Genomic DNA, 72089 nt, shown 5'->3' with positions numbered 1-72089 from the left:
AAGGCAAAGAAGCTGAAGTGACTTGTTCAGGATCACATAGCTAGTAAGTGTTGAGGCCAGTAACAGCATAAAAAATAAGGATATTTCAAAGCTATATATCTAAAACTTAATGTCTGTCAGATTCAAGTCAGCAAACATCTACTAAGCACCTAGAAGATACTGGGCTGTCTGACATCTAATTATCTGATTATCTGTAAGAAACAGAAAACCTCTGGAATGAGTTTTGTTTATCTTGTCTTTTTTTTAAGACACACCTTAGTCTTCTTAATCTGTCTTGATTAAAGAATAATGAAAACTTATCCAGAAATATCTTATCTCCTCCTCTAGGCTGGATATAGTGATTTCCACTCCAGAGGAAAATATATTTTTATTACTTTCTTCACTAATTTCCCTTCTTATAATCACAGAAACTGAGATTTAGAAAATATCTAGATAGTCATCTAGTCCAAGCTATTCTCAAAAGAAACTCCACTACAATATTTGTCTTCTCCACAAAGACCTTCAGTAAAGAGGGACCCACCATTTCACAAGGAAATGTATTCTATTTTTGGACACCTCTAAATGTTAGGAATTTTTATAAAAGCTTACCTTCTATCTCAGAATGAATATTAATTGGTTCTAAGGAAGAAGAGTGATAAGGGCTAGGCAACTGGGATTAAGTGATTTGCCTAAGGACACACAGCTAGGAAGTATCTGAGACCAGATTTGAACCCATAACCTCTGGTCTTCAGGCCTGTCACTCTATCCACTGAATCATCTAGCTGGCCCTGTTAGCCATTTCTTGATGACATTGAGCCAAAATTTTTCACTTTGTGACTTTTACTCCTTACATTTTTTGGAGCCAAGAACAAATCTAATAATTCCTCCACATGAGAGTCTTTCAAATTCTTGAAGACATCTATCATGTTGTCCCTGAGTGTTCTCTCCAAGTTGAATATCCTCAGTTCCTTCAAATGATCCTCACAGAACATAAATTCAAGACCCTTCTGCATTCTGATTGCCCTGCTGTGGACACTCATTAACATCTTTCTTAAAACCACGGTCATTTTCCAATCACCCCTCATAATCCTGATTTATGGGTCAATACTATAATTTCTTTTCTTTTCTTTATTGGATGACTTACTCAGGTGATTGGAATATCTGATCTTGTAGAGAATTTCATTTTGGCATAGAACATCAGGAAGAATCTCAAATTAGGTCCCTTGATGCTAATTTTTTTTTTCCTTGATGGGGATTTTCACAAGTCACTAACTTCTGAAATCCCCATTATTCATTCAACAGCACCCATGTTGTAATTTTCAAATTTCTCTTTTGATATTGGATTGAGACTTGTTGGTTTTCTAGTTGTTGTTGTTTTAGTTGCATGAACCATTTATTGATCTGTTTTTACTCTATTTTGTTGACAAAAGTGTTTAGAGGTATAAATTTTCCTGCAAGGAATTCTTTAACTGCATCATCTCCAGAAGTTTGTTATAAGTCATTCTTTAATGAAGTTATCTATTTGTTCTTTGACCTCTCAATTCTTTAGGATTAAGTCATTTGGTATCTGGTTAACTGAGTATATATATATATATATATATATATATATATACATATATATATATTTTGTGGTCAGTAAAGGGTGTGTTTAATAGTTCTATATTTGTTTATGAGATTTTTAATGTCCTCACACATGGCTCATTTTTGCAAAGGAGACAACTATGCTGTGTAGGAAACCTCCTCAAAGGCTGTGATCATTTCAGCCATCTCTCTTGGCTATCTTTGCCATTGTGATAAATTTCTCTTTATGCCATACACATATAGAGAGATGCTTACATTTCAGTGATGCACAAGTCGCTGAATAGTACATAAAGAATTGAATTCCATCATTCCCCAGAGTATGCATTTCTTTTTAGTCTTAGTTAGGGGGTCCCTATCTCATAGAAGGATGAGGCAGACACATGTTAATGATTAGGGTTAACAGGCCTGGAGGGAGATAAAACACCAGGGGCAAAAAAATAGTCCAGGGCATAGTCCAGGCCATAAACTAACAGTAATACCATGCTAGTGTAGAGGCAAAGATTTCATTGGGATAAACAAATCCCCCAGGGTTAGGCAAGAGTCATGAAAAGGAGGCCTATCAGTGGTCTGAAGTCAGTGGTGAGGAATTTGGGGGTTTAGGGAAGGGAGCAGATATCAACACAAAGGATGGTCAGGAAAACCCTGTGGAGAGTTGTGCAAGGCATCAATGGATGTCTGGGTCCTACCAAGTCCCCACTTGAGATAGCACCCTTTTATGGTTGTGGCTTGTTGGCTCTCTCACTCTCACCTCATTCCTCCCCCATATGCATCTGTGCCCATGGGGATCTGGCCAATCAAGTGGGAGGAAGGAAACTGTGGAGGAGAATCACCAGGATTTGAGGAGGTTCTTGGGCAATGTAGTAGTAATCAATTGCAATCAATCAGGTCCTCACAGACACATCTGAAAATGACAAAGCCTGTGGCTCAATGGTGAGCTGAGAAACATGGGGATGGAGGGCACTGGATTAATATGAGTCATAAAAGTTCCACTTTCATGAGATTTGCTCTTCAGATGATAAAACTGTAGTCAATGAAACGCAGCAATTGAATGTAAGCATGGGGTAAATAAATTATCCTCTAGATTTTGCTGTAATAAGGTTTGCACTGCAGGCCATCATATTTTCTTTGTTGAAGACTTTGGATTTATAAATAAAGATGATCCTGGGAGTGAATATTCCATGCAGTTCTGCTCTTTGAATTGTAAGGTAAAGAGCAGGCTCCTAGTGCTTTTATTTGGCAAACAGCTTCATGGCAATTGAGGACGCCCTCAAAGCCAAGGGAGACAATATGGTCTAGTGATTAGGATGGAAGCCGAGGACTCTAGTGGGTTTCATTACTTAGGGTCTAAAAAGCAGATGGAAATGTTGATTTCAAGGTGTTTGGAAGGAGTCTGGAAGGTTGGCATAAGCTGGAAATCTTGTTCCAGAAATCCCACATCCTGGAGTTATCATTTTTCAATCTTGCTGCTGCCTGGCTAAGCTTGGGCAAATTATTGAAATACTTCTCTAAAATGGGAGACAATGAGTCTAATCCTCCTCTACCTCATTCTCTGTACTAGACCAACTCTCTCCACCACCAGGCTCCTCCTTGGGCTCCCCATCCCCAACACACGTAGAAATTGGTCCAAGGAAAGTTCTTATAGTCCTTGTGGGACCAGCATAGAAAGGAGGGAGAGTGATTCGTGGCTGAGCTAGGAATCCATTCTAGAGGGTCCTTCACAGGAGTGTGCTGATTAAGGTTTAACAACTAACTCTTCAGAAGAAGATGTGCCTGCTAGCCATTTTGTAAAACCTTTAATCTTCATAATTGACATTTGCTTAAGTCTAGAAATCAACAAAACAATGAATCAAATCCTGGTTCATAGCCATGACCACTTGGTTGGCTAATTATTGTCCTTCTTGCTAGGAGAGGACCAAAATGACCTCTTGGGGTGGTGATATCTTTTGACTCATGCATGAATTGGATTTAAGTGAGGCCAAGTTGCACAAAGTCATCAGCCTCACTCTCTTCTCCAGAGTCATCCAAGTCCAGTGTCAAGACACAAGTCAGGATGACTGATGGTGGCCCAGATGCAGTGGATGACCTTGGCTTCTTCAATGTCTGACTGAGATCTAATTGCTCTACGGAGCCTACTTCAGTCACCTTCAGGCTATTGGAACAAATTGTACTCATTGACCTCTTCTGCTTGCCTGGGGGAGATACTTGTCCTAAATCATCAATGGGTTTGAGGTCTGTCAGTTACCCTCAATCTGGGTTATTCTGCCAAGATGGTTTACCGTGGTGGTATGGCCATTGCACATGCCACAGTTTCTTGGAGACACAGATGAGACACTGGGTGGCAGGTTTATACCAATGGAGGAAAGAAGCCCCGGGGCAGTAAATTGAGAGCCAGGCCTGGAGATAGGAGGTCCTGGGTTCAAGTATGGCCTTAGACACTTTTCTGGCTGTATGACTCTGGGCAAGTCACTTATCCCCCACTGCTTAGCTCCTACTGCTCTTCTGCCTTGGAACCAATACTACTTATTGATTGTACGACAGAAGATAAGATTAAAAAAAAAATGAGCCCAAAGCCTCTTTGAATGGCTTTCACCTTTTGGATCTTCACTTGAGAACATTTAATTTCTCTTTTTTCCCCTTCAGTGAGATTTTTTAGGACCAGTAAGATGTGATTTGTCATCCTTTTACCTTTGAACTAAAGTTCAAAGAGATAAGATAATCATGGACGTATCTGTTTCTAAAGGAGATAAAATTTAGCTGAGTGTCAGTCCAAAACTTAAAATTTTACAAGGGAAAAAGTGTAGCTTTTTAATGTGACTAGTCTCAGGAAGGCCAAAGAGCAAACACAAATATAGCTACTACCACTAAAGACTTGGCCGAAGGCAGAGCTCGCTCGGTGATATCTTTTCAGAGTCATGAAAACTCTCCAGAAAAGGAGAAGAAATCCATTTAGTCCTTCATCAAACATTTACCAAGTATTTATTATATCCAAGACAAGGCACCAAAGGCTACAGATGCATTTATTTAAAAAAAAAACATAATCTTTGCCCAAAAGGAATATACATTCTACTCAAGAATAAAAAATAATTTCACATTCAGTGGCTAAATGTTTATCAAGTGCTGATTAAGTGCCAGGCACTGCGCTACCTGCTGGGGATACAGATATGATACCGAAAGACAGCCTTTGCTCTCAAAGAGTTTACAATCTAATGTTGTTCAGTTGTGTCCAACTCTTTGTGACCGTATATGGGTTTTCTTGGCAGAGATACTGGAGTGCTTTGCCATTTCCTTCTCTAGCTCATTTTGTAGATGAGGAAGCTGAGGCAAACAGAATTAAGGGACTTGTCTAGGGTCACACAACCAGTAAGTATCTGAGGCCAGATCTGAACTCAGGAGGATGAGTCTTCCTGACTGGACCTGTCACTCTATGAAATGGACCACCTGGATGCCCTTACAATTAAATGGGAGGAAGACACCATATAAAAGAAAGCTGAAAAGAATGAGGGAAGGGGCCCAGGGTAGAAAGTACAGTCTGGTCAGTTCTAATCCAAAGAGTGTCTGTTAGTTGGAAATTAAAAGGTAGCTGATAAGGAACTTTTTAAAAATTTGTACCTATGTGTGTATGTATGTATCTGTCTGTCTGTCTGTCCATCCATCCATCCATTTGTCCATCCATCCATCTGTCTGTCTGTCTGCCTGTCTACACATTGGATAGACCACCAGGCCTGGAGTTAGGAGGACCTGGGTACAAATCTGGCCTTAGATATTTGCTAGTTGTGTGGCCCTAGGCATGTCACTTAACCCCATCTGCCTAGTCTTTCCCCTTCTGTCTTAGAGTTGTTACTATGATAGAAGGTAAGGGTTTTAAAAAAACAAAACAAAACAATTAAAATGCCTGTTTGTCTCAGTTTCCCCATCCATAAGATGAGGCTAATAATAGTACCAGGTTGCTCTAAGGATAAAGAAAAAATTTTTGTAACTTCAAGATACTATATAAATGCTGAGTACTATTATTACACACGTTTTCTGTGCTTTTTTTTTTTTGCCTCTGGCTCCTTTAAAAATTCAAAAGTTATTCTGGGTAGTATGAGGGAAGACTTTGATCATTTAATGAAAGGCAAGTAGGTGGGGCAGTGGAGAGAGTGCTGGATCTGGAGTCAGGGAGATCTGAATTCAATTCTGACATCAGATGTGTACTGTGTGACCCTGGACAAGTCACTTACCCTTGTTTACCTCAGTTACCTCATCTATAAAATGAGCTGGGGAAGGAAATGGTGCTAAAATGGGATGATGAAGAATTGGCACAACTGAAATGACAGAACAAGAACAGCCAACACCAAGATAAATTAAATTTCTAGAAAGTTCTTTTAAGTGTGAAGCTCTCTGCTGCTTCTCTGGGCATCCCTGGGGTCTCCTGTTGGGGCTCCCTGGCTTAGAAGGAGCTCCAGAAAATGGAAGGGAGTTCAGACTTTTCAGCTTGGGAGTTTTTCTTCTTGTTCTTCTTTCCCATTGCTTGGATGAGCTCATTGATGATGTGGGACTGATCAGGAAGAGCAAGGAAGGAAGGAGCAGTGGGAACCTAGGCTGCACAAATCCACAGTGCCCAGGGCTTCCTGTAGACCTTGTCATCTTTGGAACTGTTGCAAGGGAAAAGAAAAGTGTTCCCTATCTAGTTATCACCCCAGTGGCAGCAGAAATCCTGAGCAGCGTTTCTTGGAGGCCCTTTGTTGTTACAGCTGGCTAGAAGAGATCCCTGCCTTGTCATATAGTCCCCATTCTGATACAAACCACTAGGATTTGTAGACACTGAGAAAGTAGGGTAACAAGAGACTCCCACGTGGATGGAGACAAGGTAGCCACATTGAAAAAACAAACTAAAAACAAAATCCTTACGTTTTTTCATAGAATTGATACCAAGTATCAATTCCAAGGTAGAAAGATGAAAGGGCAGGCAATTGGGATTAAATGATTTGCCCAGGGTCACACAACTGGGGCGAATTTGAACCCAGGATCCCCCCATTCCAGTCCTGGTTCTGTATCCACCGAGTCATCTAGCATCTTCCTGGTTAGCCCCATTTTAATAAATGAGTACTTTTTGCTTTGAGGTTTCACTACCTCAACTTGTTTCTGTTCCTTCCACCTAAGAGTCAATACTGTGTATTAGTTCCAAGATAGAAGAATGACAAGGGCTAGGCAATGGGGGTCAAGTGACTTGCCCAAGGTCGCACATCTAGGATGTGTCTGTGGTCAGATTTGAACCCAGGACCTTCCCTTTCCAGACTTGGCTCTCAATCCACTGAGCCACCCAGCTGCCCCACTCTACACCTCACTTCAATTTGTTCATTTATGCCCACTCTTGGAATTGAATGGAAATTCCAGACTTGTTCATTTATAGTTCTGTAGGGAGAGGGATTAGCTTCATGGACTTGACTCCTGCTACATATAATTTTTTAACTAGATTGTGATTTCCTTGAAGACAAGACCTTTGTTGCTTCTCTTTGTCCCAAGTGGCTGGCACAAAGCTTGGAACTTAATGGGTGCTGTGATAAATGTTTGTCTATCTGACTTGTCTTGACTGGGAACATTGCTTCAAATCACAGTACAAAGGAAGCACTGGAGGATTGGAGTCTGAGGAGCTGGGTTCAATTCCCTGATCTGCCACATAATACTTATGTGACCTTGGGCAAGGTAGTTAGTCTTGGCTTCAGTTTCTTCATCTCTAAAATGGAAGCAGATTATGAGATCCCTTCCAGCTCTAAAGTTATGAAGGTTTGATTTATATTTTCTTTTGCCCACTCTTGGAATTGAATGGAAATTCCAGACTTAAAAGATTCCTTAATTGTTTCTGGAACATCTACAGTGGCTACCTAGAATTAGCTTGGGGTTTGATAAATGCTCTTTTTTTTTAAACCCTTATTTTCATCCTAGAATCAATACTATGCATTAGTTCCAGGGCAGAAGAGTAGTAAGGGCTGGGCAATGGGGGTTAAGTGACTTGTCCAAGGTCCCGCAGCTAGGAAGTGTCTGAGACCAGAGTTGCACCCGGCGACTTCTGTCTCGAGGCCTGGCTCTCAATCCATTGAGCCACTTGGCTGCCCTGGATAAATATTCTTAAGATCACCCTGTCTCAGAAGAGGCCAAGCACAGCAACAGGAGGGTGAAGAGTCTGCCAAACCACAAAGCATACCTGCCAATGTTCACATCACAGCTTGGACGATGTTCATGGGGGATGTTAAGCATTTCATTTCTCAGCCAATGGTCCTGATAGATGTAGAAACCATGTGTCTGGGGAACTGTGGAGATCAAAGTTTATGGAAACTAAGCTTTGTGGGACTGGTGCCATCTCCCCCAACATTTTTCTCAAGAGACGGCATGACAAGATGGCAAGAGTATTGTCAGAAGATGTGTTTGGGGTGCAGCTAGGTGGCTCAGTGGGATCCAGTCCTAGAGTTGAGAAATCCTGGGTTCAAATCTTGCCTCAGGCACTTTTTAGCTGTGTGACCCTGGGGAAGTCACTTAATCCCCATTGCCTAGCCCTTACTGTTCTTCTGACTTGGAACCAATACACAGTATTGATGCCAAGATGGGAGGTGAGGGTTGTTTTTTGTTTGTTTGTTTAAAGGAAGACATGAATTTGAATCCTAGCTCTGTTGCTTATTCAGTGGGTGACCAATGAACAATCTGCAGAACCTCATTCAACATCCCTCTGCGCGCGCATGCGCGTGCACACACACACACACACACACACACACACACACACACACTCCATATATATTACATAAATATGCCCCACATTTAGTACATATATTATAAATGTATGCACCATATATATTATATAAATGCCTCATATATTATAAATATTAGAAATATGTAACTCATATTATATATGTTACACATATGTACCCCATATATTTTATATATTCCCCACATATTATATTATATAGGTACCATTCAGATATGCAGTCATGGGCATTCTTTTGGGATATATAGTTGAACTATTTTGCTTTGATCAACCTTCCGACTCTAAAAGTCCATGATTTTCTCTAACTGTGAATTACCTCTGATTCCCTTTCATGCTAGTTTCTGCCCTCTATTGATTACCTCCAGCTTCTTCTGCCTATATCTTGTTTGTACATTGTTGCTGTCATGCTCTCTTCTCGTCCCCATCAGACTATGGGCTCCCTTTGGACAGGAATGGTCTCTTGCCTTTCTTAGCACCGTGCCTGACCCATAATGCATTTAACAAATGTTTGCTGATTGGCTAGCTAATCATCCTATGTGAACAAGGGAGTAACTTATCACGATAATCATTTAACATTTATTACACACTACAATGCTCTGGGGACAGAACCCAAGATAAAAAGTTCCAGGTTCTTGCCTTCAGGCTTGGCAACTAACACACATGATTCATGTCACTGTGAGTCTTGCAAGGAGAATGGCTAAGTCATTTGGACATGAGCCTGAGCTGTCTACAACAAGGTACTATGAGGTCCTTTGGGGAGTTCCTCACACAAAACATCCTTCCTGATAGCCTATCTGGAATTTCATCAATGGCTATTCCTTCTTTTCAATATCAGAGGCTTATATAGGTCTCTATTAAAAGGCAAAAATATGAAACAATGTAGAATTTTATAAATTATAATATTTTAAATTATATTTATATAATTACATCATGTTATGTTATAAATTAGATTTATATGATTAGATTATAATATGATATATTACATCATGTATACAATTATATGACAATATAAATTATGTTTATATAATAATATATCAGAAATTATATATTATATTATAAACTATATTTATATAATTATATTATACCAGACTATAAATTAGATTTATATAATTAGATTATAATATGATATATTACATTTATATAATCATATGACAATATGAATTATGTTTATATAATAATATTATATCAGAAATTATATAATAATATTAATTATAAACTATATTTATATTATATCATACTATAAATTAGATTATAATATGATGCATTATACTTATATAATTATATGATAATATAAATTATGTTTCATAAACTATATTTATATAATTATATTATACCATATTATAAAATAGATTTATATAGATTATATGATACATTATACTTATATAATTATATGATAATATAAATTATGTTGATATAATTATATTTATATAATAATATAAATTATGTTGATATAATGACATAATAATATTACAAACTACATTTATATAATTATACTATATTATAATTATATTATAAATTATGTTATATGCTTATCTATTATAAATATATAAAATATATTAGAAATTATATTTATAGTATCAGATTATATGTTATAATTACATTATACATTTAATAATTATATGTATATCTCCTGATTATATTTAAAAGACTTGTGACTGGGGCAGCTGGGTACCTCAGTGAAGAGAGAGCCAGGCATGAAGAGGAGAGGTCCAGGGTTCAAATTTGACCTCAAACACTTCTTAGCTATGTGATTCTGGACTTCATCCTTATGGTTCTTCTGCCTTAGAACTGATAGTATTAATTCTAAGACAGAAGGTGAGGGCTTAAAGAAAACCCATGAAGATGTTATGAGACAACATGATAAATCAAAGATAGCAAAGGACTATCTATTTTACTAGAAATATAACAGAAAATATAATAGACATCTGTGGAGATGGGAACTCAACATGGTGGAGGATATAATGAAAAGAAGGCAGATGAGCCAGCCATGATGAATGATTGCCTCTTTTGGGATCTGCTGGGATGGGTTACTGAAGAAGGTGAAAAAAAAAATCACTTTTTTGTGGAGTTCCTTAAAATCAGGACAGAGCCTCATTTGACTCAAACATGGTCTTGACAATGCTGCTGGCAAAGTTATCCATTCCTTTTTGACTCTAAAGATTCTGGAAATCGTGCATGTCCAAAGGGACGCTACTCCATGTCCAGCAGTCAAAGATGCATGCCAAGCTGTAGCAGGGTGACTTGAGAATATCCTGGTTCCTCCCAGTGCTCCTGTTTCTCCCAGGGGTTGCTGGATGATGAATAAAGGAAAAACCAGAGTGGCAGGATCTTTTGAAAGCTTGCTTCCTTTCATGGCTCTGCTCAACCCTAGGGATTGCCAGGTGCAGTCCTCTGAAAACAGCAGGCTCCTTTCTTTGGCAGCTTCTTGGTGGCATGAAGACATGCACTCTGGCAGAAGGAGCTGGGAAAGTATTTCATGTATTTATTTGATGTCCCAAACTGTGCTTTTCTTAATAAAAAATCATTCTAGACAATTAATTAGACATTGACTCAAAATAGACACACACAAAAAGAATTTCCTGGCATATTTTAAAGCCCCAAATGTCCATTCTTGAAAGCTTCCACCCCAAATGGTAGTAGAATGAAGCTTAATGAGATTGGTAAATTCTATAACCTCAATAAATGAAGGAAGATTCAGGCCTGCATGTCTCCAGAGGTAGGTTTTGAAATCTCTAGGCAGGATTGCCATTTGTGATTTTGGGTCCTGCCATGCAGCCTTGGCGGAGAGGCTGTTGCCAACAGATCCCAAAGTCCCATCTGTTTATTGCTTTAAGTAGCTGCTGTCCTTCATGGAGTGAAAGAAAAGCCCCAGACCCTCCATCCACGGAAGATGGACTTTGTATTGTTTTCCCAATATTTGTGATGCATTTGTGTTCTGTGACCTTGTGAGCACATCTGCAAGACAGCTGGCAGGGTCAGAGACCACAATCAAGTCGTGAATCATTCGAGGAAGCAAAGAGGGAGCCATTAAAATCATGGTCTCAGCTGTGGAGAATGGAGAGAAGCATCATTATTGAGGAACTTCCTCCCTTTTGTCTTTGCAGAAATGAGAAGGGAAATCTGCTTAATAGCCACCACCTGTCCTAGAGCAGGCATGAAGAAGTGAAAAGATGGAAGGGTCCCTCGCCCAGGGATGAATATTCCTCTGTGATTAGTGAGGACCCCTCCCTGTGGTAGCAATCCATCCTATTGGAGTTGGAGTTAGGAAGAGCAGAGACCAAATATTGCCTTAGATACTAGCTCTGCCATTCTAGTTTGGTCACGGAACTTCTTCAAGCCTTAGCATCTTTATCTGTAAAATGGGGATAATAAGAGCATATACTTCCTACAGTTGTTGTGATGATTGGATGGGATGATAAATGTAAAAACACTTTGCAAACCTTAAAATGCTATATTATTCAAGAGGGTAGTGGATTTTCTAGGTCTTCTAAAAGGAAATAAGATAGTGAAAGAAATAGAATAATGTTGCTCTTTATATAGTACTTTAAAAGCTTCAAAGCACTTTACATATATCATTTCATTGAATTCTCAAAACCCCATGAGACAGGTGCTAAAGGTATTATCAGCCTGGATTTTCATAGTTTTGGAATCTTGCCCGAAGTTTCATGGTTAATAACCATGTCAGAGGTAGGATTTAAATCTAGGTCTTCCTGAGTCTGGGCAGCTAGGCGACCCAGTGGATGGAGTACTTGGTTTGGAGTCAAGAAGACCCATCTTCCTGAGTTCAAAACCAGCCTCAGCTACTTACTATATGTGTGACCCTGGGCCAGTAACTTAAATAACTCTATTTTTTAAAAAAGTAATCTTTACCTTCTGTTTTAGAATTGATATCAAGTATCAGTTCCAAGGCAGAAAAGTGATAAAGGCTAGGCAACTGGGGTTAAATGACTTGCCCAGGGTCACACAGGAAGTATCATGCTAGATTTGAACTCAGGACCTCCCATCTCTAGGTCTGGCACTCTATCCACTGAACCACCTAGATGCCCCTATTTCACTCTGTTTGCCTCAGTTTCCTTATCTGTAAAATAAACTGGAGAAGGAAATGGCAAAGTACTTCAATATCTTGGTCAAGAAAATCCCAAATGGGGTCACAAAGAGTCAGACAAAACTGAAAAACAATGGAACAATTTTCTGAATCTAAAGCCATTCTTCCGGGACGCACGGCAACTATGAGATGTGTGGCAACTTCTGATGTTGTTCACTTGTCTGTTCCTGAGAAATTACCCATAGAAGGGTTTGTTGATATATTTGCTTTGTATGCAGTCATTCATATTTTCTTGCTATTTTACATAAAATTAGATCCAGATCTTAATACATTGCATCATGTGCATACAGATGTATGAATTTTTAACTTAAAATGATATGCAAATAAACAAGCTGAGAACAATAGTCTTGAAATCCCTCAAAGCCTCAACACTTAAAAAAAAAGGGAAATAAACTTCTTTATCCAAATCAATAGCAACCAGAAACCAGAGAAGGTATGCAGATGAGAATATACCAGAAAATACACAGAGTAAATGAGCTCTCCTGTTGGGAGTCAGCTCTAGGATGAACCTCTCAATAGTCCGGATAAGAGATTTGTTGAATCCTTTCCTGGACTGGCAGAGGAGAGAAGCCCACATCAGACTTTCAGGGTTCCTTATACTTGGCATTCAGTGAAAATTCTTCAAATCAGAAAGTGGATTCTAAGAATCCAGTGGGTGGGATACTCCCAGAATTCCCTGATTCTTAGATTCCTGTGTCCCTTCTCCCACATGCCTTTCAGGCAGTATACCCTGCAGAAGCTCCCATATGCCTTTCAGGCAGTATACCCTGCAGAAGCTAGGGATGAACTCGGAATTAGCCATCATCTTGCTTTTGTTAGTTTTATTTTGGTTCTTCTGATTGTCACTTTTACTTCTTGGTAAATTGAACACCCAGCAGATCTAATAGCCTGCTTTTGTTTTAGGAGACAGAAAGAACACACTGTGCCCTGAACTTGCATCATCCCAGCTGGTTGATTTTAGGAGTGGCTGCAGCTGCTTTAAGGAAAAATCTGCCTCTGGAAAATGAGTTCTGGATACTCTATTTATGAAGGGAGACTGATGAGTTAGAGGGCATCTAGAGAAGAGGGACCAGGATAGTCAGAGAAATAGAGACTAGACTACATAAGGATGGGTTGAAGGAACTGAGGATGTTTCACTTAGAGAAGAGAAGGCTTAGGGTCGTCTTCGTTTCTTTGGAAATCAGTAAAAGAGGTATTTGACTTGTTCTGTTGGCCCCAGAAGTCAGGATGAGTGAGGAAAGCAGAGGGGATCCCCATTCAGGGCTGACGGACTCTGAGGATCCTTCTCCTTCAGATTCTATGAACCTCATTCACATAGTCAAGCTTTTTTATGCACTTCATCTACTTTACAAAGTTGACCACAGGAGCAAAAATAATTCCAAGTCTTTTTTTTTTTTAAAGGCCTTTACCTTCTGCCTTAGAATGGATACCAAGTATTGGTTCCAAGGCACAAGAGTGGTAAGGGCTAGGCAATAGGGATTAAGTGGAAGCCAGATTTGAACCAAGGATCTCCTGGCTCCTGGCCTGGCTCTCTCTATCTACTGAGCCACCTTCCTACCCCAATTCCATTACTTTTAAATGTAATCAGGATAGTAAATAGCAATTCAATAGGAATCAAATCTCTGCACAGTAATTCAACACCTGCCAGAAGAGCTAGAATTCACAGGGAAGCAGAGAACCAAACTTGGTAGAGAGAGAAAAGGTTTTAAAAAATAAAAAATTTAAAAATCTGTTAAGAATAAAAGCTTCAAAGTTTCTAATAGATTATGTGTAGCCCTAGTTTCAGTGGCTCTTTCCATAAATTGTGGATACTGTTTCCTTAAAATGGAGAAACTGTTGAGTATACATAGCTATAACCAGGAGCCCGTCCTGGTAAAAGGGTAATCAGTGATGAGATGGGAGAAGACACAGAGGAAGCTGCAGGGAAGCTGACCAAGAAATAATGGCAGCAGAGTTACCTTGTATGTATGAGACCAGCTGTATGGCCCCAGCTCTCTGATTGTATCTATATGTTATAACCAAAGTAGCAAAGATCTCCTTTACTCATTCTCCAGTTATTTGTCCAAGTTAATTCATGATCATCAAGAACTGTAGTGAAGAGGGTGCAGCTGGGTGGCTCAGTGGATTGAGACAGGAAGTCTTGGTTTAAAATCTGGCCTCAGACACTTCCCAGCTGTGTGACCCTGGGCAAGTCACTTAATCCCCATTGCCTAGCCCTTACCACCCTTCTGCCTTGGAACCAAAACATGATATTAGTTCTAAGACATAAGGTAAAGGTTTAAAAAAATAAACATAATAAAGGTCAAGGGCTGATCCATCCTCAGTCTTGGATCAACTCTACATCTGTTGTCATGGTCTCATTCTACCTGACCTCCAGAATTTGTCATTCCTGCCTGCCTTGATTATTACTCAGATTTCATTTCCTTTTTCTGCTTTCACTTCCCAGAATCTTTACTTGCTTCTGGCTATTGATCTTAGTGGGTTCCTTCACTTTTTTCTTAGCTTTTGATTTTCCAGGTGGTTCCTTGGTATTCCTCTTACCATGGAGGTCACAGAATCCCTCCTCTTTACTCTGAATCCCAGACCTTTAACTTGCTCTTTTCCCTCTCCTTCTACTCCTGAAACAAGTTCAGGGGGACTTAACCTGGATTACCAGTCTCAGACTTAGATCTTGATCAAGCCGCCATATATACTCCTGGTTCGATTAACCTGATTCTTTTATTGTCTACATCCCAAAGCAACAAGGGAAGTAGGACATGGAGCTGGTATGAAGTCAGCTGGCAGACATCTTCAAATGTGTGTACCTTCTTCCATGTTTCCACATATAACTTGGGTATGATCTATATGTGATTGCTGTTGGTGAGTCATTTTCATTCGTTTCCCCCTCTTTGTGACCCTATTTGGGGTTTTCTTGGCAAAAATACTGGTGTGGTTTGCCATTTCCTTCTCCAATATTTGATAGTAACAACTTCCAAATTTGCATTCCCATAAGCCAGAGGACTTTCTTCTACCTGATTAGATAAGAGGAGAGTTGGAGGGCAGATTTGAGAGAGGAGGTAGGAGATAGGACAGAGACCTTTATTTAGTCAATGATTACTTTCACAGTAAGACCTTTAAACAATGGGCTATTAGTAAAATGGACCGATTATAAGAATCACATGTTATTGGTTAGAATGAAAAATACTTTCATCTACAATTTTCCAAAGCTCTATTTCCATTGGTTCCCAATAGGTTTTAATTCTCTCTCTCCTATTTGGACACATCAAACTAATCCTCTGCCTGGGGACCATCTTTCAGGCAGGAGTCCTCCGAGTGAGAGATGGTAGTACCTCCACTACAAAACAGAAGCAAACGTTTCTGGATTCTAAGATTCTTGCTTCCATTTGGGTATCTGCACAGGTAGATTGCATTTCCATAGATCTCTGGGGCTTTAGGTGGTTGTCGTTGGCTTCATGTAATAATTCTAAAAAATCCAACACCTCAGATGAACAATTTAAAAATAACACTAAGCCCAAGACTGAAATGGAATTGATCTCTTATACTACCTTTCTTTGTTGAAATCATCTTTCCATACTTCTACCAACACTGAGTATTGCTTCTAAGACTAAACGGAAGTTTTCTCGAGTGTGTCTCAAGTTTCCCAATTCTCTTTCCCTTGCTCAGATTTTATCATGGAAGTGTTCACAACCATCCTGTCAGATAGCCCCAAGGTGCTGCCTGCACTAGCTCGTCTGCTTTTAGGTCCGTTGGGGACATTAGGCTCAGAATTGGTTAAGAATAAGATGAAAAGGGTAATAGTAACTGACATTTTAGTACTTGCGTAGATAAAACATGAGTCTTTGTGGCTACAATGGTATTGCCAATTCCTTCTCCCCAACTTGTATATCACGTATACCTCTGCAGCACTTTCCAGCTCTGACCTTATCCAAAAATTTTGTTTCCAATGCTTTTTCATGGCAGCCATGGGTTAATTTGCATGGCCCAATCCAGGTACTAAAAAAGAAAAGGGGGGATGAGAAGACAATAGAGCAAGGAGCAAGAGAGCTGAATGCATGCATTAATGAATGAAGAAATGAAAGCATGAATGAAAAGTCATGGATTATGTGTAGGGCAGTATTGGGAATCTGGGATGAGAACTAGAGGAGAATTCCATAGGAAATGCTGAGCTATTGGGAATTTTCACCACAGAAAAAGTTCAAAGGAGGACTCACCTTGACTCAGATAGGAATGAAAGTTGGAGTTTCTGTAGCACAAGTATCAAACACGATACCCACTGGAGCCAGATCTAAATGTAATTGGGAAATATCAAACAAAATAAATGAAAATGCAATAAAACATCAATAATATCACATTTTAAAACTAAGCCAGTATGTCCTGCCATGGAGCCTAAAGTACACAGTAGTAGCCTCCATTTCTATTTGAGTTTAACTCCCCCTGAGGAGATTCTTTGTGTGAAAACTGAGGCTCTGAGGAAAAGAACAGAAAATCTCAAATAGTCCAGAGGACTTACCATCCTGGACCTACCAGAAAGAGCTGGGGGATTTTACAGAGCCCTGAGATATTTTGAGCTTACTTATTTTGTTCCAAAAGAATAAGATATTTATTCTCTTGAAGAAAAGAAACAAGGCAGTGGGGATCTGAGACAAGGAAATGAATGATATGAAAGACCACAGCAGGACTAAGCAGATGCCATGGCTATACTTGTGAGAAGTGGAGCCATATTAGCAGTAGGGCGAGGGAACATTGATGAGAAAAAAAGTAGGTATGACTTGGAAAAAGAGTGGTTAAGCAATGGAGCCCTGAAGACAGAGAAATCAGACAAGCAGCTATGAGAATTGAAGGGGGCCACAGTATTGACTGCTGTGCCTGGAATCAGAAAGAATATTCTGTCATGAATTCAAATCCAACTTCAGACACTTACTAGTTGTATGACCCAAGATAAGCTCTTAACTCTGTTTGTTTTATTTCTTCATCTGTAAAATGGGGGATAGAGGAGGAAATGACAAACTATTCTAGTATCTCTACCAAGAAAATCCCAAATGGGGTTGCAAAGTGTGAGACATGACTGAAAAACAATTAATCAACATCACTTCCCAGGAGGAGACAGGGAGAGCCACCAGAGTGGGAGGAAGGAGATACTTGGTTATCCATAGATTCAGATCCTTTCTATGTTTTTTAAATGTATAGATAAAAACCTGCTTACTCTGCCTGAGTGCTTGTAAGGGTGAGCTGGTGGCCACTGTTTGGGGAAGTGTCAAAACCCCATAGTGTCCCATAGAGTCCCCATCTTGACCCAGATATTTTTGTAACAAATAAATCTTTGGAAGATAGAGTAGAAGCAGGGAAAGTTCGAACCTCAATGAGAATCCTCTCCAACTAACCTTAAATGATCATCTCAAAATAAATACTAAAGTGAAAGACAACAAGGAGATTGAGTAAAGCAACTTTCATGCAGAGAACAACTTGAAAAGTAGGCAGAAAATGTCTGGTTCACTGAGGTGAGAGGAAAGCACAACCCTCAGGAGGGTACACCAAGGAGTGTTGGTGCAGATCAACAGCAACCCCCATCCCTACCCCACCCCAGGACACACACATCTACTGTTTCAGGTTCTTAACCTGGGTGCAAGCCAACATCCAGCTCCTGAGATCCTGCCTGCACCAACAATGGTGCAACCCTACACATACCCTGTGAGGTTCTAGGTTGCAGTCCAAGCCTGCAGCAAGGTCAAGAACCTGGCATGAGGTAGTCTATGTGGCACGCCTGGTCTGTGTAATCCTGGGGCAAGGTCCTGAGCCCCAGTTTAAGACAGTCCATAGCATGTTGGCCTGTGTAAGTCCAGACCAAAGGCTTAGACCTAGCTCCTAACAAAGGTCTAAGAAAAACTACAAGCTCCAGGGCAAGGCAATCCACAGATCCTGGCTGGATCAAGCCCAGAATGAGACCAAAAGTCCTTGCCCAAGCCTGAGGTTAGCCTTTTAATCCTAGCATATGGTAGCTTACAGTGTTCTGAGTTGTACAAGCCATCAGCAGTCTCAGAAGGTGATTGAATCATGAGTAGGAGGTGGTTTTCAAAGCTCCCAGTCTACAGGCCATCTATCACCTTAGAAGAACTGAAACCCAGAAATAGAGCTAAGGGTAGCATCAAGGAATAACTGCAGTTTAAAAGAGTGCCCTCTCTTCCCTGAGGATAGAGCCCACCTTTAAGATAAAAGTGGAAGTCAAGAAAAAGGCTGGGGAAATGAACAAAACATCAAAAAAAGATTCAAACCATAAAATTTTTTTATGGAGACAAAGAAGAGCAAGGCACAGACACAAAAGGGGACAGTGAAAGCAAAGCAAACACATGCAAAGTTTCAAAGAAAAATATGAGTTGGTCTCATGCTCTGGATGAGCTCAAAAAGGATTCCAAAAATCAATTAAAATTAAATTAGATGATACTTGTAATTCTTAAAAAATTTTTATAGGTATTAGAACAATTAGAAGGAATATACATAGATAGAAGGTATGGGATAAGCTCATTAGGATGATGTGATATGCAAAATATAATAATAAAGGGATAAAAAAGGATTGCCCTGAGGAAAAAAGGAAGGGAGGGGTAGAATGGAATAAATTATTTCACCTGATGAAGAGTGAAAAAGTATTACAGTGGAGGAGAGGATGAGGGTGATGACAGGCAATATTTAAACCTTACTCTTGTAAACCTTAAAATTTCTTAGACTTATAAATGTTGGAAATTTCACCATTGGGAAATTTCATACTTGAAAAATTTCCTACTGATAGTCTATTGGAATGTGAACCCCCTTGGCATAGGAGGTCCTTCTCCTCCCTACTTAAGATTACTTTAGGACAGAAAACTTTTGCTGAACAATGGAAAGGGCTTTGACCTATGCTTAAGCATAGAACAGGAAGTTCTTTGAGTCATGATTGATTTTAGAATTGATACAATAGAGATACTTGGAATGACAGAACCAGGTCTTGGAACTTCCAATCTCCACCCTACTCAGGGTAACAGGATTTAGGAAGGGCTGCAGCAAAGGATCAAGATTTAATTATTTGATAATATGACCTTCAACAGACATGTGCAAAGGGGCAGACCTCTGGGCAGTCCTGGGTTAAGCTAGAGCCACCATTGGCACAGGGAAGACATAGACAGTGATTGGTAGATGTGAGAACTGAGGGGAGGGAACTTGGATGGTTTCCTTAAAGATAGCGGGGTCTGAGGACTAGGTTGGTTGGAGAGGTTTTGCTCTGAGAGGTTGTGCTCTGAGAAGCTTGCTCTGAAGGAAGCTGGAGGTGGAGGCCCCTGAGACTGTTTCTCCATTTTGGTCACGTGAGTGATAGGGCCTGATCTCTTTTCTTTGCCTCAGCTATCTAAGGGCTTGGGCCTTTTGGCCCAGCCTAAACAGAGGGGGTATTTAAGCCCTATTCCCTTTCCTCTTTCTCTCTCTCTCTCTCTCTCTCTCTCTCTCTCTCTCTCTCTCTCTCTCTCTCTCTCTCTCTCTCTCTCTCTCTCTCTCTCTAATACCTTTCTTCCTCCTGTTTGTAATTAAACTCCATAAAAGGTTGACTGCTGACTTGAATTTTCATTAAGGAATTACATAGCTGAATTCCTTGGCGACCTTAAATTAATATATATCAGTCTTTTAAAGTGATTTCCTTGTCACACTCTCCTCATAACTGGCTCAGAGAAGGAATAACAATCATACTCATTTGAGTATAGAATCCTACCTTACCTATAGAGAAGTAGGAGGGGAACAAGACTAGGGTGGGTAATAGAAAGGAGGAGAAAATGGAAAATGGTGATTAAAAGCAAAACACCTGTGAAGAAGGACAGGGTGAAAGGACAAAGAGCAGGATCAAAAAGGGAAAATAAGATGGAGAGGAGTACACAGTTGGTAATCATAACTGTGAATGTGAATGGGATGAATGCATAAAATGGAAGCAGATAGAGTGTATTAAAAACCAGATTCCTATGGTATGTTGTTTACAAGAAACACATTTCAGGCAGAGAGACAAACAGGGAGTAAAGAAAGGTAAGGAGCTGGAGCAGAATTTACTGTGTATCATCTGAAGTAAAAAAAAAAAGCAGGTGTAGCAATTATGATTTCAGACAAAGCAAAAACAAAAATAGAACTGATTAAAAGAGATAAGGAAGAAAATTATATCTTGCTAAAAGACACTATAGAGAATGAAGTAATCAATAGTACACACATATGCACCAAAAGGTATAGCCCCCCCAATTTTTTTGTTTTCCCCCAAATTTTTAAAGAAGAAATTAAATGAGCTTCAGGAGAAAACTGAGGACTTCAAGTTCCCCCTTTCAGATCTAGAGAATTCAAACAAAAAAAAATAATAAAGAAGTAAAGGAAGTGTATGAAATTTTAGATAAGTTAGAACTAATAGATCTCCAGAGAAAACTGAATGAGCCTATAAAGGAATAATATCTTCTTTTCAGCAGTGTGTGACTCCTACACAAAAGGGGACCATGTATTAAGGCATAAAAACTTTACAACCAGATGCAGAAAAGGAGAAAAGATAAATGCATCCTTTCCAGATCACAATGCAATAAAAATTATAATCAATAAGGATCCATGGGAAGAAAAATAAAAAAAAATTAATTGGAAACTAAACAATTTAATACAAATAAGGGAGGGGGTGGATCAAAGAACTAGTTATAGAAATGATCAGTAATTTCATTATTGAGAATTACAATGAGGAGACAACATATTCAAATTTATGAATACTAATACAATAGTACTTAGAGGGAAATTTATATCTCTAAACACTTATATCAATAAAATAGAGGAAAATCAGATTAATGAATTGGGTGTACATCTAAAAAAACTAGAAAAAGAACAAATTAAAAATCCCAAATTAAAGACTAAATTGGAAATCCTAAAAATTAAATGAGCAATGAATAAAATTGAAAGTAAGAGAACCATTAATTTAATAAATAAGATTTGGAGTTAGTTTTATAAAAAAAAACCAAATAAAATAAAATACCAGTTAATTTTATTAAAAGAAGGAAAGAAAAAAATCAAATGATCAGTATCAAAAATGAAAAGGGTGAACTTCCTACCAGTGAAGAAGAAATTAAAGCTATCATTGGGTCTAATTTCTCAAATGTATTCAGTATTAAGTCAAATTTATCAGAACACAAGCCATTTCCTGATTGACAAATGGTCAAAGGATATAAACAAGCAATTTTCATATGAAGGAGTCAAAGCCATCAATAATTATATGAAAAACTGTTCTAAATCACTCTTGATTGGAGAAATGCAAATTACAGCAACTCTGAGATACCACCTCACACCTATCTGATTGATCAATATGATGATAAAGGAAAATGATACATGTTGGGGGGAATGTGGCAAAATTGGGACACTGACGCATTGTTGTTGGAGTTGTGAACTGATTCAACTCTTCTGGAGGACCATTTGGAACTATGCCCAAAGGGCCATAAAATTTTGAATATCCTTTGATCCTGTAATACTACTACTGGGCCTATAACCCAGAGAGATAATAAAAAAGGGGAAAGGACCTACTTGTACAAAAATATTTATAGCAGCTCTTTGTGTGGTAGCAAAGAACTGGAAACTGAGGAGATGTCCATCAACTGGGGAATGGCTGAACAAATTGTGAGTACATGTTGTTGATGGAATACTATTGTACTATAAGAAATGATAAACCAGATGATTTCTGAAAAAGCTGGAAAGATCTGTATGAACTGATCCAGAGAGAAATAAGCAGAAGCAGGAGAACACAGCAATATACAATGATCAACTATGAAAATGTGTCTAGTAATGCAATGATCTGGGACAATCCTGGAAGACTTATGGAGGGGAATGCTATATAGTTTCAGAGAAAGAACTGTTGAAGTGAGATGGATACAGATCTATCTTTCACATCAGTTTATTTGTGGTTTTATTTGGGGGTTTTGTTTTGTATGAGTATGCTCTTACAACAATGACCAGTATGAAAGTGTTTTGCATGATGATAATTTTTTTTAAAGAAATGAACCCCTGCAAATTACATAAACATTGTTTCACTTATTTTCACAATAAAGTCATCAAGTAGGTACTAAAGTTATTATTATTGCCATTTTGCAGTTAAGGAAATTGAAATCTAAGAGCTTAAATGATTTACCTGGTGTTCTTTCAGGTGATGCAATGGGTGGAGCACAGGGTCTGGCTTCAGAAAGATCTGAGTTCCCATCTGGCCTCTGACACTTATTAGCTCTGGGCAAGACACTTAACCAGTTTTCATATATGTAAAATAGGGATTCTAATAGCATCTGCCTCCCTAGGGTTGTTGTGAGGATCAAACAAAATATTTGTAAGAAATTTAGCACCACGTGTTTGTTTTCTTCCATTGCTCTCTCTACATGATGAGGCAGGGAAGCCGTGATTCTTCTCTTGTGTATCTTTTCCACAAAAACATTTACTATAAAAACCACATTTCCCTCTAACCCCTCTTCCAGCTCATCCTTTACCTGCTAGAGTAAATTGCAAAATAGATCCAAGTTATATGCACAATCATTCCATCCCAATTGTGTTGGGGGGAAGTGATGAGTTAAAAAAAATAGGGCAGGCTTGGGGGCTCTGTTTTTCTCTTCTGTTAGCTTGCCTGCCTGCCCATCATGCCCCACTAAAATGACTCGTGGGCAGCTCTTCATTCTCTAACCTCTTCCCTAGCCTCTCTTTTCATCAGAACTTTTGGGTCTTGGGTCAGTTACTTTCATAGGATAATTTAATGAATTAATTCAGTTATGATACTAATGGCTAATTTGCCATATCATTATTATGATAATGTGCTTATTTTCTATATTCTGTATATGCTTATTGAAATGCAGCAAGGTCTAGTGCATGGAGAGCTGGCCTTGAGGCTATTTGGACCTGAATTCAAGTCATGCCTTTTATACCTAGTCTTTGGGCCTCTTGGTAAGTCACATCATTTTTAATGTAGACACTTCTCTAAAACTGCAAGTTTCAGAGAAGATACTGACTTAACGTGGTAGAGGGGGTTACTTCATTCTGATGAAATCACAGGTCCAGTCCCTACCTCTTGTACTTATCGTCTCCCCCCATTAAAATAAATTCCTTAAGAACAGAATATTTCATTCTTTGTATTTGTATCTCCATACCTAGTACAATGCTTAGCACATAGTAGACATTTAATATACTCTTTTAAAAAATGCCAAATTCGTACCTTCTGTCTTAGAATCTATACTAAGTATTGGCTCCACAGCAGAAGAGCTGGAAGGGGTAGGCCGTGGGGGGTTAAGTGACTTGTCCAGGGTCACAACTAGGAAATGTGGTCAAATTTGAACCCAGCTCCTTCCAACTCTAGGTTTGGTGTGCTACCAAGCTGCCCCACTTAAAATACTTCTTACTGATGATTAGCCCTGTTCTATTGCCTGGTTTTAGTTTCACTGCTTTGTCCCAAAAGAATAAATGACAGTGGAAGTCTACCCAGTGTGAGATGGTGAACAGAGAGATTCTTTTGGATGGTGTCCACTTCTGAGACTCCCTCAAACTGCATCCACTGATAAGGCAGACTAGAGAGCCATTGCAGAAGCCTGATCCTCCTGAAGCTCTTCTCTCTTCTTTGCAACATTTAGTACCTGGGACAGCTTCTTGGGAAGAGGGAATATGAGAGCATAATTTGTTCTAGGGGCATATGTCAATTGTATTCCTTGCTTGAAAACAAACCAGGTTTTCCAGAGGCCACACAATGCATGGGCTGCTCTCCTGGGCAAAGTGTTTTCCCACTTTTCCCACAAGTGCTTGGAGATTTAGATTACACTCGCTCCTCTTAATGCTTGATTAGCACCTGCCCTGCTTGAGCACAGTAATGGGGTCTGTGCCCTTGACTGTTTTCATTTCTACCAGGAGCCTCTTGGGTGGAATGATTGCAGCAGTTGGAGACAGGGACCAGCAGACATTCTGCAACCTGTCTGACTCCCTGGAGTTCCCCTGGAGATTGCTGAGGGAACCCACTGGAGACCGATCTGACCCAGTGAATCCCTTTACAAATGATTACCTGGGCAGTGTCATTTGCTTCTTGAAGGGGGTGAGGAGGACTCCCTGGGATCATCTGCTTAAATATTCATTGTTCATTTTGTTTCCAGTAGGAGAACCAGCAGGAGGAGGTGGTGTGGGCTAATTAACTGTCATCCTTAGGACACGAGGCTTGTGATTTGTCTGCCTAATCAGAGTCCTGCCTCTTCTCCTTCCCGCCTCAGCAAGGATTTCAGACCCCCTGGTCTTGGAAAGATTTTGCTCATCATTTGCCTCAGAGATATAACAATGATTTACATCAAGCAGCTTTATAATGATCTCTCCATTTTCGATGATTGAGGTTGTTAGAAAATTTTCATTTTTAATTTCCCTTTGATAAATGAGGACCCTCCTTCTGCATTAAATGGCAGTTCTTGAATTGATGCTGTTAATCAAGGACTGCCCTGCCTGCATGTCACCAGGTTAGGATTGTGGTAGAGAATACCAAGCTCCAGCCTGAGTCAGAGTTTTGCCTCATCCCATTCCTGCTGACAACAGGTAGTAATGATTTAGTGTTCTACAGTATAGGGTGTAATTTAGTACTGAGTGTCCGTATAAAGTTGGTTCTTTATGTGTTTTTGAAGCCTGAGGGTATTGCTTCAAAAGCTACAGTCAGGAGAAAAAAATGGCAAGTGGAAAATCATGGCTGTTGTCCAAAAGAAAGAAAGCATTTTTATAAATTAGGGAAAGGGTCAGCTGCTCTGGAACCTGCCATTCTCTGTTTCCTAGAAAGGCGTCCCTCCTCTCTTCTCTCCTGTTCATTTTCTCTAATATACCTCCATTTCACCTCTTCAACATCTGTCACATTTATCTCCTAAATAACAGAACCATTTGGGTCAAAAGCCTTTAGCATCTCTTCCTGGATTATTGCAATAGCATCCTAATTGGTCTACCCAAGGTCTCTGTCTTCTCCCTCATGTCCATCCTCTACATAGACACCAAATTTATATCCCTAAAATGAATGTCTATATATGTCAGTTCTACAATCTGGAAGGTCCTCCTTGAACTTAAAAAAAAATCCTTCCCTTCCCTCTTAAAATCAATACTGTGAATTGGTTCCATGACAGAAGAGCATAAAGGACTAGGCAATGGGGGCTAAGTGACTTGCCCAGGGTCACACAGCTAGAAAGTTTATGTGGTCAGATTTGAACCCAGCATCCTCTCATCCCCAGGCCTGGCTCTCTATCCATGGAGCCATCTAGCTACCCCCTGTATGTTTTTAATATGGTCAAATCAGATCAGATTCCAGGCCACTGAAGCATCTTTAGATACACCTTTTGAATAAATGTATTTACCTTTTATGATGTATGGCATGGTTCAGTGTCATCATAATTTTCCGTCACCATTAGGGAATTTCTATATTTCTTCAACAATTCTGCTTCTCAGTAAATAAATATATTTATTAGAGTTGATCACTACCTCAATGGGAATAAGATTTCTAGGCACACTACAAATTAAAATCCCCCCAAAAAACATTTTTGGGTAGATGTTTTACAATTTGATGAAGATATTAGGCTCATCTAGACAATTGTTTTGGTAGGATGTTGAGTAAAAAGTGATTTGCATCAGTAAAAGTTGACTTTTTTCCAGTCTTTGATATTCCAGTCTTTGTATTGTCTTACCCATGACAACTGTTTTTCTTCTTCATAGCAATGTTTATCAGTCTGTTTTTTAAAACTTATCCCATTTTTTCTAACTTTAAGAAGCTCATTCATTTTTGTAACCAATAACAGCTTCAGATTAGCAGTTCCCTCTGAAAGTTTTTGTTTTCCGAAGATTAGTTAAGTTGTATTATAGGACTAATCTGTTTGTTCTTGCAACTTTTTGATAGCACTTTCCTCTGTAGTGTGACTGATTTTGCTTCATGATGCATTTAGAAGATCCTTGAAATGTCTGACCTGTGTCTACCAGTGCTTGTTTCAGCATTTCTAGGAATCATTGAAGTACACTTCTAAGAATTACTTCTGAATATTTCTTTGGAATAATAGTAGCCATTCTTAAATGTCAGAATGAAGGATAGTAAAAGAAAGCAATGAAATGTATATAGTCTGAAATCCAACAGATGGAAATAGCCAGAGGTGGGGAAATTAGCTCAATCAGATTGCAATTGGTAAATAATAGATTTATAAGCTACCCTTGTGTCAGTAGAAGCTCACATGCTGAATGAAACCATATTAAAATTATTACTTGCTCCAAGTAATTTACCCATCAGTCAACACCCTGCATTTATCTATCTGTTTTCCTCAATATATATTGCCTCCTAGTAGACTATAAGCTCTGTCAGGGCAGAGGGTGTCTCATTTTAATACGATGAAGAAATGTTTTTTCAATTGATTAATTAATTACTTCTCTCTTCTTTCTCCCCACTGTACCTTGCTTTAGAGAGATTAGGATTGTCCTAAAGGGAAAGAAACAATGGAAATAAATAGAACTCATTTCGATAAACTCCCTCAACAAAAGTTTTGGGAAAATAAGACCAAACTGAGTCCAGCCCATGGGAAAAAAATCCTTACCTGATTTCACTGGAAACACCCTGATGGCAGTAAGGCATTATGATAGCTATATAGGGACCATCATAGTGTGACTCAAATGTGATATATGGTGGCACAGAATTCAGTACAATGTGGGTCCAACCTAGACACTGTCTAAGGGCAAACAATAGTTATTAGAATGCCTTAAAGACCTCTTTATGAGAGAGTTCATTTATAATGTGACCCCAAAGCATAGATAGCAGGAGGTCACAATAAAATGCTAGTGTTCAAACATTTCTTTCTATTGTGTTTTCATTATTCGTCATAGGCTTGGGTTGGGTCCATATAATTGCTAAGAATTTTGAATTAATTTAAAATCATTATCCCAACACTGGACTTGGTAGTATCATATTGGCATGGCTACCTCTTTATCTCTTCATTTATCCACAGTTGCTGGTGCTATAAAACTTGATCAAGGAAGAATTGGCCTTATGACGTCAAGGGGATACATTTCCTGAATGTGATGGAATGGTCTTCTTTCTTTCTTTCTTTCTTTTTTAGCTCTGGAGATTCCTCTCTGGAGAATTTGAATGAAGATTTGTGTTAAGTCTCAAATACTAATTTTTAGATATCAGTGTTGCATAAGAAGCAATCAGATCATGGGATTTTGAGATGGAAATGCCTAATAGCTCAGTTGAAAAGGAAAATGTGATTAGTCTGGCATATTCTGCTGTTGATGAACCATTAAGCCTTGTTGGGTTTTGGAAATTGCAGCTTCCTAATCTAGCCATTTGCTAACCATCTCTATAACGATCTGTTTTAGAATTAAAGTCAAGCTCACTGGTCTATAGATGGTGTGCTTGCTTGCTTTCTTTTTCTTTTTTCTTTTTGTAAATAGGGATAATGCTTGCCCTTCTCCAGTCCTCAGGGACCTCTTCTATTACACAGGGTTTTAAATGTCACTGGTACAGACATGAGTTTTGAACACCAGCTATTTGGGCATAAAGAAATTCCATATCTACATACCCTAGTTTTTCCCTTGGTTTTTCCTATTCAAATTGGAAATTCTGAATTGGGTTACCTCAGTTGAGAGTTGAATTCAGCCCAAAGTTTGGCAATTCACTTCTCTGGCCCAACGCACAGACCAAAAGGGAATAGAAATGCTTTCCATCTTTCCCTCCCTACTTTCATCACCTGGCCCCCATACCTTTTCAATCCTTCCCTTCACAAGTCTTGGCCCAAAGAATAAAAACGTCAAAAGGAGGGAGAGGAGGTAAGTTGGAGGAGGGATGTGGGTACAGGGAAAGAGAGAGAGAAAAGAAGGGGATAAAGTAAGGAAAGAGGAGTTTAAAGATGCATGAGAGATAAAAGGGTCAGACAATGAGAGAGACAGAGACTATTCAGAGGTGTAGCTTTACCTGAATCTAACTCTCCCTCCTAAACTTTTCATGGGGTCCAGAATCCCCACTTTTAGAATCTCTTCTTTAGAGTAAGGCAATGTCTCTAGAAGCCTCAATTAAAATGCACATATTGCTTGGGAGGGATATTCAGCAACCAAAGAGGCCATTAATGGTCTGGTTTGTCTAGTTTGATTAGTTTTTACTAGGCAAAGGGCAGGGTCCTAAGAGAGGAATGCTGGACAGAAAAATTTGAAAGTGCTTAGTATGGCACCCAGTCTAGTAGGTATTTAATAAATGTTTATTGACTGACTAACTGAAGCAGGTCAGGAATAATCGGGAGTAAAAGAAGCCAATTTGGAGAATACTAGATATCCAATCTGGTTAGCTTGAAGGGAAAAGAGAAATAGTACTCCAAAAGGAGATGTGTCTTTTTTGCATAGCTTCTCTACCACAGGGAGCAACGAATATATCAATGACTGCTTAAGCCCACAGAGCATAGTAGTTTGGAGGTGAGAAAATTTGCTTCATCTGATATTTTATCTCTACTTCTTAGATTTAGCATTTCAATAAAACTCTGGTTCTGACCCAGAGATCCCTGTGGTTTATACTTCTCTTTTGGCTCCCTGTTCTTTCTTCAGAAGGGGGTTTCCCTTACAGCCAGTGACTGCCCTAATCATTGGCACTGTTAGTCCTCTTTAGGAGTGTCAGAAAGGGCCACCAAAGAGACCAAAAGTAGAGGTGATTGGTGGCTTCTGGAAATAGTATATTTTTATGTATCCAATTGTGTTGGATGACCTGGAACTCCAGAAATAAACAGTCTAGAAGCATTTGCCCATTGCCATGGTGCAGAATAGTACAGGGTTTGGTTCTGTAAATGAATGCATTTCCTTCTCTCACTTCTTCCTTTGCTATTGTTCCTATTAATTCCAATCTCCACTCCAATTAGCCACAGGGTTAGAGACCTAAGTCTGAGTTCATTTAATGATGAAGTAAGATGGATGGTCAGTAAAGACTATTTTTGATCAATGCTGTGTGAGGCAGAAGGACTGTCACTGCCATGAAGCCTTCATCAAGACTAATGTGCTAGCATTCTGGATTCTGATGAAGGGAAAGGAGTCATGGTGAGCCAATGTCATGGTGACTGTCTCTTTTGAGATGACGTAACGTGAGTCTGCACTCAGTAGCATAAACTGATTGAGCTGAGTGAGAGAAAAACATTGTTTGCTTTTTAGAGACTGGTTAGTCCAGTAGTTAGTTTGACTGGAAGGTCAAGAGACAGGTAAGTAACTACATTGTGACAATTGCTTTCTGCACCCCTCTTCAATGACAATGGGTCTAGAAATACTGATATCCCTTCCACATCTCAGGAGTTAGAGGCATGGCACCCCCAAATTCTGGAAAATCCACAGAAAATTTTTTGGTCTTCCCTTCATCCTCAAGTCTGAGTTTATCCTTTTCTTTTATGGGGTGTTTATAGTATAAAGAAATTGTGTATATTTATGGTGTTGGAAGATAAAATATGATATTATACGATACTTTACATATATTTCATAATTTCTGAGTTTATAAACTTTTCCTTTGTCATCTGCTGGCTTTCATGTGTCATCTGTAACTCCTGCAAAACTCCCCCAAATTCCCACTTAATTTCTTATGCTGAAATTTCTTATATATAATGTTCCACATTATATATCTTATATATGCTTAATTTCTTATATATTGAAACTGCGATGAGGAAAGTTGCATCGTGGAAGGGATGCCTATATAGAGATAGCGTGCTTTAGTGGAGTAAAATCTGGATTAAGAATCTATAGATTCTGACATTCAAATCCTGCCTTTGATAGCAGGTGAATATGTACAAGTCCCTCAACGATGAGCTTTATTTTACTCTTTTTGTCTTTCCCCTGGACTTTGATGGCTCTGGAAGAGAGAATGAGGTTGACCACTTTGTGCAACTCTGCCTCACTTAAATCCAATTCACATCCAGGTCAACACATCATCCTATGGTGCCGTTGTTCTTTTTGAAAATGACAAACAACAACTGATCTGTTAACTAGAACAATAATCTTTCTAGTACCCACCTCACAAGAGTGTGAGGATCACATGGGGCAATATGTATAAAGTGAAATATAACTATCGGCAATTATTCATTGCTATTAAGAAGCACAATGTGGTTTTAAGGTAGTTCTCAACCTGTTTGCCACATTTGATAGAGTAGTGAATTACCAGATAAATGCCTTCTAAGAGGACTGTCAGAGGACAGCCAAAAGACAGCCAATTTGAGGAGAAAAAAGTAGGGAAGGGGGGGGGGGATTCTTTCCGACTGAGATCTTTATACTATTAATGAAGAAAAGGTCACCAGAGACCTGATTTAAACCAAACCAGAGACTTCAAGGTTGGGATCAAAATGGGCAGTGAGGGATGGTGATCCACTGTGCAAGATGAACAATGCACCAAAGTGGTCTTCTGGAAAGACTCAGAAGACCTACATTCAGAGCCTTACTTTGTTTACTTACTATCCCTGTCTTAGATTTCCAGCTTCTTGGTTTCCTCAATGAAAGTGGTTAGACTTGAGGACCTCTGAGATCCTTTGCAGCTCTAGATCTATGAAAACCTTGTTTTACCCCTAATATACAGACATTAGTTTTCTGGATATCACTTCCATCAGTTATACCTAGAGTGCATATTGTACTGTAAACAGATTCTGTCTCTTTGCCCCATGGCTATAATTCTATAGCCAAAGATGATGAGTGAAAACCCAATAACCTGGTTCTCCAGACCCTTTGACTTCTTTTTGCTAGAACTTCTTAGTTTATATGGGGGTCTTTAGGAGGAATATCCAGATAGTTTTGTGACCTAAAGACCTGGTTATTATATCTTCAGTTCTTCATTGTGGCTAAGAAAAAAATGGACCACAGAGGCTGAGTTTTCTCTATTAATTTCACCCTTCATTTCTTTGCCCCCCAGCTGAGAAAACTTTGCTTTGTTCTATGCAATCTACAGTCTTTCCTGGGTTGGTTAAGATGAATTTGGGTTCTAACCTGGAGGACTTGATTGATTATCTGAAGCTAGATTAAAGTTCTGTTTAGGCTGAATCTTCAAGGCTGGTGTTGTCACCTGGTTAATACTGAAAAGGGTCATCCTTTGGGTATCCCAGTTTAACTGGCAATGTGGGTGTCATTGAAATTACAGCTGATGCTCATAGCTGGAAGGAGATCCAGAACTTTTCCTGGGAAATAAGTCCTCACAAACCAGTCTTAAATACAATACTCTTTGAGACTGAAGAGAAAATGGCTGCAAGAAGATCTGTTCTAATACTTATTTCTGCTAGAAATCCTACAGAGAATAAGTATGGAAAGGTCATTTTAAATGTGGTCAAAGTATATTTCTAAGCTTAAAATCTAGCATTATATGGAATGGGAAAACACTGGAAGGTTTCTTAATAAATATAAGAGAAAGTAAAGATAGCTCTTTTTTATTGTTATTTCATATAGTTCTAAGAATGTTAGAAATATGGTAAGAAGAAGAAACTATGGGTATTAAACATAAAGTGGAAACAATTTTCTTTATTTGCCAATGATACCATAGTCTATTTAAAATGTAATTTTTCTTTAATTTAAAATTTAAAATGTCTGCTCACAGTCACTAGTCTGAAAGACTAAAAAGCAGATCTATAAAGGGTGGAAAAAATCTTGTAAAGTTAAAAAAAAAGCAAATGATGATGCAGTATCCCACCAGGAAAAAATAAAGCTCATCTCATTGAATCAAAGATCTGAGAAGGATCTCAAGAATTTCTTCCATATAGTTCCCCTCTCCTGTGCAGGCAGAATAGAACATTCAAGTTAGCTGGCTCTTTCTTCTGGCCTTAGAATATGTTTCTCAAGATCCTTTACACTAATTTATTCACTAATCCAACCTAGCTTCTTAAAAATTTTCCAGTTGAGAAGGTTTTCTTTTGTGTAAATTAGCTCTTTTGGTACACATAATCAAAGCTAATTTCTTCTAGTTTGGACTCAGGGAATGACTTTTTCCCATAAAATAGTTTTCATCTACTAAAACAGCCACCTTTCTCTCTACTCCTGCTTAAATGGTTCTCAACTTGTAGCTTTCCCCAGAAAAGTTATTTCTGTAGTCATTTCCCCCCCCACATTTCTTCACATTCTCTTTCAAACCAAATAATCAAATCAACTTTACCACTCCAGGTAAGGCAATGTCAAGCAACTGTTCTATGATTCTTTTCATCACTCCTATGGTTTCCCAATTTAGAATGCCCCCCCTAGTTACCAGTCCCCCACAGTATATTAGAATGTGTGCTCCCTGAGATCAGGAGCTGCCTTGCTTTTTATATTTGTAGCCACAACACAGTTTCTGGCCCATATTACGTGTTTGATAAATATTTTTTCATATATTCAAGAATTCCTCCAAAGTTGAGAATTCTGAGCTGAAGAGTTTTCTTACTTCTCCCTCACAAAAAATACCATACAGAAAGCATCATATCTACATAGTAAGCTGGAATGGGAATCAAACCTTATATGCAGAAAAAAAGCATCTTAAAATCCCACCAATTCCCAACATGGACCTTGTGTTCCAGCCAGACTTCTTCACTCACAATTTCCTGCAAATGCAAAGGATAGTCATACTTCTAAGTCTTTCTTCAAGGTTCCCTTTTCTGGAATACCCTCCCCTCTCCTACTAGATCGAGGTCCATATTAACATCAATAACGAATGCCCCGAAGTGGTTGCATAGATTTGAAGGCACAACTGGAACTTATAATTATATAAAGTGTGATCATCAATTCTAATCCAATGGAAATAGGCAGCATGAATTCAAATACAGCCACTTCAGGGGATCCATTATTTCTACTAATTGGTACCTGGCTGTGTATGCATTCTCCCATTAAAATTCCACCAACCTTAGAAGCTTTAGTTCAAGCTCCATTTCTTTTCTCTTGCCCAAGGACACATAAGTATCACCCAATGATCATCATGTGCTCAGCACTCTCCTAATAATTACAACAAACAATGCCACCTAGTATTTCACAGTTTTCAAATCACTTTCATAGGCATTATTTGGGGGTGGGGAGAATGACTTCCCATGGAAGAAAAACAGCAAGAACTGAGGCACTATGTTCAGTTAGAATCAGCAAGAATTATGAAGAAAACAACAACAACAAAAAAGAGACCGTCTAATGGGACTAGAGAATGTGTGTTGGAGGGAATGGGAAATAAAGACTATTACTTAAAGACATCTCTCAGAAAAGCTAGGTCCTGAAAATATTTGGATACTCCTCCCAGAGATGAAAGATCAGATTCTTGAAGTATGGATGCATCAAAGAGTGCTTCTATAGCACACTATGGTGTAGTGGATGAAGGACAAATCTTGGGGGCAAGAAGACTTGGATTTGAAGCCTGCTTTAGACACTGAGGATCGGTGTCTTATGTCCCTTAACCTTTCTGGGGCTCCATTTCCTCACCTGTAAAATAAAGGGATTGGGTTTGTCTTTTAAGGCCCCTTCTAGTTCTAAATTTCTGATTTCTAACTACATCAGTCTTGCCCTTTTCTGAGTTTCTGTTACATAGCAAACTTACTAAGATGCTCTCAAGGTTTCTCTGAGGAACCTTGCTAACAGTTATGAGATATGAGAGGCACTGGCACAGAACCATCCAGTATGACACACTGTGTCAAAGAAGGTGCTATGCTTCATAAGCAAAGCAAAATTGCAGTAGCACAAATGCAATGTAAGATGCACAAATCTAGATACATCCCCAACCCAAATATTCAAAAGGATTATTTGTGCCTACTGACTGGAGGTAGAGCCTTCTGAGTTCATGTTGGACTGATTAGACACAGTCAAACATATTCTACCCTGACTCCAGCATCATGATGTCATCATTAGTCCTCTTTGAGTACGAAGGACAAACAACAAAATAGCAAATTGATGCTTCATGATTTACAAATTCGTTTTTTTCATGAGCTGGATTGAAAACTGTTTAGGATTACATTGGGTTTAATCATCTGGTATCTCTTTAGTATCCCTGAAACCATTTACAACACATTGAGAATAAGAAACTACTCAGTAGAACGTGGAAAGGATGCCATCAAAGAAATGTATGATGAGAAAAATAGATGAGCTGGCCACATGGCAAGAGATGACCTATGCACAGTACCAGGTGAGATTAAATGATTTATACAGTGTTGCACTCTCAGTTAGCACAGGGATCAATTTTATTCCTGATAATAAAGATCAAAACTCATTTTCCTGGGGGCAGCTAGGTGGCCCAGTGGATGGAGAGCCAACCCTAGAGACAGGTGGCCTAGGTTCAAATCTAGCCTTAGATACTTCCTAATTATGTGACCCTGAGCAAGTTATTAACCTCCATTGTCTAGACCTTACCGTTATTTGCTTTGAAACTAATACAGAGTATTGAGTCTAAGACAACAGAGAAGTATTAAAAAAAACCTCATTTTCCTCCACTTATTAGAAAAGTGGAGAGACCATGGATGTAGAATATCATACATACTTTCAGATGTGGCAGTTTTGTTGGGCGTTTATTAGCTGTTTAGCTGATAGAGCACCTGTCAAATCAGCCTCAAACACCTATTAATTCTGTGCCCCTGGGTAAGTCACTTAACCCCTATTGCCTAGCCCTTACCACTCTTCTGCCTTAGAACCAATACACAGTATTGATTCTAAGATGGAAAGTAAGGTTTAAAAAAAAAGAAGCAGGGAGCTGGGTTAAATGATCCCTAAAAATATGAGGCAGAATAATGGAAAGAGTGCCTGGCCAGGTGTCTAGAGACCTGTGTTCAAATATGGCCCCAGAAACTAACTAGCAATATAACTCTGGACAAATAAGTCACTTAAATCTGTTTGCTTCAGTTTCTTCATCTGTAAGATGAGCTGAAGAAGCAAATGGCAAGCCACTCCATTATCTTTGCCAAGACAACCGCAAATGGGATCATGAAATGGGGACACAACTAAAACCACTGGACAATAACAAAAAAAAATTAGAGAGAGTAGCAGAAGGACAAGAGTACCAAAATTGGAGCCAGAAGACCCAAGTCTGAATCTTAACTCAATCTCTTATTGTATTTTTACTGTATGACTTTGAGCAAATTACTTCATCTCTCCAGAACTCATGGTAAAACAAGGATTTGGACTAGGTGACTTCTATGATGCCTTCCACCTCTATATCCTGTGAACCTTAAGTAATACTTTTCCCTTGTTGATGAAAACCAAAGGATTCCACCAAAACTTATGACCATCCCTACCCCTGCCTACCAGAGTTAACCCAATAGAAGGCCTGTGTATTTTTTTTTTCATTCATGTAACAATTGCTGTTCTTAAATGTATTCTAAGTGGATTGTGGGAGAGAACGGGCAAAAGACTAAAATTGGACTCCTCCAAACATTCACAATATCCCTGTACTCCATATGCCTGACCCACAGCTGGATATCGATGGCCACATTTTTCAAGCTAGAAGAAAAGGACAGAGAGGCTCAGTAGCAAATCATTCCTGGAAAAGACAAACCACTGCTGTTCATCTCACCCCAATCTATGTCTGTATACTCTTTTCCTCCCATCCTCACCCTCTCAGGTGCAGCAACTGGGGTCATCTTCCTTCAATTCCCATCTCTATATTCCAAACCAGCAAAGTATAAATCCTGCCTGATGGGAGGCATGTGATGGAATATAATCTTCTTAAACACCAGGCAGCATGTGCTTTCTCTTGAACTTAAGCTGTCATCTTGGACTTGTTTTTGAGTAAGAAAAGTGGTATTGGGGTGGGGGGGGAGGTGTATTTCATAATGGCTTGGTTTGGCTTGCCAAATTTTGAGATTCTCTCTCTCTCTCTCTCTCTCTCTCTCTCTCTCTCTCTCTCTCTCTCTCTCTGTTTTAATGATTCCAGTGAACCATGCAGTGGAGGAAAACCTCTTCTTGGAGTAGTGGTTTCTCTTACCTGATGAACAGAAAGATTTTAAACCAGATTATCTGTGTTATGAGTCCTGGTCTTCATTTACTATCTGTGTGACTTTGAGCAAGACTTTTCTATTGCTCTCATTTGAGAGGGTTGGAATAGAATTTAGGCTCTAGATAATTTCTAAGATGGTGACATTCTTTGAACTAGTCAAAGTTGCTCCATCCTCCTCTCTAAAGGGTATGATTTTTCTTCTTATTCACTGACAATATACTTGGATGAAGAGAATAGAAATAACTAGGTACCCTTCCCTGGCTGGCACTATGGCTAGGATGACTGACCGTGGCTTGGGATGCAGTGGATAATTTTGATATCTTTGAGGTCTGACCAACTTCTAAGTGTTCCATAGCGCTTGCTTCCACCATCTCCAGGGTCACTGAAATAAACTGTTCTCATCCACCCATTCTGCCAAGGGAAATCTTTACATGTTTGGGGTAGACACCTCCCTAATTCTCTGATGGGTTTGAAACCTCTTTGTTATCCTCAACTGAGCCCATCTGACAAGATGTTTCTAACTGAGGTATGGTCATTGTGCCTTGTTGGAGCCACAGGTGAGAATTGGGTGAAAGGTGGACTCCAAAGGTGGATGAGCAGCCCTGAAAAGGGCTCAGCAAGCCTTAACATCCGACATGCTAGTCTTCCCCAAACACCCCACACATCTCAAGGCTAACTTGATGAGATGACACAAGAAGAAAAATGGAAGAAGTTGATGTGCATGAAAGAAACTCTGAACTCTCTAAGTAGATCTTCACATGGCTTCTAATCCAGCATTCAGATGATGTCATCCACACTACACGATTTTCCTAGAAAGATTTGGGAATGTTGAAAATTTTGATAGCTGGTTTTTCCAATTGGCCAAATATTCTGCTAAATAGTTATCTAGTGCATATTCTAGTATGGTGGTTCTCAAGAGTTTCTTACTCACAGCACAGAACTAGTTCTTTCGGGGAATTAGGGCACACTACAAGAGATTCCATAGACTTGCCCATGATAGCAAGTCTAGATTTCATGCAATTCATGGAGAATCACCTTCTAATGATTAAAGAGTAGTTTCAATCCCCACTCTGCTTTTCACTTGTGTGACTACGAGCAATTCATGTAACTTCTTTGAGTTTTTGTTTCCTTATTTACAAACTGAGAGTAATTATATATTTTTATTAAAAATTTTTTTTTCAATATCCTCTCCCCTTTTATTTATTTATTTTTCCCTTTTAAACATTATTTTATTTGGTCATTTTCAAACATTATTCACTGGAAACAAAGATCATTTTCTTTTCCTCCCCCCTCCAACTCCCCTCCCATAGCCAACTCGCATTTCCACTGGGTATCACATGTGTCCTTGATTCGAACCCATTTCCATGTTATTGGTATTTGCATTAGGGTGTTCATATAGAGTCTGAGAGTAATTATAGAGGGTTGTTATGGGAATCTTGTGGAGATGCATATTGTAGCTATTATGTCACATAGGGATGATGTCTCTGCTTTGAAAATGTTTAGACCCTTAATTTCTTTATGCTATGACTAACATTTCTAAAACTAAGTCTAATAGCAATGGGGTAAGGGATTTTTCTTCCTTTACTCCTGTACTTATTGGGAAAGCTTTTAATATTTTCCCATTACAAACAATACCAGCTTTTGGTTTTTAGATATGTGCTTTTATCACATTAGAATGTTCCCTCTATGCCTCTGTTCTTTAGTTATTTTTAGCACAAATGGGCACCACACTTTGTCAAAAGCTTGCGGGGGAGCATTTACTGATCTAATTATGACATTTGGGATAATTTTGTTGTTAATATGACTAATTATATTCATTTTCCCCCTAACGTCGAGCCATCTTCGCATCACTGGTAGAAATCCAACTTGGGCATAAAGGATCATTTTGTTGACGTTTGGTTTTTTGATGGCATCTCCCACATTACCTTGTTACTCTTATTCCATATTCTTTTGCTAATGCATTTTAAGTTGTAGCCAAATTGAACTGCTCCCTGTGCTCCAACCCCCTGTGCCTTTTCACAAATTATAGTATCCTTTTCCTTCTTTCTAATCTTTCCATTTCAGATTCTTTATTTTGTTCCAAGACTCAACGTAAGTGCGGCTTTCTCTGTCTGCTTCCCTCATCTCTCAGCTATTAGCACTTTTCCCCTCTTCAGTCGTTCCTACATCATTTCGTATGACTTTTTCCCATGTCCCTGTTTTCACTATCTTGTCTCCTACTTAGCTGTAGTGCTTTATCCTTCAAACAGAATTCAAGGACCTCAAGGACATGGACTGTTTGTTTCTGTCTTTGTATCTTGAGTGCCTTCCACAGAATTTGTTGAACTGACGAGTCTCTCTAACTTCCTGGAGGTTTGTGGAGGAGACAGGCTGACTGATTATAGAGTTAATATGGCAATCCTATAGCTACTGAGATTATGCTTCATGCCAGTGATTGATAAAGTCTTACAAGGGTCAGCTTCTACTAAATGTCTCAGAAAAGATGTCTATAGGGGGAGTAGGTAGCACAGTGTATAGAGCATCAAACCAAACCAGGAATTAGGAGGTGGATTCAAATTTGGTCTCAGATACTTCCTAGCTATGTGACCCTGGGCAGGTCACTTAACCCCAATTGCCTAGCCCTTGCTATTATTCTGTCTTAGAATTGATACCAACACAGAAGAAAAGAAAAGAAAAGAAAAGAAAAGAAAAGAAAAGAAAAGAAAAGAAAAGAAAAGAAAAGAAAAGAAAAGAAAAGAAAAGAAAAGAAAAGAAAAGAGGTCTGTGGGGCTATGTGAATGCAGAAAAATTCCTGTTTGGGCCAGAGGACAAATGTATCTTCTTAATTTTAGTATGGCCCTGGTAAGAATTTGGGGGTTTAAAATTCCCTCCTCATAGGGATATTTTTCCTAGTTCCCTATGCTTATGTTAAGGTGAAATTTCTCTAAAGTTATCAATATGCATGCCCTCTATAAACAGGATCTATCTTTTCAAGTACCTGAGTGTGTGACTGTATTTGTGTGTGTGTGTGTGTGTGTGTGTGTGTGTGTGTGTGTGTGTGTGTGTGTGTGTGTGTGTGTAAATCCATTGGTAGGGTTGGTAGGGGTGGCAATGGTTGGCAAATTAGTTGAATGCTTCTGCTGCCAATTGGAGCCAATATTTTAAAGGGACTGGCTCAGAGGAAGCTAGAACATCCTCTCATTTAGAAATTGAGGGTGTTCTTCCCACTCCAAGCAGTTCTTGCAATTGCATTTATATGATACTATGGAGCAAAGATGGATTAGAAACATACACTCAGATAATACATACACAAACCAGTGGAATTGCTTGTCAGCTATGGGAGAGGGGAGGGAGACAACATGAATCATATGACCTTGGAAAACTTAGGTGTAGATTTCTTACCAGAATAAAATAAAGAACATTTTTTTTTAAATAAACCCTTACCTTCCGTCTTGGAGTCATTACTGTGTATTGGCTCCAAGGCAAAAGAGTGGTAAGGGCTAGGCAATGGGGTTCAAGTGACTTGCCCAGGGTCACACAGCTGGGAAGTATCTGAGGCCAGATTTGAACCTAGGACCTCCCATCTCTAGGACTGACTCTCAATCCACTGAGCTACCCAGCTGCCCCCAAAGAACAAATTTAAAAGAAATATACACTCACATGGGCCTTGAAATAGTGATTGACAATGTGGGCTAAAGGTAACAGGAAACATAACTAGGTTACAGGGGCCAAGTTTATAAGGAGAGTCACTTCCTTTAGAGGAGTAAAATGGGACAGAACTGACCTAGGCCATGGTTTGATCTAGCTTAGAGAAATCTGAAAATTATATTCCCCTATCCCTTCTCTTAGAAAGTTAGAGCCCTGGGCCTATTGGGTGGCTCAGTGGACAGAGAGCCAGACCTGGAGATGGGAGGACCTGGGTTCAAATTTGACCTCAGACACTTCCCAATTGTTTGGCCCTGGGCAAGTCCCTTACCCTGATTGCCTAGCCCTTGCCATGCTTCTGTCTTAAAACTGATTCTAAGAGAAAAATGAGAGAAGAAAAGCAAGAAAGCAGAGAGGGAAGGAAGGAAGGAAAAGCTATAGTTCTTCTGTGGAATTCTCCTTTGGAAACTTTGAACCTTCATGCAACATCTGAAATGACATCACAAAATAAATTCCATAGAGAGCATGATTTTTGGCACAAAAATATGTATATTGATTATTAAGTCATGTTAAGTACTATACTTCCTTGGTCCTCTCCCTTCTCTTCTATTTTCTATTATACCCTAGATTGCTACCTAATTTTCTTACTCTGAGTTCCAGTTTGGGGAGCTAGAGGGACTGTTTCACCATCCTCCCCTTCCCCTTTTTTTGAACTATTTATTCATTCCTTGGGATACCACTGTACCTGGATTTCAGTAGTTCTACTGCCAAGAACCACACCTTGGGAAAATGTCCCATAGGGTGACTCTATCTGCTGATAGCCTCTTATTCAAGGCTAACCTTGTATCTTGGCTCATTTACCTATTGGTTGAAAGGTTGGAGCAAAAACCTACACTGGTTTCTTGGGGAATGACACACACAAGTCTCATTCTAATTCATACTTCCCATTTATAGGAACTATAACATTTACCGAAAATGTTTTGAAATGGCCTTTCCCAAAGAGCTGTCCTGAGGATTACTACCATGTCTGAAAAGAGAAATGTTCAGGCTTTCCTACTGAAAATTCTTCTGTTTTGTTTTCCTTTTCACTGACAGTGAATTTGGACAAATCATTCAAGTTTTCTAAGGTTCTGTTGCTTCATCTGTAAAATGTGGATGGTACCAAAGACAGAGGCAACCAGGAGGCACATTGGTTAGAGTGCTCTGAATTTTAATCCTGCCTCAAATAGTAGCTGAGGGAATCTTGGGTATGTTGTTCAGTTTCTATCTGCCTTAGTTTCTTCATCCATAAAGCAAGAATAGCAGTCATGCCTCTCTTCCAGAGCCCTTGTGAGGATAAAATAAGATAATATAATCACATCAATATGCAAGCCTTAAGAAGGTATGTGAATGCTAATTATTACTACTTTATCTAATTCCAGGTTGCTGAGAACTGTTCTTAGCCCATGCTTCTATATTTAGTGGGCAGCTAAGTTGTAAACCAACTGAAAATGTGTCTAAATTGTAAGAGGATGTGCATTCTTTGAGGATAGGGACTGCCTTCTGACTCTTTGTATCCCAGCACTTAGCATAGTGCCTGACACATGATAGACTTTAATAAATATTCATTGATTGGTGTCTAATTGCTTCAGAGAGAACTTGATTCAGAGTGAGGACAAGATTAAAATTTATTTAGCCAGAGAAGTTGAAGCTGGTTTAAGAATGTGTGCTTGAGGCTAAATGAGGAAATGAATCAGGTAAAGAGTCAAACTCTTGGCAGTCTAGAAGATTGATTTTGATTAAACAACTAGTTGTTTACCTGAAAATTGGTCCTATCCAAAATTTCCTTAAAATATAGCTTTCTATGGCAACTTGATATGGCCTCATTCATTCATTCATTCATTCATTCATTCATTCATTCATTCATTTATTAATCAATCAATTAATTAATTAATTTACTTATTCATTTACTTATTTATTTATTTATTTATTCATTTATTTATCTATTTATTTATTTTATTTAAATCCTTATCTTCCATCTTAGAATCAAAATTGTGTTTTGGTTCCAAAGCAGAATGTAGGGTGGTAAGGGCGAGGCAAGGGGGGTTAAGTGACTTGCCCAGGGTCACACAGCTAGGACACATTTACTTTTATTTATCATCATGTAACCTCCCCCTTTTCTGTTCCACATGTATCCATGCTACTTTTATTGTCTCCTCAAAATATCTGCAAGCAAGTTGCCTCTTATCCCAGCCTGCCCCCTTCTTTCAATTCAACTCCTCACATACTTATGTATTAAGTATTTACTATGGGCCAGGCTTGTTGCTTGGCACTGAGAATGAAAGACAAAACAAAAACTGTCTACCCTTAAGGAACTTACATTCTCCCGGAGCCATTCAACATATAGTATAAGAGTTGAAACCACTTCATCCTATTTTACCTTGGATACTTTAATCAGGAGAGCCTGTCTCTAAGTCACTTACCCACTCTGGGTTTTAAAATATTTTGGCCCAGGGACCCTCCCCCTACTTCCTGGCATGGGATTGGTCTTGAATGGACCAATGCTGTGCTGGGGGAGGGACCATGCCCTTCTTCCCCACTTCCAGGTACGTGATTGGTCTATATAAGGACCAATCCCTTGTCAGGGAGGAAGATCTTTGCATCTGAGAAGATTCAGGATTTAGTGGGGTTAGTTAATTTCAGGCAGGAGTTTGGGTTTTTGTTGTTGTTGTTTTTTATTAAAGTCTGTCAGATCTAAGACAAAGAGTTTTTGGGTTTTTTTTTATTCATTTTTTATTTTTTATTTTTTCATTTTTTATTCATTCACCACTCATAGGCATCAGACAAAGTACTCAAAAGCCTTCCAACCAGCATGTGAAAGAAGCATGGTACCTAGGCTGAGGAAATTGGCCAAGCCCAAGGAATCAACCATAAATTATCTGTTGAGTTGAGAAAGGATGAAATTCAAGAAATTGGATCAAGTGAGGCTTCCAGGCACAGTTTTGAGGAGGAACTTCCTAGAGGGAACTGGTGGGATCAGAAGAGAAGATAGAGAATATTCAGATCCCATCTTGTCCCAATCTCCTGCTACCCTCTCTCCCCCTACACACACTCCTTTGACCAGTGGATGACCTTTTGAGCTTCAAAAGTTACAGAGGACATTGGATCTTCCATCTTCTCCTCACTCTTTTAGCCACATCCCCTGATTGGCAAGCAGTAGCATCTGTATCAGGAGCCAAGGGCAGACTGGACTCAAGGTGTAACAAGGAGCCCATCAAAGCAACTCTAATGTGCCTAAAGGAACTTCTTTTTTTTAAACCCTTATCTTCTGTCTTGGAATCAATACTGTGTTTTGGACCTCCTGTCTCTAGGCCTGGCTCTCAATCCACTGAGCTACCCAGCTGCCCCCCTAAAGGAACTTCTTGAGCACCCCAAAAGTAGGAGAAAAGAATTTGCCATCTGAATTCCCTTCTTGCTGAGCTTTAGACTTCTACCTCTACTCTGTGTGTATTTATGGGAGAGTTTATCACATACATTTGTGGGGATGTTTTGTATCAACTTTTCTTACAATATCACCTTAAGAAATACTGCTTTCTAGAAGCTACTCAAGACTTTTTAACCAAACTGAATTTCAGCTAATAAACTTAAAAAAAACACCTTACCTTCTATCTTAGTATCAATTCTAAGAAAGAAGACCAGCAAGGGCCAGGCAATTGGGGTTAAGTGACTTGCCCAGGGTCACACAGATAGGAAGTATCTGAGGCCACATTTGAACCCAGATCCTGCCATCTCCAGACTTGGCACTCTACCCATTGTAGAGTAGCTGCCCCTCAACTAATAATGTTGGGGGGAAGCTCACCAGTGGATACTTGAGGCAATGGCACTAGAGAACCCCCTCTAGACCTTTAGGGGGTACCCCTAGAGCCCTGAAAGAGAGATACAGTCAGACTTGTCAGTGTGAGACGGAACATGGAGAAGGCTCCTTAAAGCTTATATGGGTTACATATATACCGATAAATGCAAAATAAAAAGTAATTCCCAAACAGTAAGAGCACTAATAGTTGAAGGGTGGGGATGGTGCAAATAAGGAAACATATCATGTAAGAGGTAGTAGACAAGATAGTAGGTGCTTCAGTAGATTAAGAGCCAGGCTTAGAGATGGGAGGTCCTGGATTTCAAATGTGACTCCAGACACTTCCCAGCTATGTGATCTTAAGCAATTCACTTAACCCCATTACCTAGCCTTTACTGCTCTTCTGCCTTGGAACTAATACACAATATTGATTCTAAGATGGAAGATAAGCATTTTCAAAAAACAATAATAATGAAATAAAATGAGCTAGGAATTCTGAGAAGTAGAACTAAGAAGATTCCATTCCAGACAGACGGGACCTCCTGCTCAAAGACAGGGGGACTATCATAAGATCATAGATTTGGAGTTTAAAAAACTTTGGAGGACATCTTAACCTCCCTGAAGGGATCAAGCTAGAATCTAGTGACTAGATGACCATAGAGTCTTAGATCTAGGTCTAGAAGTAACTGCCAAGGATCTTTATTATTTATTCTCATTTTATAGCTGAACAAACTGAGGTCCACAGAGGCTACATCTTGCCCAAGGTCACACATGTATTGGGAGCAGTTAGTGAAGCAGTTTGACTGGAACAGGGAGGTGTATAAAGGAGAGAACCAGGATCTTGTCCTTGCTCAGATCTGGTCAGAGGTAAAAGAAGAAAGGGAAAAGGTTATTTAAATTCTTCTTCTTTTTTTTTTTACTCTTACCTTCCATCTTAGAATCAATACTAAATATTGGTTCCAAGGCAGAAGAGCAGAGCAATGGGGAATTAGGTGACTTGCCCAGGGTCACACAGCCAAGAAGTGTCTGAAGCCAGATTTGAACCTAGGATCTCCAATTTCTGGGTTTGGCTCTCAATCTTCTAAGCTATCTAGCTGCTCCCTAAGTCCACCCTTTAAAAAACAAACAAGACATAGTTCCCACCAAGCTGCACATTTATTTTCTCAGAGCTCAGTGGTGTGTTTCTGCTGCTTTATCTTGCTTATTTTATTCTTCATAAACTCTCTTGGTCAGAGACTGTAGGGCTCTGGTGTTTTTTCCAGTCCAGTGTTTGTCTCTAAACAAATCTCTTCTATTCCCTCTTTCTTGTTCTCAGGACAGGCTAGAATGGGTAGTGCTATATTACACAGATCCCTTGATAACACTTGGCTCATTGTCATTGTTTTCGGAGACACTGATCTCATCTCAAAGAATCTGAATGCCATAAATGAATGCAGCTACCCTGGGAGTCTCACTTTTATCCAATGGGTGCAGCAGGACTTCTAAGACAGAAGTGAAAACAGGAATTCCTAGGTGAGCTCTCATTCAAACTAAATTTGACTTCTTTTGCTAGAAAACCCCAAAGCAATCATTGTGGCAATTCAAATTCAAGAAACTTGTACTAAGTGCTGACTGTGTGCAAAGCATTGAGGTAGGGGGTTGTGGGAAATACAAAGATAATGAAGTCACAAATCCTACTCTCAAGTAGCTTACATTTGATCAGGGGGAAAAGATAATAATAATGATCTCACATGTGGGCATTAATAATGATATTTTTATTATATATTATATGTCATAATAATATATAATATAATAATAATAAAAATTAATAACAATAAGCAAGCTCATATTTGGGCTTTAACACTTGTTTGATCCTCACATCAATCCTACAGTGTGTATAGAATGTGTATATTTATCCTCATTTTGCAGATCAGGAAACCAAGGCTTAAAGAAATTAAATGATGTGTCCAAATTTGCATAGTTAAGTAGTGAAAGAGCTAGGGTTAGAATCCATATTTGCTCACTTCAAAATCAATTTGCTTTCTAGTTCGTCATAATATCTTGATGTTCTGAAACACCACCCCTGGTGTCCAACTTTCATCCGACTCTCATTTGTGACTCCAGGAAGCTGTGGCTTGTACAGTGACCCACACCCAGGTAAAACCATCTTGGCTAAATCAGATTGAGGGTAATCAAAGGGCCACAAACTCATAGGTGAGCCATGGGATATTTACCCTAAGCAAGAGAAGACTTCCCTGGGTGGACAAGAATAATTTGTTCCAATAGCCACGAAGGTGGCTGACATAAGTGTTGTGGAGTGCTTAGAGCTTGATTAGACATTGAAGACATCAATGTCATCCACTGTATCCTGGGCCATCACTAGTCATCCTGACTTTTGTCTTGCCTCTGGACTTGGACAACTCTGGAAGAGAGAGTGAGGCTGAGGACTATGCAATTCTGCCTTATTTAAATCCAGTTCACACATAAGTCAAGACATAACTGTAACATCACTCACCCTCCTCAAAAACTAAGGTTCAGGGGCAGCTAAGTGGCTTGGGGTGCTGGTGGTTAAGAGCCATTGTCAGAGATGAGAGATCCTGGGTTCAAATCTGATCTCAGATACTTCCCAGCTATGTGACCCTGGGCAAGTCACTTGACCCCCATTGCCTAGCCCTTACCACTCTTCTGCCTTGGAACCAACACACAATATTGATTCCAAGATGGAAGGTAAGGGTTTAAACAAAAACAAAGGTTCAATAACCACAGCATCTTGATATCATAAGTGTATTGTCAAGTATGCAGTATAAGAATAAAAGGTTTCATGCAAAAAAAGGGTATTTTGTGTTTAATTCATGAGGTTTATATCTTTGAAGTAGGGACAGGGACTAGACTTATGATTTTTACAGATAATAGAGAATTCACAGGTTAGCCAAGTCATTTGATCATGGAGGTCAGCATGTTCTCTGAAATTTATATATACAGTAGCCTGAGAAAGTTACCTGAAACTGAAGAAGTTAAATTACTAGTTCAGGATTACACAGTCAGAATGAGTAAGAGGTAGGATGTAAAGCAATATCTCTGTGGTTCCTAGGCCAGCTCTATATTATATATGTATATAAAGATAGATAGATATAGTTTTGTATTTGTGTGTATATACATGCCTCTTAATTTTATTTGAAAATTTTTTATTTAATTAATTAATTTAGAATATTTTTCCATGGTTACAAGATTTATGTTCTTTCCCTCCTCTCCTCCCACCCCCCTCCCATAGCCAATGAGCAATTCCACTGGGTTTTACATGTGTCATTGATCAAGACCTATTTCCATATTGTTGATGCACTAGGGTGATCATTTAGAGCCTACATTCCCAACCATATCCCCTCAACCCATGTAATCAAGCAGTTGTTTTTCTTCTGTGTTTCTACTCCCACAGTTCTTCCTCTGACTGTAGATAGAATTTTTTCTCATAAGTCCCTCAGAATTGTCCTGGATCACTGCATTGCTGCTAGTAGAGAAATCCATTACATTTGATTATACCACAGTGTGTCAGTCTCTGTGTATAATGTTCTCCTGGTTCTGCTCCTCTCACTCTGCATCAATTCCTGAAGGTTGTTCCAGTTCACATGGAATTCGTCCAGTTCGTTATTCCTTTCAGCATAATAGTATTCCATCACCAACATATACCACTATTTGTTTAGTCATTCCCCAATCAGAGGGCATTCCCTTATTTTCCAAATTTTTGCCACCACAAAGAGTGCAGCTATAAATATTTTTATACAAATCTTTTTCTTTATCATCTCTTTGAGGTGAGTGGTATGCATGCCTCTTAGTTTTAAAAAGAAGAGTTTGTAGAAAAATGAAAAGACTTCATGCAATAACAGAGTGAAATAAACAGAATCAAGAGAACATTGGACAGAGTAACAGCAATATTGTTCGATGACAAACCATGAATGACAGTGTTATTCTGAGTAATATGAACATTTAAATTACTATGAAGGACACTGAAGAAAAAAGCTCTTCCCTTCCAGAGAAAGGCTAGCTATATAGAAGTATGCATGGTGTGGTTCCACAAATATATCGATATTGGATGTTGGATGTGGCATTGTGAGGAAGGAAAGTAACCAATTTGGAACTCAAAATGTAACAAAAGGTAAAGAAAACCCCAAAGTAATTTTGATTGATCAAGTCTATGTAAATTTTAGTTTCTTTAGTTCAATGAATTAAAAAATATCCATATGTCTGAGTAGTCAATATTTACCTAAATAATCAAGTTCACCTTAAAAATGGAAAAAAAAAAAGAATTTCCCTGGGTACTCTAATGAAATGTGCTACATCTACCTGTATCTGGTGCACAACTATGTCAGTAACTATAATTTATGAAATTGTATCCTATTGCCATTGGAGCAAAAGACAAAAGAATTCATGGGAAGGAAAAGCCGTATCTGATTAGGAGGTATGAGGGAAGACTAACAAGGAGATATTACTTACAGGATTCCAGGGTGAGAAGGGACTTCAGTGGTCATTTATTTCAATCTATAAATGAACAAGAATGACCACAACACATTCAAATAAGGGATCTTCTGGCTTCTGTTGATGATTCCCTAAGGAGGAGAAGCCTGCTACCTCCAGAGACAGCCAGTTTTGCTTTGGGACAAGTCTAATTGTTGGGAAATTTACTTCACATTAAGCTGTCCCTCTATAAGGGCCACCTTATTCCCTCTGGAGAATAGAAGAACCTCAGTTTTTCCAGAGGAAACTAGGTGGTACCACTGTGCCACTGGTCCTGGGGTCAAGAAGCCTGGAATTCAGTGGGCAGCTAGATGGCTTAGTGGATAGAGAGCAAAGCCTGGGTTCAAATTTGGCCTCAGACACTTCCTAGATGAGTGACTCTGGGCAAGTCACTTAACCTCCATTGCCTAGCCCTTACTGCTCTTCTGCCTTGAAACCAATACACAGTATTGATTCTAAAATGGAAGGTAAAGGTTTAAAGAGATAAAAGAAAATCTGAGTTCATATCTGTTGATCTCTGATACTTACTAGCTATGTGACCCTGGGTGAGTCACTTCATGTCTCTCTGCTTCAGTTTCCTCAACTGTAAAATGAAAGTGATACCTAAATCCCAAAGTTGTTGCAAAAATCAAATGAAATGATATTTGTAAAGCATTTAGATTAGAGCCTGGCACCTAGTAGGCATTTAATAAGTGTTTATTTCTTCCTTGACAAGACCATTCTTCAACTACTTGAACAAAGTTATGTCCTCTCAAGTCATTTCTTCTCCAGTTCCTTCACAGTGTGACGTGGCACAAATTCAAGATCCTTCCTGATTGCTTTCTTCTGGATACACTCAAATGTATCAAGGACCTTCCCACATTGAAGAACATAACACTCTAGGTTTGGCAAGGATAGGGCAAAACACAGATGAGCCTTGATATGTGTGGAGGACTTCAGTAGGCAGAGACATGAGAGATGGAGGGCACAGAGGACAGTATTTGCAAAAGCATAGAAATAAAGTATCCCAGAAGTGCATGCTCAAGCCAACAGCAGGTAGTTCAGTTCAGAGAATATGATGTGCACAGAAATAGCAGACACTTTACATAGACTTCACTCAACTTTTGCAGCAACACTCACTGTGAGATAGATATTACATCACACCCATTTCATACACAGAAGAAACTGAGGCTCAAGACTTGCCCATGATCACGTAACTAATAACTGTGGGAGAATTCAAACCCAGGTATCAACAAACTACAAGTAGAGCACTGTTTCCTCTACACCATGCTTCCATCTCTTCATGTAGAAGAGTGGCGACTAGCAAAACTAGAAAGGCAGGGTGTTACCATATTGAATTCCAGGATGGATTTAATTTAAGTATGGACTTACTTAAATGGACTTACTGACTTACAGTCAGATATAAGTGAACAAAAAAGTCTGTTTCTTCTTTAAAAAGAGGGGAGTTTTGTTAAATTCTGAGATTCTTTTACCTCTAAAACAATGATATTATGACCTATGATCCTAATCTAGAAGAGTGAGTGAGATAAGTGCATAGGAAAAGTCAAGGTGATGTGCTCTGAAAAATTTGAGGAGGGAGAGAAACATTGCCTTCAAGTGTGACATTTGGGGAAGATTTCCTAGAGGAGGCAGCATCTGAATTGGACTTTGATACAAGAGCAACTTGAATTGGAGGTCTCTAAGACTGGTTGACCATTTATGGTGGGAGGATGTAATAGAGGGGTTTTTTGTTTAGCTAGAAGTTGGACCAGATGATCTTGAAAGGCTTTTCTAGCTCTGTTTTTTGAGATTCTGTGAGTTGAACTATAACTGCCTCCTTGAAACTTTAGCTGAATATGAGTCAGTTCCATCCCCAAATTAAAAATAGATGATCAGTTAATAAAAGAATATGTGGGGAGAAATAAGCTAATTTCATCTGAGGCTACAGTTGGGAAAGATAAGGCCAGGTTTAGAACGTAGGTAGGATTGAATCTTTAATAAAGCCCAGAGGTTGCAGGAATTAGTAGGTGTCACAGTCATTTGTCCTGGTAGAAGAATAGGGAGCTTTTAGAGAGGGAATAGATAAACAGGAATGAGCAGAATAGAGAGCAAATGGATTGAAAGGAATACTTTCCTGAACTAAGAAGAAAATGGAAAAATAGGAACCTGACACAGGGCTGGCCTTATAAATAGGCAGAGTAGGAGGCACTTTATGATCATGAATTTATCAGTATTTAAAAAGCTCATCTTCTCCCCCCTCCCTAACATGCTTTCCATTACTCAACTTTACCAGAAATGATATCATTAGCTTCAAGGCTGCTGCAAATTAAAATTCTTATGGGATGGGATGGCACCCTCTGACTTTTCTGAGATGATTTTTTAAAAGGTATTCAGAGCTCAGCTTGCTTAAGATCATCAATTTTGAGCTAGAAAATAATTTAAAGGTCATCAGGCTTCCCTTCCTCCCTTCCTCCCTCCATTTTATAGATAAGGAAACTGAGGCCAAGAGAGATTAAGTGACTTTCCCAAAATTACCCAGGCAATATATGTCAGAACTGAAGTTCAAATCTAATTCCTTTGATTCTAAATGCAGTTCTCTTTCTTACCACTCCAACAATGATCTTTTCCTTTACTTTTCCATAGTCATTGTATTGTCTTTTTGATTTTGTTGATATCACTCGGTGTTCATTCATACAGATCATTCATACATTAGTGTGAATTACGTATTCCCTTAGATCAAGTAGGAAAAACTGACTGTTTTCTGCACGTGATCACCAAATCTTGCCCAATGATACTTCTCTTTTTAGAAAAGTCAAATAATGTAGGGGAAAACAATTCTGCCTTCCCCTTTTGATTCTCAGTGTCTTCAATCATAAAATGAAGGGTTGGAAAGCTTATCTCTAACATTCTATGGGAACAGAGAATGCCTATGATGCCATCCTATGTGGGAATAAGGAACTTGAAACAAAATGGGTGTCTGTTGATGGAGGGATTTCCGAACAAATTGTGGTATATGAATGTAATTGACATTTTTCCATGAGTGAGAAATAGAAATAACTCAGAGAAATACGGGAAGATTTGTATGAATGAATGCAGAGTAAAATCAACAGAAACCAGAGTAAGAGACACAACAACCACAACAACATAAAGGAAAAGATCATTGTTGGAGTGACAACAGTGCTTTATTTAGATTTTAAGGAATTGGATTTAAACCTTAGCTTTACCATTTATTACCCATGTAATCTGGGGAGAGTCACATCTCTTTTGGCCTCAGTTTTCTTATTTATAAAATGGAAGGGAGGAAGTAGACATGATGACTTTTAAGTTCCTATCTAACTCCAGATTTATGATCCTAAATAAGCTGATCTTTGAGTAACTGAAAAAAAAAAACAAAAAAAACAACCAACAACCAATAATAGTTCCAGAAAACTTGTGATGAAATATACCTCTCTTCTCTTGGCAGAGAAGCAGTAGATTAGACTACCCAGGCCATAATTTTATATTTGTTGTTAGATATAGTCATGGTTTCAGAGGTTTTGTTTAAATATTTTTTCTTCGTTATGTGGAAGGGTTCAATTGTAGGGATATAAGGGTAGAGGGTATATTCAGCAATAGAGATGATTTAAACAAACAGAAATAAATTAAAATTTAAAAAAAGTTAAAAAAGGGAAAAGTATTTCACTGAACAGGAATAAAAAATATGTGTGTGTCTGTATTGGGGGGGGGGGGTAAAGATGGGAGGGGTTGTGAATTCCAAAGACAAGAATTAGCCCATTTCACAATTTTGCCCTGACCCACCTTTGCTTATCTGCTAGTTTTCTACTTCACCAAAGGAGTAGAGGAGAAAACATCAGGGTCCAGCTGCCCCCAATTTAGAGTCCAGCATATATATATTATGTTCTATTTCTCAGCAAAACTCCTGGCTGCTAGTTGTGCTAGTAGCATTGTTTCGAGCTGACTCCATGTATTTGCTCTTGCCGGCTGCTTAGCAGGCGTTTATATTTCATCCCGGAGGTGACTGTATTTCAGCAATCCCTGTCCAAGTGGTAATTTATGTTCTGGTGTAAAAGCACCTCAAGATCCTCTGAGATGAAAGGCTCTCTGTGCATGCACCTGAGTTATGGGTCTGATTACTGGTAGAGTGAGCTCAGTTGGGCCAATGGTAAGGTTAAAATGCTTTAGTGCTTTGGAAGGTTTTACTGTAAAAGATAGCTGGCCATTTTAGCTGCTCTGGTCTTGGCTGTTGATTGGATGTTCCATAAATCATCCCTTCTAAGTCTAAAGGTAGGCTTTGTTTGCCAAAATGCTGAGAAAGAAGTCCACTGACTGGACCAAGATGATAGCTTTTTAAATTGTTTTAGAGGTGAGGAAGGCACAGATATATATATATGATTCTCCTCTGTAATCATATGCTTCAGAGATTTTATACTCATGGTCTGGATGCATGCATTTTTTCCTGAAATTAGATTTATCTGAACTCCTGCGGTGATCTTTCTTTCAGGTCCAGGTACATATCTGAATTCTCCCCACCTTTCTCCCACCTGCCTACACACCTTTCTAGTGGATCAGTTTCATTATGTGAGCAGGTGACATTGGTTTCCACTTTGCAGAGGTCAGGATTCTATAGACCGATTGGTCTCCTCATTTAATGGCTCAATTCTGCCTTGGTCTGCACATAACATTCCAAAGATCTTTTTTGCTTAGCACAGATCTTGATTATTATATTTTTTACTCCTCTGGAATTTCCTCCCATCATCTTACATGTAGGTTTTAATGAAATTGATTTTAAGGTTCTTGAAATATATCTTTCCAGTGCTTAAATCAGGTTTGGGGTAGCTCATTTGACTTGAAGTAAATGTGTTTCCCTCACCAAATACCCAATTTCCATTTCTTCTCCCTGAAGACTAGAAATCTTGTGGTTAAAATAACAGCCGCTATTCAGAGTCCAAACTAAGAGTTGCTATCTGAGGCTACCTTGGGATTTAAAGAACTCTTAGCAGAGGCAAGAGAGAGAGAGAGAGAGAGAGAGAGAGAGAGAGAGAGAGAGAGAGAGAGAGAGAGAGAGAGAGAGAGAGAGAGAGAGAGAGAGAGAGAGAGAGAGAGAGAGAGAGAGAGAGAGAGAGAGAGAGAGAGAGAGAATGTGAATTTAATCTTAACTTGAGATCCACAAGAGGAAGCAGGGGTCTCTCTAGGTAAACTTCTTATTTATTTTCTCTTTTGTTGAAAACGTGATTCTGAAAATACTATACTATAGGTACGGTTTAAAGAAATCAAATATTTTCTAGATGTTTGCTGCAAATCTTGGCTTGTAGCTATTTCTATGATACATGAACGAAATGGTAAAACTTGCATTTCATACAGAAACGCAAAGAACAGCATGAACTTCCTCCCTTATGCTTGGGAAAAGGTGAGAGTGTTTAGAGAGCAGATCTATATTTCAGTAAAGTAACCCAGTTAGGGGGTGATTATGTTCAGCTCATGTTAATACTAAGCAAGAATCTGATTTTGTTTCCTTCAATGTCAAGTTCAGCAACTCTGAGGATTGCTATCTTAGCAGCTATCCTAGAATCGACTCCCTTTTGGTTCTATGTTTGTAGTGTATTGTTCTGACCACAATAAAAAGGGAACTCCTTATTTTCCTCTTGAAGCAGTCTCCTCAGATAATTAGATGCTTCTCTCCCTAGTGGACTTTTTTCTCTCACCCAAGGCAGAGCAGCAGTGAAGTAAGAATATCTCTCTTTTGTTATATATTTCTTCTATTTCCACATCCCTTCCAGTCACCTTCAGAGATAGGTCATTAAAGCTCTGTCCCTATTAAAATGTCTTTAAACCAGCACTGCAGCCTGCTAAGATAGAGGGGCTGTCCATTTGCAGGATAGCTAATTTTTTCCTCCCCTAAATATATCCCTACATACTTATTTTGTTTGTTTATCTATCTACTATTTATTTATTTAACAAGGCTACATCTTCTCTCAGGCACTTGTGTCTAGGTATTCTTTCAATATTTTTCACCTTAGCTATGTCAAACGTTGCTCTGATAATTCTGACTTTTCTTTCCCTGTCCTCTCCTGTCCTCTCCTCTCCTGTCCTCTCCTGTCCTCTCCTGTCCTCTCCTGTCCTGTCCTATCCTGTCCTGTCCTCTTCTGTCCTGTCCTGTCCTGTCCTGTCCTGTCCTCTCCTCTCCTCTCCTCTCCTCTCCTCTCTGTGCCTCTGCCTCCCCCATTCTCTGCTGAGAAATCTTCCTTTTCTTTTTGAAGTCTCTCATAACTAAGGGGAAATTTTTCTGTATGATGAGAAAATAAAACAAAACAAAGCACAAATTTTTTTTCTATTGGACAAGGATTTGAGTAACTGCTATGGATCTCAGTTCTGTTTTAGAGATGATGGGAAAGAAATGAGACTACTAACCCGAAGGAAAAAATAATTATCAAGGCATGCAAAAGGAGTCTGTAAGAGCTAAATTATAAAATAAACTCGTTCACATTGAGGGGTAAATGATGAATGTCTTAAAGTGTCAGAGTATTTTTAATATGAGATGATGCCGTTCATCCTCTTTCAAAGACCAATGACATCATGATGAGTGATGTCTTGATTTCCTCATGAATTGGATTTGAGTAAGACAGAATTGCACAAAGTCATCAGGTTCACTTTCTGTTCTAGAGTCATCGAAGTCCAATGGCAAGACAAAAGTCAGGTGATAGATAGTCCAGGATTCAATGGATGCCCTCAGTTTCTTTGATGTCTTGGCAGGCTGTAAGCTCTCCATAATACTTGCTTCAGCCACTTTCATGGCTATTAGAATAAATTGTTCTTGTCTACCCAATCTGCCTAGAGAAGTCTTCACATGCTTGGGATAGACATCCTCCTAGATCACCAAAAGACTTGAACGAAAAGGAATGAGTTACTACTGGTAGGCTATCAGGTAACATTCAGCAGTGGAGGAGTCTTTGGGAGAGGAAGAAGGTAATGTGTCTTCCTAACTCTTCTAAGATTCATCATCATGAGTTTCCTCTACTTTGTCTATTCAGAAGACCAGCTTTATGGACAGACCTCAATTTTACCATTTTATTCTTCCTTCTCATTTACCCTGTCCTGTCCAGCACAGTTTGATCATCTTTACTTGCCAAAAACAATTTCATTTCATACTCGACAACAGATACCTACTCTCTCTTTTTTTTTTTGGTGTCATGGAGCCCTTTGGGAGTCTGGCAAAGCCAATGTACCCCTCTTCAGGATAATGTCCTTAAATGCATAAAATAAAACATCTAGAATTTCAAAGGAAACCCATTATATTGAGATATAGTTCTTAAAATTAAAAAAGGAAAGTTCATGAGTCCCAGGATAAGATCTCCTGCACCCTAAAAGGAGATGGATTCAGCTGCTGATGATAAAGGATACTTCCTCCCTAATAGTTTCTACAACCCCTTACCTTTTCTTGGATCATAGTTTTGCTTGAAGAGTAAGCCCCGTTAGTCTTCAATGGAACGAATTTTTCCTACCTATTCTTTTGTTAGATCAGCAACTACTTTCAAATTTGGGACTGAACTACCTCATTGTTAAAAAAAAAATATTTCAATGAAATTTACAGGGAAGTGGTTTCATTTTGAATTACAACGATATAGATTATGATTCCTCAGGAAAAGCAATTCTTTTTTTTCCTTTTAAACATTATTTTATTTGGTCATTTTCAAACATTATTCATTGGAAACAAAGATCATTTTCTTTTCCTCCCCCCCCTCCCAACACCCCTTCCATAGCTGACGTGCGATTCCACTGGGTGTTTTCTTGTGTCTCTCCTTTGGGTTCAATATTGTACTTTATAATTATACAACATTCTATTTTAATTATTTTCCAGTTGTCAGGTTTTCATTTTGACTAATTATGAATATTGTCTTTCTGGCTCTTCAGATAGGTAACACATTTGATCCAATTCGCAGATGATATACAACTAAGGGAGACAATCAATACATTGGAAAATAGAATTGAGATACCAAAAGATCTCCACCAGGTTAGAACAGTGAGGAAAACCTAATACAATGAAATTTAAAAGGGGTGAATCTAAAGTCCTATATTTGGATTTCAAAAGATTGATTGCATTAAGTATGTGAATGGGGAGAGGTCACTAGATGACAACTCATGTGGAAAGGAGCTAGATATTTTTTAAAAGATATTTTATTCTAGGGGGCAGCTGGGAGGCTCAGTGGGTTGAGATCCAGGCCCAGAGATGGAAGGTCCCAGGTTCAAATCTGGCCTCAGACACTTCCTAGCTGTGTGACCCTGGGCAAGTCACTTAACCCCCATTGCCTAGCCCTGACCACTCTTCTGACTTGGAACCAATACACAGTATTGGTTCAAAGACAGCAGGTAATATTTTTTATTTTACCAATTATTGTCTCCTTCCCTCCCTTTCCTTCCCCTTTCCAGAGATGGTAAGCAATTTGATATGGGTTAAAGGTATATTATCATGCAAAACCCATTTCTGTACTGTTTGTCATTATAAGAGATCCAAATAGTCTAAAGTGAAAAATGTTCTGTTTTCATGTGCATTCTGACTCCTACAGTTCTTTCTCATAAGACCTTCAGAATCAGGACTTAGATGTTTTATTAGAGTGAAAGTTCAGTGTGAGTGTCATATGGTAGACAAAACATTGAATATAATTTTGCCTGAATTCATAGCAAAAGTCTCCAGAATGGGGGAGGTCATAATATTACGGAGTGCCCCAGTCAGGTTGCATCTATAGTGCGCTTGATTCTGGATGTCACATGTTAGGATGGATATTAGCAAATTGGTGTGCCTTCAGAGAAGTTGCTGGGATACTTAGGAAGATGGAAAGTGTACAGGGTCGGTCGGCTTATTTGTAAGAAACAGCAACTTTAACCTAGAGAGGAGAAGGCTTGAAAGGAACATAAAAGCTGTTTTCCAATAGCTAAAGAATGGCCACGTGGAAGAAAGATCAGCCCGATTTCATTTGGCTCCAGAGAGTGGAACTGGGGCCAGTGGATAGAAATTTTGGGAAGCTATAATGGTGGACTTCCTAGCAATTAGAACTATCTAAAATTGGGCTCTGCTGCCCCATGAGGCAGTAAAACATGCTCCTGGAGATCTTCAGGAAAGGCTAGATGACCGTTTGTCAAGGATTTTATAAGGTACATCCAGGTTTCAGGTATGTGTTGGGCCAAATGGCTTCTTGTTCTCCTTTTAAGTCAGAGACTGGGATTCCACAACATAAGCACAGATAGGTAGAATAGGGACAACTTCTAAAGAGTATTAAATGCCAGGGAGATCAGTTTGGTTCAGAGAGAAGAAAGATGAGAACAAGTTTTGGAGATGATTTATGGCAATAGGTTTGACAGGGGCAGCTAGATGGCACAGTGAACAGAGTCCTGAGCCTAAAGTCAGGAAGACATGAGTTCAAATCTTGCCTCCTATACTTACTAGCTGTGTGAGCTTGAATAAATAAACCATATTTGCCTCAGTTTCCTCTTCTGTAAAATGAGGTGGAGAAAGAAATAGTAAACCAGTCCAGGATCTTTGCCAAGAAAATCCTGAATAAGGTAATGGAAAATCAGACACAACTAAAATGACTGAACAACGACAGCAAAATAGGTGAGAAGGATGAAGAGAGGACAATACAGGAAATAGGTCAGGGAAAGAATGAAGAAATGAAGGACAATATCTTGTTATTGAAGCAAAAATAAAAGAGTTTCAGGCGTGAAGAGTTGGCAAATACCATCAAATTACACAGGGAAGTTATAGAAAATGATCACTTAGAGCAAAAATCTATTGGATTTGGAAAGATAGAAGCTATTGAGGATTTTCTAAGGAGCAATTTCAGATCCATATTCATAGGCTCAAGAGGGACATCAGGTCATACAATACAATCTCATTTTGCATATCAAGAAATTATAACCTGAGAGGTCATAGGATCAAAGATTTGATGCTGGAAGGGATCCCAGAGGTCACTGAAATTGAGGTCCTCCTCCACTAATTTTACAGAAAGATACTGAGACTTATAAAGAGGCTATATGACTTGCCCAGAGCCACACAATTAGAAAATGTCTTGGGCAAGATTCAAACAGGTCTTCCTGATTCCATGTCAGGATCTATATCATACTATTCTTAAGAGGAATTAGTTGAGGTCACATGGCTACTAAGTGTCAAGAGTTGGGGTTCAAGTCCAGTTTTCCTAGCCCTTGGTACCACTGTCTTATTTGGTAACCAAGGCCTTAAGAAAGGGATGAATGAATAGGAAGTAGAGGTCAAAGGTATGGGCATCCTGCTTGAAGTCTTGGGTAGTGAAAAGGATTTAGGGGAAATGGAAGGAGAGAAGGTCCAAGGACAGTTTTCTTCTCATCATCTCATGTCAGGGACATACATGGAGTAAAATCAATCAGAGTTGCCCATTTTCCACTATCTGCCTAGAACAAAGCTCTTTGTACAGGACAGCAGGAAGTAAAGAGGAAAAAGGAAAGTTGCCAAACTGTGGAGGGAGTTCCCAAGTAGCTCTGCCCTATTCAGAAGTACTGGCATGAAATTAGAACCTTTTAGAAAAGAAAGGGAACCTCACATGTTATTGTTTCAGCTTACCATAAGACCCCAAGGTGAAATCATAAAAATCTATGGGATCCCTGACCTTCTTTCCTCTTTTCTCTGCCCGTCTGTAGCATGTAGCTTTGTCAATTGGTCTCATTATATATACCAGGCTCTTCTCTGATTCCTTCCCACCTATATCTATTGACCTATCAACCAAAAGGTTGTTAACACAGGCAAAGCTTCCTACACTGGTGTGTGCAATGCTGGCTGTCTAAATATTAGGCAGCCTTTTAAAACAAATAATGCTTCTTTGGGAAGAACTGTAGCTCAGCTCCATCACTCAACTCTCCTTCCCGCTTCTGGAAAGTAGCAATAGAGAAGGCCCATAATGAATACAAATGCCCAGTTTTTAATGATAACTGAGAAGTGTGGGTGTGTTGGAGTCAGCCTGGAGGAAGAGGGAAAATTCTCAGAACAAAGGCAGGCAGTGAGAAAGCAACTAGAGGATTTCTATATCTAAAGGTCTAGTTGCTGGCATTTTAAAACTAGGCTGGGTGATGCCAAGAATTCTGAGCTCTGTGGTGGGGTTTAGTACAAAAAAAAATACATCCAAATCATTCATGTGGAAAAATGAACTTTGGGGGAAAGTATTTATGGGAGTCTGCCAAAAATATGAGGGTTGCCTCCCCCAATTGCCCCCCTCCACATACACACACTGAAGGACTATTAGGCAATCGGAAGAAATCAGTCATTCTTCTTCAGTCTCATTTTTCTCTCCCAAGGAAATAGAGGCTGAAATGTCATTCTCTTTGAATTTTATCATTCACCTGCTTCAAAGAAGATTATTCAGTTTAATTCAACAAAGATCAATTAAGCACCTACTATGTACAAAAGGTGCTAGTGTAGACACTGGAAATTCAAAGACAAAAGGGGAACTGTCTCTGCCTTCAGGTAGCTTGCATTCTACTCGAGGATATCAGATGTACAAAAATAAGTATGAATTTAAAATAACTTATTGATCCCTTGCTAGGTAAGCACTGGGGATACAAAGAGTCCCTGTTCTCAGGGACCTTGCACTGTAATAAAGGAAAAGAAGAAATATGGAAGTATAGGGGACTTGGAAAGACCCAATGGTCTTTAGAATGCATCAGTAGATGAGAAGCTAAATCCTAGCCATTTGGAAAGTAGAGCAACAGGGGAGTGTAAGGCCAAATGGGATGGAAGATATGGTGGCAGGCATATGAGAGAGTCCACTAGTTCTTGGGGATGCAATGGAAGGATATCGATAATAGATCTAGTGCTCCTCCATTTTACTGGAAAGATTTTAGTTGGTGACTACCTGTAGAAAAATGCCTAGATTGTGATGCAAGAGGCTTGAATTCCATCTAGTCTCTTGGGTGAGTTCCCTTCCTACCTAAGCCTCAGCTTTCCCATTTGTCAAATGAAGGGGTGTATAGTAGAGGGTCTCTGAGGTCTCTCCTAGCTCTGATAATTTAGAATCTTTTGGCAACCTACTTTACCACCTCTGCTTTTTTTTTTTAACTCTTACCTTCTGTCTGTGTCATTTTCAAGACAGGTGTAGAAAGAGCTAGGCAATTAAGGTTCAATGACTTGCTCAGGGTCACATAGCTAGGAAATGCCTTAGACCAGATCTGATTCCAGATCCTCCTGACTCCAGGCCTAGTACTCTATCCACTGTGCTACCTGGCTGTCCCCACCAATTCCACCTCTATTATTTAAATAAAGCCTGTCTATAATAGCACACTAAGTATTAATGGTATATAAAATTCAGGTTTTTCATCAAGGATTGATGAGATCATGCAAGTAAGATTGATCTCATTATTCTCACATTGATGTAGATATGATGTTGTGGTCCTGAGAAGTCATCTACATTCACTCCATCAGCAGTATTACAACATTCTTCTTATTTTGATGATGGTGACAATTATCCCTTATCTGTAGAATTCTCTACAGTTTCCCAAGGATTTTTATATGCACAATCTCATTGGATTCAAACAACGCTATGTGACAGACAGGACAGGTATTTTCCCAATTTTAGATATGGTAAGACCAAAACTCAGAGAAATTAAGCATTTTTTCCCAAAGTTGTACAACTAGTTAATGGCAAAGATTTGAACCTAGCTCGCTCATCTACAGGTAACTTTCATCTCTGGTTTTTGACACTGTCACTGTTGAGAGTCTTTCTTCAAGAAACTTTCTCCCTACCACTGCAAAATAATACATTGATTTTTAAAAGTCTACCATCGAGCTCAATAGTCTATATTTCCCCAACTCTGATTTGAACAAATACTGAATCCTTCCAAAAAGAGGGTGCGATATAGACCCTATGCCAGCCACTTGCAAATATAAGCTGCTACCTCTCTTCCCAGCTAGAACTCTTACCATGCTGGAGTTATCTTTACTGTGTCCTAGGAAGAAGTTTTGGTACTTCAGAACACACTCAAAACTTCGATCAGAAGCCGAGCAAAGGAGGTCTCAGTAAGTAAGTAATATCCTGACATAAGAATATTATTGGATAAATAGAAAATGTTAGGTAGATAAAAATGCCTCCCTCATTCTTTTTTTTTTAATCCTTACCTTCTGTCTTAGAACTAATACTGTATATTGGTTCCAAGGCAGAAGAACAGTGAGCAATAAGAAGGGGTGAAGTGAATTGCCTAGGGCCACACAGCTAGGAAGTATGTGGAGCCAGATCTGAACTCAGGATCTCCCATCTCTAGGCCTGGCTCTCAATCCATTGAGCCTTGTTGCCAATGGAATTAATTTCTAATGGTAGAATGTCAGGTGCTATGACAGAGGGAAATTTGGACTAGAGGCAGGGGGAAGTGATGTTCTACAAAGCTTTTTAGATTCCAATTCCCAGCTTCATTTGATCTTGTAGTACTCTGTATTCTTTTCATTCATTTCATATTATATTTTATATTCTTTATTTATATGCATGCATCTTCTTTCCCCTACTACATTAGAAGATCTTAGATCAGTGGTGGCGAACCTTTTAGAGACAGAGTGCCAGGCCCTGTCCCCACCCCACCCTCAGACCAGGTGCCATGCCCCTCACCCCCACCACAAACTGGGTATGCCCTGACCCCCCACCTTACCCCACACAGGAGAGGGAGGAAGAAATTCCATTGGGCTGCTGGGCAGAGGGATAGATGAAGTGAGGAATAACCTCAGCAAATGTAGAGAAGGGGAGGGGAGTAGTCTAAGTGCTCTGCTCCCCTCCAGCTCTGACATCTTTGAGCCACCCACCTTAATCCCTTTGTACTTCCATTGGGCTGCTGGGTAGAGGGGTGGAAGATGTGAAAAAAATGATATCAGGCAAGGTGGAGAGGAGGAGGGGAACAGCTCCACCTGAGTCCCTCTGCCTTCTCGTAATTAACTCTGGAGGGCAGGGGGAAGGAGGCTGCATGCCCACAAAGAGGGCTCTGTATGCCATCTTTGGCACCTGTGCCATAGGTTGGCTATCACTATCTAAGATAGTAGGGATCTTTGTGGCTAAGTATCAGCTTAGCATAATGTACTTTTCACTTGTAATACATATAAGTTTGAATGAATAATCTTAGATCAAAATCTTTTTTGAGGCAGGATCTACCTCTCAGAAGTAATGTTTTTAAATGCATAAAATACAAGATGTTACAAAGAAAGCCTATTGTATTGAAATACATTTGGTTGGTTGGTTGTTGTCTTTGCTATTTGAAGAGGACTAAAATGACATCACTATGTTAGGGTCAGTGTATAATGTATCTGGACCAATATGAGCTCAGAAGGCTCTACCACAGGTCAGGCACAAAGAGCCAGTATGAACTTTGGGATGAGTTAACTCTAAACAGTTAATAAAATATTAAAAAGATAAATTCATGGACTTTCAATTAAGAACCCCTGACTTAAATTATACCATGGAGGTGGGGCAGGTGGGTCACTCAGTGAATGGAGAGCCAGGCCTAGAGATAGGAAATTCTGAGTTCAAGTCTGACCTCGGATACTTCCTAGCTGCATGACCCTGAGCAAGTGAGTTAACCCCAATTGCCTAGCTTTACCCCTCTTTTGCCTCGGAATCAATGCTCATTATTGATTTCAAGACAGAAGTTAAGGGCTTAAAAAAAATCTATCAGTTAGGTAGCTGCCTACCCTACTTACTTTTAAAACTGGTCTGCTTCTAGACATCCTTTTACCTTTTACCTTTTTGAGGTACCTTGTCTTTACAAGACTTTGGGTGCTCTGATGCTGCCTCTTGGCTATTTAATGCTTCCATGACAGCATGCTCTCATCCTTAGCACCTTTCGCAAACTCTTCAACTACCAATCAAACTTAGCCGTACTGTGTTTTCTTCCCTCCCACTGTTGTCCTCTCTGGCAGTTACAAATTGATTTATTCGTTGCTCAAGCTGTTAACTGACTGTTAAGATCACTCCATATTAAATATTTAACTGAGCCTTCCTTCTACATACACATCTCTCAGTAGCAGTTAGTAGGGTTCATTTATTGCCCTTCAAATCACATTTGATGGAAGCTTATTTTGTCTGTGGTTGAGTTTGGCAGGTGATAAACCACAGCTGTGTTACTGTCTTTGAAAAATGCTCGACTATAATTTAATAGATACCTCTCATGACATTTGCAAGATTTAGATTTGGTAACATCAGACCAGGACAAGTTATTTAAAATGACGAGACATATCAAGATCCCTTTTCTCAGGGAAGTAAGCCACTTTAAGGATGCACATGATAAGAATACATATCAATAAGGTAACCATTTCTGCTTCATGATGGAAGCTGGCGTTTCTATACTCCAGTATTTCAATGAATCTATGAGCAAGCTCATTCCGTCCACTGGTGCACATAACAAATATTGTTATTGGCACGTTATTCAGTCTGTGCATTTCTCATTCAGCCTGGCACTGTGGATAGAGCCTTGGACTTGGAATCTGGAAGACCAGATTTTAGTAGAAACTCAGACTTTTCAGCAATTTTAATTTTAATTTTAGCAATTTTAATCTCCCACAATTATAATTTGGTTGGAGTGCCAATTGAGACTTCAGTACCAAGACTGAGAAAAGGGAGACAGTACCCATAGAAGATTAAAAAATGAGGGATACATATATCAAGGGAGCAAAGGTTGAGCCAACCAAAGTTGGCTGGAGGAAGGAAAGGGGAAAGTTTTAAATAATGCTTCACATGTTTGTGGCAAGGTAGACAAAGGTGAATATTGTCAAGGAACTGAGCAAAAAAGTGGACAAGGCAAAACTATGCTGAAGGAAAGGCTAGGAATCATGGGAGTTTTGCTTCCAATTAGTTAAGGAAGCAGAGAATAAGTGTGGGTGGTGGAGAGCCTTGTGATTCCCATAAAGAGTTTGTGGATGAACTCAGATCTTCCCTTTGGAATGATGTTTTTGGTTACAAAGGAAAGGGCTAGAAGGAGTAAGGGGGAAAGTTTTAAGTTTCATATTCCCCACTTACAACCATTTCCTTAAAAAGTAAATGAATAAGCAACTTGCAAGAGGAAAAACTTAGAGGGAGTTTAAGAAAAAGATCAGAGATAAAGAAGAATAGAGCAGAATAGCCAAAAGCCAGGCAGGCTCTTGCAGGTCTCCTGGGAGAAATATGCGAATTCAAAATTCAACAGTATTAGGAAAATCTTGGGAAGGGTCTGAAGAAAAGGAGTATAAAATGATCTAGGAGAAAAAATCACTGACACAGTGGAATTTTCCCAATATAGGGAAGCAAATAATCAAGGGAAATGAGCATTTTGATGTCAGGGCACATGTAATTCATGAATTGAGGGGTGGGATTTGGGGGTTAAAGAGGGCAAAGACAAAGGAAAGATTCAAGAACACCCAAGAGGAGGGTTATTTATAGTAGGGGAAATTCTTAAAAAAACTGCTTGTGGAAGGTGTGGGTCATCCCAGAAGTTTGAGTTAGAATTTAAGATCAGAATGTGGAAAAGAAAGAAAAACTATGAAGAAAGAAGGGATGGAAAAAGTAGAAATAGAGCCTTTCTGAGTTCCACAATCTTTGACATAAAGATTCCAGGGATGCTTCATTAACTAGTTATTATGGGCGAATGAGGAGATCATTCCACATGAACAAACTTTCTATATAATGTGTAGTGGATAGATTACCAGGTCTGGGGTCAGGAAGACTCATCTTCCTGAGCTCAAATTTGACCTCAGACACTTATTAGCTATGTGGCCCTGGGCAAGTCACTTATCCCTGTTTACCTCAGTTCCTCATCTGTAAAATGAGCTGGAGAAGGAAATGGCAAACCTTTCCCAGTCTTTGCTAGGAAAACTCCAAATGAGATCACAAAGAGTAAGACAGAACTGAAAAAAAAAACCCCTAAAGCCTTTAATACCCATTTTTTAAATATAACCTTTACCTTCTATCTTAGAATCAATACTGTGTATTGTTTCTAAGGCATAAGAGTGGTAAGGGCTAGGCAATAGAAGTTAAGTGACATGCCCAGGGTCACACAGCTGGGAAGTGTCTGAGGCCAGATTTGGACCTAGGATCTCCCATCTCTAAGGCCTGGCTCTCAATCTACTGAGCTAACCAGCTGCCCCCAATACTTAAATTAAAAAAGAATACTACTCTAAATAGAAATATTTTTCTTAAGTGGATTCTACATATGCTTGTCTTCTAGGATAATAAAAATCTCTGACTTTCTCTTGGTGCTTTAAGACAATCAATTATTGTAAATATTGTATTAGGCTGAATGTAATGTGTAAGACTACTCCTATTGTAAGTGGCTCAGAACTGCCATACTCTTTGATTTCTTTTGTCTTCTTTTCATACGGTTGATATTTTCTTTCCTCACTGAAAGCTAGCACTTCTTCTACTCTCAAGATGCCCAGCTTTGGTGTTTAAGCTATCATAGCTCCTTTCTTCCTAGTTTCTATCTTCCAATCTTCTGGGGATTTAAAATATGAATAATAAATCATAACTATCATGAAATCATCATCATTACTGCCACCACCTTCATCATCACCTGATAAAAGCCTCACATTTCTACAATACCTTATGCAGTTTGCAAGTACTGTAATTGTGAGATATAAATATTTCACACACTTAACTGACAGGGAAACTGAGATTCATCAGTGAAATGTCTTCATGCTCCTGTCATGAAATTCTAATTACTTAAGTCAGTATTTGAACCCAGATCATTTGAATTCTAAGACAAGTGCCATTTTTGCTCTATCACATTTGCTCTTCCAAGTTTGTTATGATGGTAGAGAAATTAGAAATTAATTAATGTTCACTGAAGACCTGAGAGGTTAGCTTTTCTGTGGATAATACGCATGGGTCTTGGTGCATGCATGGATTATATGATGTGTTAAAGTTTCCCCAGTCCTAAAAATCCTAACATCTACACTTCCAGCTCAAAGAGGTACCAGTCTGTCTTTCTCTCTTTATTTTTGCAAACTCCTTGAAATGTCCAGCATAGCCTTTGCCTTCACTGCTTTACCAGCCCTTCTCTACTCAATCCCTTGTAATCAAGTTCATCATACTCTTGAAGCTGTTTGCTTAAAGGTCACTATTGACATTCTTATCATATCCATGACCTTTTCTTATTTCTTAAAATCTTTGACCTTTTGGTACCTATCTTGCTGTTGACCACTCCCTCCTTGATGCTACCTCCTCCCTAAGCTTCTATGACACCAGATTCCCCTGCTCTCCTCAAATTTCTCTAAATATTTCTCTGTTTTCACTGGCTTCTTATCCTCTTCCTTCCCACTTAAAGCAAATATTCTCCATATTTCTTCTCTTGGCCTGCTTTTCTCTTTTTATTTTCTCCTTTGGCAGTGTTATCAATGCCCACAACTTCACCTCTGTAAACCCTGGTGTCAGTGTCCCACCTCACATGAGGAGCAGAGTAACTAAAAAATCTCTCTGGCTCATTACATTCCCCAAACAAGACAATTCTGGTAACTGGCTCATTTACCACCACCCAAGAGACACTTTGGAACATCTGAGATTACCCCCCCCCCCCAAAAAAAAAGCATGCCCTCAATTATCCTGCAAACACTCAGGATGACAAGACATCAAAACCAGAACATGGCTTAACACAACATAAATAGAGAAAGGACTTACATAACATCATGATGTAGAAGCAACATCCCCTACCACAAATATTTGAGGAAAGAATTGGAATTGTTAGTCAAGAAATTATTCCCTCTGACGATCTTCATATTCTCCAGGGACTATGATACATCATAAGGGAAAGGATAAAAGAATTCTAGAGAGCTAAATCTACCCATTTACCCCAGATCTATATTGTCAACACAATAAAAGTGAAAGATCAGGTCTGAGTTTGACCCTCCACATTTGGGCTTCAAGCCTGGTTGCTTCTTAGTTCTATATTACCTGTCTCTTTTTCTCTTTGGTGTTCAGATACTCCTTACTACTACTGTTGCTCTTGCTTCCAGGTCCATAGAGTATGAACTTCCTCCCCATCCCAACTCTTTCTTTCTTCCCTACTTTCTCCTCCTCCACTTCCCTCAATACGTTTGTTACTTGTTATTGTCTTAGTCCAGTGATGGCAAACCTTTTAGAGATTGAGTATGGAAACTGCAACTCACACTGCACATGAGCCAACCCCTTACCCCAAACAGGGAAGGGAGGAAGTGTTCCCAGGGCTGCTGGGCAAAGGGGCAGGTGATGTGAAAAATGTTCTCAGGCACAGTGGAGAGAGGAAGGAGAGCAGCCCCCTCTGCACTGTGGCATAGGTTCACCAACATGGCCCTAGTGTCTCTCCATTGTTCTACTGCTAACAATCACTTTCTACTCACATACTCTCTCTGTCTCTCTCTCCTTTCATTTTTTTTGTGTCTCTTCCTCTTTATTTGTTTCTCTTGTATGCTTCTGTGACTCTTTTCCTCTGGCTCTCCCTGTGTCTCTATCTCTATCTATGTCTGTGTCCGTCTGTCTATCTTTTTTTCCTCTGCCTGCATCTGTCTCTCTTTGTCTATTCTTCCCTCCCTTCTCCCCTGACCTCTGTCAGCCTGATTCTCTCTTTTGCCTATTTCTGTCTCCTGTTTCTCTGTCTATCTCTTCACCTGTCCATCTGTCTCTCTGTCTGCTTAAGCCTTTCTCAGTCTGTCCCCAAAATATCTTAGCTATATTAAAATAAGGTAGCCAATGCCAACATGTTTTTGGGCCACTTTACATCTTTCTAGTTTTTATTTTCTTACTCTTTTTAATCTCAAGCAGGTCCAGGGTCAGAATACTTCTGAATCACTGTCATAGTTTTCATTGGCCCACACATCCCCAGTCTACCTCCAAAATAATAGCCCATCACAATGTTGGCATTGGGATAAAATATTTACAAAGTACCCTGAAACTGAAAGAGAAAATATTTGAAAGACTGTTGAAAGTAGAGTGTTGTGGGCACCTAATGTTTTGCTAGTGATTCAGATTCATGGAACCTGAAATAAAGATATGGGTAATACTATAAAAGGGCATTAGGTTCATTTAGGGAATCATTCAAATCCTACAGAAGTTAGTGTTAGAGAGAAGATATAGATCTGGGGTCCAGATGAACTTCTAATTCATTTGGAGGATGTTATTGCTAACTATGTAGTTGTATCCCCATGCACAGAGGGACTTAGAGAGCTAAGCATGCATATATATATATCCCCATTAAATATTTGGTATTCTTGCTGTTATTATCTGGAAATCAAATCAATTCTGCCATTGCTATTGGAAGGGGGTATATGAGTCTACTTTCGTACAGTTCCACTCACCATCACACTTCCTTTCCAAGCCAATATGTCCCCTCCCTGGCCATTTATTCCCATATGCATTTTCTTTCCCCATATAAATGTAATCTAGTTGAAGGCAGGAAGTTCTTTTACTTTTGTACTTGTTTTTCTAGCTCTTAGCAAGTGCTTGGCAAGGCCTCTCATGCTTGGCACATAGCAAGCACTTGACAAGTAAATTTTTCATTGATTCAGTTTTTTTAAAGCCTTTTTTGGTTTCTTCCTGGTTGAATCAACTCTTGCTAAATTCTGAACTCACACTAGATTCATTGGGTACATGACTCAAAAAAATGGCAAGTCTGATGACTACTGGGGCAACCCTGCCTCAGTGTCAAAGACATATCGCTGGTACACCTCTATGCAGATGTCTCTTAAGGGTATATCTCCAGTAACCCAGTCCAGACCCCCTCAGCTGGGTGCTTCCTGGCACAAACAACAGTTCTAACACTTGCCATTAAAGGATTGGGCATGGCTTCTGCCTTTGGCATGTTGCCTTAGGCCATCTAGTCTACCAGTGTTCCTAGTGCTGGAATCAGGGAAAGGGAGAATGTGGAAAGATGGTAGTGGCCACTAGGAGTCAGACAAAGACCTCAAATCCCCAGAATGCTTATTTTCAGTGTGGAAAATTGGAGCCCAGGACCCCTTGGCAAAGGGCAGGACTATGGGTAGTGGTGCTTTCTCCCTTGATGGGAAATCTGAATAATTGCTTTATACTTGGATTGAACTGGGAAGTATGGGGGATGGGGAGAGATGTCCACAATGAAACCATTGGAATCACAGGAGACCGAGTCTACAGATTCTAGACAGTAGTCACTATTAAAAAAGAAAAAAGAAAAATCGTGGATAGCTAGGTGGCTCAGTGGATCGAGAGTCAGGCCTCTAGACAGGAGATCATGGGTTCAAACATTGCCTTGGACACTTCCTAGCTGTGTGACCGTGGCCAAGTCACTTAATCCCTATTACCTAGCCCTTACTGTTCTTCTGCCTTGGAACCAATACACACTATTGATTCTCAGATGGAAGGTGAGAGTTAAAAAATAAAATAAATCCCCATCAGTTAATAAAAATCAAGCATATATCTCCAAGAGGCATATATGTATTTATTTATAAATTATGTACACCTACTAGTAATCTAATAAATATGTACATCATGAAACTTACACAAAATAGAAATGTAAAAGGATGGATTAAAGATAAAATAATATTTGACGCACTCTATCTCATAGGAAAGAAAATGGGTGGGGGATTTTACTCACTGGTCACTGTACAAAGTAGGGCGCCTACTTTCTGAGGTCCTCATGGCACCTTCTATGGCAACAAAAGAGGAAGAGATGAATATGGTATGAAGAAGTTCCCAGTAGGTCCTGTGCTTGTACTATTGTAGGTGCCCAGGTTAAGGTAAGGTTGTAGTTGCCCTGAGGACTTCTGATGATGCTTCCCTCACAAGGACTCAATGGGTAGCAGGAGCTTACAATATAGAGATAGAGAACAGAGCAAAGAGGAGATGGGGAATATGGCTCAATGTGATTGTGTTGAAGGTAAGACACACAGTTGACTATTGAGAGAAGGGAGATATGGTCCATCTTTCTATCTTCCAACTGGTGGATCACCCATCCTTTGGGGCCATGCCAGGCCCCAACTGGAGATTTCTGCCTTAGAGAAGAGGGACTCTGTTCTCTAAAGACAACATTTTATTGGTCCTCAAGCTAGAAAAGTAGGAAGCCCTTGCCTGTGAATGTGGAGCTGGGGCCCCATTCTCCACTCCCACTGCTTCACAGCCTCCCCCCACCCCCATCTGACTGCCAAGAGAACTGAGACCTTGTTCTTTGTAACAATTTAGCAAACATTTGTTAAGCATCTACAATGTATAAATTATTGTGCTAGGTTCTGGGGATACAAAACAAAATGAAACAATTTCTGCCTTAGGAGAGTTTATGTCCTGGTAGAGTGTGTTGGCTCTTAGGTATTATTTAAACTCTTAGGGGAGGACAGTCTGAAAGACCTTGGTTGGAAAAGAAGAAACCAATAAAACATAGGACAAAGTTTCTGTGGTAAAGAATGAGATGGAAATAGAACAAAAGGTTAAAATGGACAATTATATATGTTAGGGAAATGATCAAATCTTATTTTCATGTTGTTGATGTTTGCACACTAGGATGATCATTTAGAGTCTACATCCCCAATCATATCCCCCTCGACCCATGTGATCAAGTAGTTGTTTTTCTTCTGATTTTCTGCTCCCACAGTTTTCCCTCTGAATGTGGATAGTGTTCATTCTTTTAAATCCCTCCGAGTTCTTCAAGATCACTGCACTGCCATTAATGGAGAAGTCCATTACATTCGATTGTACCACAGTGTATCAGTCTCTGTATACAATGTTCTCCTGGTTCTGCTCCTCTCACTCTGCATCAATTCCTGGAGGTTGTTTCAGTCCCCATGGAATTCCTCCAGTTCATTATTCTTTTGAGCACAACAGTATTCCATAACCAACATATACCACAATTTGTTCAGCCATTCCCCAACTGGAGGGCCTTATAATTTCTTAAAGCACAACAGTATTCCATTACCAACATGTACCACAATTTGTTCAGCCATTCCCCAAATGATGGACATCCCCTCAATTTCCAATTTTTTGCTACTACAGAAAGAGCAGCCATGGATATTTCTGTACAAATATGTCCTTTCCCCGTTTTTATTATCAGTCTCTGCCCTTAAAGAACTTACATTCCTTTGGGGAGAAACAAAATAGAGGTAGAAACTAGGTCCATTTGGCAAGGTACCAAGAGTAAATGAAGAAATAAATTGCAGTTAGCATTAAAAATTTGGCCAAACTGGGAGGAGAGGAAATGACACATGAGATCTCATGGTGATGTAAGAAACAAAAAATATCAATTAAAACTTATTTTACACTTTTAAAAATCAGGCCACATATAGTTTGTGTAGGGCATTAAATGACAGTTTGTACTTTATCCTAGGAGAAGCAGATGGCCTTTGGTATTTCCTGAGCCTGCAGTGTCACGGCATATCCAGCTATGTGGAAGATAGAATGGAAAAGGGAGAGATTTGAGACAGGAAGCCCAATGAGAGAAGAATTGTATTAGTGAAAGTAGAAAGTAATAGTGAAAGGGGATTAATTTGAACCAGGGTGATGGCTACAGGAATGGGGGGGGGGGGACAGAGAGGAAGGATGAGAAAGTTGTAGAAGTTGAATTGAGAAGACCCAATGAATGATTGGTCATGGGGGCTAAACAAGAGTGAAGAGCTAATTCCAATGCTGAACTTGGGCAACTTGAAATGCCTTCAAAATAAGGGGCAAGTGGAGAAGGGTGGAAGAAAGATATTGAGTTCTGTTTTTTAGTATTTGAGTTATCTATGGATCATCTAGTTGGAAATGTATAACAGATTGTTAGTGATTTGGGACAGCAGTCCAGGAGAGAAAACAATTATGGACATCTAGATCTGGGAATAAAAACATGATATTGAACTCCTAGGAGCCAGTGACATCATTGAAAGAGAATGTGGAGAAAGAAAAGAAGAGGACTCAGAACTGAGCCT

The sequence above is a fragment of the Monodelphis domestica genome, chromosome 5, assembly GCF_027887165.1.
Source record: "Monodelphis domestica isolate mMonDom1 chromosome 5, mMonDom1.pri, whole genome shotgun sequence".
NCBI lineage: Eukaryota > Metazoa > Chordata > Mammalia > Didelphimorphia > Didelphidae > Monodelphis > Monodelphis domestica.
The sequence above is the reverse complement of the archived record's forward strand: the minus strand, read 5'-3'. Positions refer to the sequence as shown.